This window comes from Citrus sinensis, chromosome 6 (genome assembly GCF_022201045.2).
Source record: "Citrus sinensis cultivar Valencia sweet orange chromosome 6, DVS_A1.0, whole genome shotgun sequence".
NCBI lineage: Eukaryota > Viridiplantae > Streptophyta > Magnoliopsida > Sapindales > Rutaceae > Citrus > Citrus sinensis.
Genome location: NC_068561.1, coordinates 8,872,737 through 8,944,825, shown reverse-complemented (window position 1 = coordinate 8,944,825; position 72,089 = coordinate 8,872,737). Strand labels below are relative to the sequence as shown.

The 72,089-nt window shown below is 34.8% G+C and overlaps 4 protein-coding genes and 1 long non-coding RNA gene across 5 annotated transcripts; 3 read left to right on the top strand and 2 right to left on the bottom strand.

Moving 5' to 3' along the window:
• The first annotated feature begins 20,690 nt into the window (after positions 1-20,690).
• Positions 20,691-36,198, top strand: LOC102617736 (histidine--tRNA ligase, chloroplastic/mitochondrial). Its single transcript, XM_006491649.4, has 11 exons — positions 20,691-21,011; positions 21,103-21,198; positions 21,338-21,426; positions 21,550-21,679; positions 22,363-22,455; positions 23,398-23,472; positions 23,711-23,828; positions 33,451-33,593; positions 34,222-34,350; positions 35,661-35,824; positions 35,908-36,198. Exons 1-11 carry the CDS (start codon positions 20,715-20,717, stop codon positions 36,044-36,046), a joined length of 1,473 nt encoding a protein of 490 aa, XP_006491712.2. The 5' UTR covers positions 20,691-20,714; the 3' UTR covers positions 36,047-36,198.
• Positions 36,199-36,616: 418 nt separating this feature from the next.
• LOC107178771 (uncharacterized) lies at positions 36,617-43,268 on the top strand. Its single transcript, XR_001509423.3, has 3 exons — positions 36,617-36,871; positions 42,716-42,869; positions 42,972-43,268. It is a non-coding gene; the product is annotated as an uncharacterized LOC107178771 (long non-coding RNA).
• LOC102617254 (glucomannan 4-beta-mannosyltransferase 1-like) lies at positions 36,886-40,941 on the bottom strand. The gene is made up of 9 exons (XM_006491648.4): positions 40,630-40,941; positions 39,396-39,494; positions 39,060-39,312; positions 38,727-38,837; positions 38,514-38,650; positions 38,273-38,386; positions 37,933-38,132; positions 37,452-37,646; positions 36,886-37,187 (listed from the first exon to the last, which is right to left on the bottom strand). The coding sequence occupies exons 1-9, from the start codon at positions 40,939-40,941 to the stop codon at positions 37,028-37,030; spliced, it is 1,581 nt and encodes a 526-aa protein (XP_006491711.2). The 3' UTR covers positions 36,886-37,027.
• Positions 43,269-52,909: 9,641 nt separating the features above from the next.
• LOC102616650 (transcription factor-like protein DPB) lies at positions 52,910-58,443 on the top strand. The gene is made up of 9 exons (XM_006491646.3): positions 52,910-53,341; positions 53,675-53,754; positions 53,978-54,021; positions 55,287-55,349; positions 55,468-55,614; positions 55,724-55,792; positions 55,916-56,014; positions 57,471-57,541; positions 57,824-58,443. The coding sequence occupies exons 1-9, from the start codon at positions 53,103-53,105 to the stop codon at positions 58,062-58,064; spliced, it is 1,053 nt and encodes a 350-aa protein (XP_006491709.1). The 5' UTR covers positions 52,910-53,102; the 3' UTR covers positions 58,065-58,443.
• A 12,001-nt stretch (positions 58,444-70,444) lies between these two features.
• Positions 70,445-70,918, bottom strand: LOC127903090 (uncharacterized). The gene has a single exon (XM_052443751.1). It carries the CDS (start codon positions 70,916-70,918, stop codon positions 70,445-70,447), a length of 474 nt encoding a protein of 157 aa, XP_052299711.1.
• Between the last annotated feature and the right edge of the window lie 1,171 nt (positions 70,919-72,089).

Genomic DNA, 72,089 nt, shown 5'->3' with positions numbered 1-72,089 from the left:
CATAAATGTCAAGGGCCTCAACTTCTACTTCTCGAGAGCTACAACGACACCAACGAGATCACTTGTGAAGAAGTTGCAGAGGAACTACATGGTGAAGAAAACAAAAGAGAACAACTTGGGAAGATACGGCATTGCTACAACAATAATTCCTTTGCTGACCCTTGAGGACAAGGGTCCTCTTCCACGAGGGGGTATTGATAAGGAACCAAGCTGTGCTCATGCAAGCCATGCATGGCTTCATGCAGACCGTGTTTCACGTGCAGGATGAGTTTATTGAGTGTCAAAACGAGAGCAGGAGAATTACCACGTCAAAATATTCGTTTCCTGTTTGGAAGAGAATCAAAGCGTGGTGGTCATGTTTGATTTGGATTCGGTCTCTAAGTTATCTTTAAATATTTCTTCTTGTTTTATTTTACTATAATCTAGCTGATATTGTTGGCTAGGAATCAAAGACTTGTAAGGTTAGCTACTATAAATTAGTTCTCCGCTGCGAATAAAAGGAGAAGAATTATCAAACTAAATTATCTCTAGCCGTTCTCACCAAAAGCAGAACAACATTATCATCTTTTTTAGTCATTGTTAGCGTGCATCTGACTGGGACCTATCAATTGGTATCGAACGGGTAGAAACGGAGCTCGGGGAGATGCAAGATAAGATGCAGCGCATGGAGTTAGGAGTTAACGACAAGTTGGCTCACATTGAAGAAACCTTGAGCAAACTTGCAGAGTCTTTCCATACATCCAAAGACGCACCTAGCATCAACAACAACATAGAAACATCGCGACCAAACCGAGAAGACAAGGATGGCAGACGGCAGCAGTTTCAATCAAGAGTGGCAAAATTGGAGTTCCCACGTTATGCCGGCAACGACCCCACCGAGTGGTTCAACCGCGTCGATCAATTCTTCGAATACCAAGGGTCAACAGAAGACCAAAAAGTTGTCTTGGCTTCATTCCACTTGGAGGGAGAAGCTAACCAATGGTGGCAGTGGCTTAGGAAATCTTATCAAGAGGAAGGACGAGACGTTACTTGGGAAATCTTCATGGAGGAGCTATGGGCGAGGTTTGGGCCAACCGATTGCGAGGACTTCGACGAGGCACTATCTAGGGTCAAGCAAACCGGCACTCTTCGAGATTACCAGAAAGAATTTGAGAGGCTTGGCAACCGGGTTCAAGGGTGGACTCAAAAGGTTCTTGTCGGCACATTCATGGGAGGATTGAAACCCGAGATATCTGAGGAAATCCAGCTGTTCAGACCGAGAACTCTTAAGGAAGCGATCAGTTTGGCAAGAATGAGAGATGAACAATTGCAACGACAGAAGAGGCTGGTGAGATCACCGGATTTCAGCCGCTCACCGCCACCACAAATCTTCAACAACTGCGCTTCACCAACAGTACCAATTAAAAAGCTTTCTTGGGAGGAGATGCAAAGGCGAAGAGCTCAAGGCTTGTGCTTTAATTGTAATGATAAATTCACTGCAGGTCATAAGTGCACAAAACCACAGTTGTTAATCCTTGAAGCCGAAGACGAAGACAACATACATGAAGAATCTGCAGCAACGACAAAACTTGAGAGTGAAACAGGGGAAGACACAACAATGATCCATCAGCGGTTTCCTTCAGTAAACCTTGGGGACAAGGGTTCTTTTCGAGGAGGGGGTGATGATAAGAGCATACGCAAGTCCCAACGAGAAGCAAAACCCAACAGCAAATATGAAGAATATGCATGGGCACATGCAAGCAACCATGCAAGCCATGCATGAGGTGGGCATCACGTGGACGTATGTCTTGACTCCTTCAAGGACTCTTCAAGGATCCAGCGGGAAGGCTTTACGACATCAAGCCGTATTGATGGAGAATTTATATTTAAACATAGTTCTTTTAAGATTGTTATTTACTTCAAATTCTTAGCTAAGTTGTTTTATTCGTTTATTTAGCCGTAGTTGTAGGATGGAAACCAAAGTCTTGTTATTATAAATAAGCTCCAGAATATGAATAAAAGCATGGAGAATTCTAAAACAACAATTATTTGGTCCTTTCTCGCCATAAGCAGAAAAATATCACTTGTACTACGCGTGATCATTGGCTGTCTCTGACTGGGACCTATCAAGAACCGCCTTCAATCGGTTGCAAGCATCTTGGCAACAAGACATTACAAAGAGCTATCGGCCTCATATCAGATATGTATTCAGGTTGCGGCTTCTTTGGGATTAAAACGATTGAGGTATCATTTAACCCCTTAGGAAAATCACAGCTGTTAACAAAATTCAAACCAGCTGACACTACATCCTCACCCACAATATGCCAAAATTTTTGATAAAAAATGGGGTTCATACCATCAGGGCCTGAGGATTTATCTGGATGCATACTGAATAAAGCATCTTTAACGTCACTAGCATCAAAAGGCACCATTAGCAACTCATTTTATTCTTGCGATACCTTTGTCTCAACACAATTGAGGACAGGATCTCCAACACTCCCACCAGACGTGAATAACTCCCTAAAGTACTGCACGATCATGTTGTCAATTGCATTATAATCCAAACACCACTCACCTTGATTATTACGAAGCTTCACAAGTGCATTCTTTTGTTTCCTCACTGAGGCGGTAGTATGAAAATAGCGAGAATTTATATCCCCTACTTTAAGCCATAGTGATTTTGCTCTTTGTTTCCAAAACACTTCATGGCTGTGAAGCAGCTCATTGAACTAGTGTCTAACCTCAGTAAACTCATTCATTCCTTCTTGATCTCGACGACCCCGAAGCACACTCATTCTTTTCTTGCACAGTGAGATCTGTTTATGAAAATCATGAGCTAGATGACTACCCCACTAAACCAAATCAGACCCACAAGTCGATAGCTTAATTTGAATGAGGCTGCCGGCTGAAGAAACCTAGCTGTTACGAATAATGTCAACACAGTTAGCCTCACGTAACCACACATTCTCAAAACCAAATCGCTTGGTCCTGGGAATACAGATCAAAAGATTGGGATTCAAAAAAAATTGAAAGATGATCTGAACACGTTGCTTCTAGACTTCACACATTCGCCTTATGAAAAGGACGGCACCAATCATTAGAAGCGAAAGCTCTGTCAAGCCGCTCCTCAACCCAATCAACAGTGCCCCTAGATTGTTCCCAAGTAAATTGATAGTGTTCCATTCCCAAATCAATCAAACCAGTATCGATTATAACACTTCGAAAACCTTGAAGCTTCCAATTAGACTGATCATGTCTTCCGCGTTTCTCATTAGCAGTCAAAATGTCATTAAAATCACCTATACAGACCCAAGGAAGGGATGAAGAAGTGCCAAGTCCCCGTAGTAAATCCCAAGACTCCTACCTTCGACTAAATTCTGGGAAGCCATAATACCTCGTTAACCTCCACCGACCATAGTCCACAGCTTCGACTTCAACATCAATGAAGTTTCTACCATACTTCACCAACTTAATTTGATTGTTAGTATTCCAAAACAGAGCAAGCCCGCCACTTCGGCCAACTCTATCAACCACAAAAAGCCCATCAAAGCGTAGTTTGGATTTAAGACTCTCAAACTTATTCTTATAACTTAACGTCTCCATCAAAAAAACAAAGGAAGGTTTTTTGTTCTGGACCAGCTGTAACAGAATTTGAACTGTCCGTGGATGGCCTAGCCCACGGTAGTTCCAACTTAGAATACTCATTGATCTCAATGGGCCTGAGAAATAGGTCCCACCGCTGGTCATTTTTTGAAAAGCTTGTGGTTTCCATTAATTGAGGAGCCACTCCAGTATCAAGGCCCATATTGTTGTGCAACCCAATTTGAGATCTCTTTCACTTAGCATCAATAACAATAATGTCAGATTCCATCTTCTCCTCACTTTCCTTCCCATTAACATGATCTTGAATTCGAAATGTCAAGGGCGCATCAATTACTTTAAACATAGTCACAATCCCACCATATCAGCCATTGATTCAGAGCAGCTTCCGTATTTGCCATCCCTCAAATCTAGCGGCGATGACCTCAACCATCGTTCACTGGAGTTCAATGGGTTCCTCCTGTTCGGTGCCTTCATCCACTGACCATGAGGTTTCACCACCTCACCTGCACATTCATATAACTTCGGGCACTATCTTTCAGTGTGGCCAAGAAGCCTACAGATGAAACAAAATACATTCAATTGCTCGTATTTGAAATTAACCTATATCCATTCTCGACTGGCTTTCTTTAATCGCATTCGTCGTTTAAGAGGTTTTCGAATATCAATGGAAACTCTTATTCTCATATAGTTCCTCCATGCTCCCACGAGATTGTTCTCATCCAAGTCTTGAAATGTGCCAATGTGATATGTGCTCAGTATGCAAGGGCATTACGTGCATGGTTTGCAAGGAAAAGTGGAAGACTTGTTTAAGTTAGTTAGAATTCTATTAGTTGGTGGTCTTAGTGGGTTCGGTTGGATAAACTTTTTTTGCTGATTTTCAGCATGAATCTAGTCATGTTCCAAATTATTTTGCTATCATTTTGCTATTGCTGTTCTATTTCTTATCTTAGTGTGTGTGTAGAGTTCGGAGGTTGTATATGTGTAATATGAAATGATTGGAGTGGAAGGGAAAGTTAAAAAGAATACTACAATATTTCGTCTCTCTTTTCTTCTTAAATCTCAGTTTCACTTCTTGGGTACAAAATCTACATATCACAATGTAGTTCCCAATATTTTGTAGGATTTTCTCCGATAGAAAGGCAATCGGAAGATTGTAAATTTGGATCCAAAATGAGGTGTGAAATAGAGGAACATGTTGTGGTTGTTCGTTTTCCTCCAACCTTTAATATGCTGATCAAACGTCCATCATCCTGAATTCAACACTCTATTAACATCAATTTCGTGGAAAATTGAAAAAGAAATAGAGTAGATGACAGGTCCTTAATGCAAGCTCCTTTCCCTGGGCGCCATAAAGATGCCAGAGTGTTCTTCATGGCTGAGAAGTTGATCACCTTGTCTGTCAAGAATCTACCCACCAAGCAATACCGAAAGTCAATCTTCGTCTCTTCACCCTCGTCCACATCATCACCTTCAACGATCAATCCACCTTCCTCTTCTTCCTCAATAGATACGTTTTCATAAGCATTACATACATCAAACGCAAGATTACTGTTGTTGTTGGCCATAATGTTGTCAAAAGCCGAGAAACAGATAGAAACTGAGGCAGAAAACAAAATGGTTACCGATGAAACTTGTTATAAAACAAGACAAACACAACTTGTCAGGGAGACAAGACTACACATGTTTTTTGCATGTTATTCCTGCTTTTGAATTACAGAAATTACGAAACATGGCATCCAACAAGTTTTTGTCTTTTTCTCATTCAATATTGCCATTCATTAAATTAACCCTTGATAAAAAGAATTTTTTTTTTTTATTGATGTTTCAATTTTCTTTCGTCTTCTTTATTCTTTATTATTGTTTTTGTTCTTGCTTCCTGATTCTTTTTATTCGTTATTCTTCTTATTACTCCTTTACCGTTCGTTCACAGCAGCACAAGCAGGTAACAAGCAACACGCCATGGCGGTAATAATGGCAGCATCATAGGCGCGGCATCGGCATGGTGAAGAGCGATTTGCTCCTAGATCACGATCGTGTGATGCTGTCGTGTCGGTCGCTAGCTTCCTTTTTCTTATTCTTCTCTTCTCTTCCAATCCTCTAAAGGCCCCAATCTGTTGTTCGATTCTTTCAAAATCTTGGATCCTCTATAACCCATACAAAATCTAACAGTTTCTTTGTACGCCCAATTTCTCTTCTCTAATATTAAAAAAAAAAATCTTAAACCAAAAAATTGAATTTTCTTTTCTATAGCTAGGGCTGGTGTTATGATTGATAATTGAGCGCATCAAAGAGAGGATGCCATTAACTAACAAAAAAAAAAACATAAATTTTAATACATTAATAGATAAAAAAAAATATAGTTTTCAACGTGTTAAAATTTTTATATTTTTTTTATTTTAGTGGCGTTTACACTTTAACAAAGTGGAGATATCCTCACTAAAAAGTAACTATATATATAAATATACGTGTGTATGTAAACATAAATGTATATATATATAACATATTGTAAACATACTTATTCATAAGGATGTATTTCTTAAACTAAGTTAATACAATTTAAATCAATTATAACTACATCACTAAGTGACATGACTAATTCTTAAGAAACATAACTTCGCTTATAACGCAAAAGAGTTATGTACATTTAAAGGGTTTGGTGAAGGTAATACCTACAAGAGGGATATTTGGACACTTGAAAAAGAATTTTTCAAGCCTCCAAGTGTTGGGAGAAATCATTGAAGCTTATAATCAATCTGATCGAAGGATATTTTTGGAGCATCAAATTGTATATCAAGGTCAAATTTTCTATTTCATTTACATATTATATGTACACAATGATTAACACAACAGCTAGTGTTACTTTAAAAACAGAAAAATTAAATGGGTCTAAAACTCATGTACAATTATTGTTTGAAAATTTTAATGGAAGGTACATGGAAGAAGGAAATGATGTGGTTAACCATGTCAATAATATGGCACTATTAATTAAGTAATTATCATTTTTAGGTAATACATTTACTGATAAAATACAAGACTTTACATCTCTTAATAGCTTACCACCATCATGGGATTCTGTTTTAAATCTTTAAGTTGTTCGTATCAAGTTTTGACTACGGACAATCTAGCACTAATTTTGGCGCTAGAACAAGAGAGAAAGAATCGTCGAAAGCACTCAAATTTGATTATGAGGATTCTACTAAGTCTTCTAAGAAGTTCAAGAACCAAGAAAGGAAAGAAGAAAAATAAGAAAGGTAAATGGCCACAGAAAAATAATAGAAATGAATGTTTCAAATGTGGCCAAGTTGGCCATTTCAATAAAGATTGTCTGAAGATCAGAAGGATCGAAAAAGTTGAGTAAAGAATGAAATAGGTTACTCTTACTATCTTAGAAGCTTTGATAATGGAGCCTATAGTTGGAATCATTGGAAGGATAAACCTTGGAGCTACCCATCATATGGGGAAATCTAAAGTCTGCATTACACAGCATTGGCAAACTATTCCTCACTAAACTAATGCTATCTTTTGTTTCGAATGAAATTGTAATGCACTAAGGTAGTGTCTGATGCAGCCGCTCGCTGTTTTTTCTTTTCTTTCTTTTTTCTTTTATAATAATAATAAATAAATATAATTTTTTAATTTCATATAATGTTATATATATTAACTTTTTTTTCTTTTATTTTTACATTCTAGTTATTATATTAATTAATAAGTTTACAATTTATTATTCAAATAATATTATATGGCGTTCTAATTTTTATTATATTAAAAATATAACTAAATAATGTATTATTTAATTATATTATAATAATTAGTATATAAAGTTGATTAATATTTAAGGAATAATAATAAATATTTAAATAATATATAAAAATCGATTATTATTTAACAATTTAATATAGGGTCACTCTATAATGTGGTTTTTTTTATAACATCAATATGTAACAGATGTGTACCATTAGATTTGAACAATGGTATAAATTATTTTTATTTATAAATTTTTTTATTTTTTAATAATATTGTATCCAATTAACAAATTGGTTAAAAAGGTTGCATAAATTAAAAAAAAAAAAGGAATTATTATGGAATACAATTTTTCTCTTTATCACGTTGAATTGGAACATTACCTCTCACGATCTTTTATTTTAAAGTCAGCTTTTAATAAATTTTAGTATTCAAATAAACTTTACCCTCTTGCATCATTCATTATTTAAGCTTTTAATAAACTTTATCTTCTTGCACCATTCATTATTTATGCTGAACAAACATTAGTGTTTCATTTCTCATAAAAGAATAAACATCGTTTCTCATTAATTATAAGCTCTTTCCACGAAAGCCGATAATAATTGAAAAGCCCCTCTCTCATAATCGATTAATTATATATCTATCTATCCTCAAAGCAACAATGAAAAATGCAAATTGAATGGCCTTCTCAAGTAATCCAATTTCGCACCGAAAGCTTCCTCATGCCCCTTAGCAACAAAACCAATCGTACGTAAGATGGTCACAGACTTACAATCACACAATTTTAATGTTTTATTCTCCATTTAACATGAGTTATAATCAGCCTTCTCAGGTGCCACACAAAAATTGCAACTGATTGGAGGACAGTTCATGCCTCGGATTGCAAATAGAGCTCTTAAAATTTATATATCAGTATCCTTTCTTCCTTTGTAATTTAAGGTATGTGCTCTTGCTGTGCTTGGTGACACCTATTCTAAATGATGCATTTTTCCCTTTGAAAGGCAAGGCTGGTTTGAACAAGTTGTAAGAGAGAACGTGAGAGGACAGGTAAGACTTACAAGGGAATGAGATTAAGGGTGTGTTTGTTATTGAGATTGGGTAGCTGTAGCTTTAAAGGTACAACACTAAAGTGTTTGGTAAACACTAGCTGCTGTAACTTGGAAGCTATGTTAATATAATTTTTCACTTGTATAATGGAAAATCTATTATATTTTTAATAATTTTGTCAAAATTATTATTTAAAATTTATATTTATTATATATTATTAATTTTTATTTCATAGTCATAGCTTTTTTTCCACATCAGCTATACCTTAAAAGTTACAGCATCTCAATCCCAAACGCACCATAACTCTTGTCTATATTTACATGAGTTTATGTATAAAGTTTTTATCATTAATCAAAATTGAAAAAAAAAACATCATATTTACATGCAACTTGACTATTAACCGTTACTTTTTAATTATTTAATTCTTTTATTCAATATATTAAATAAATGGTAGAAATTAAAACATTTAAATCTAAGGGTATACAACAACCCTACTTTCAGTAATGTAAAAATCATACAGCATTATAGAGAAATCCTTTAATATAAATAATAATGAGTACTAATAATAAGTACTTGAATAATAATTTAATATAACTAATAACTAATAACAAATATTAAATATGAATAAGTTTGAATAATATTAATTTAAAATTGATAAAAATATAAATAATGATATAAAATATTATTACATATATTATAGATCTCTTACTTGGATTATTTAGAATAATACTTTTTATAATTGAATGTATTAGCACTATTGTGTCACTTTATTTTTTTTTTTGGATTATTTTGCGGTATGTATAAACTTTTATTCTATCATTCTAAAATGACTTTTGAACTAATCTCATAGGTTTTAACTTGGTTTTATGTTGTGATAGTATTTACAAATTATTTAATTAAACTATTTGCTTCAATCTTTATTTCATAGTTTATATATTTACAAAATACTGAAAAATAAATGTTAAGCCGATGAAAATGTAAGGCTATAGGTTTCGATCTTTATAAAAAATTATGATATCTTTTTAACACTTATACTAAAAGAATAATGTTAAAAAAATTCTAAAATTATAAGACTTCTATAATTAGTATTTTTCTAAGTAATAATAAATATTATTTTCTAAATATATAATTTAAATTAATCACAAAAAAATTAATGTAGTACAATGTACCATCAAACATTTTACAATATTATTATAATACAGTGCTAATGCAATATAGAATAATAAAATATACCTATATTAAAATAGTGCAATACAACATAATAAAATAAAGTGTGTCAAACACACTCATTGTGATGTGTGGAGTTTTAAGGGTTATAAAATATGTAATGACAAGTTTATTGTTGTAATAGATGATGTATTGTATGTGCCAAGAGTTAGGATAATCTTATGTTTGCATTTGAGTTAGATAAAAATGATTTGATGTTAAGTTCAAGCTTGAAATTATAATTGTTGGAAGAAAGCATCAAGTTTATATAAGAGGTGATAAGATAGATGGCATGTATTACATTGCAATTGATGGTGGTAATAAAATAATTAATTTTTTTATGTGCTTAAGTTCAAGTTTAATAAAATTGTCTCACATGTTTGGCATCTTAGATTAGGACATATTAATAAAGATAAAATGAAAAGAATGCATAAAAAAGGTATCATATCAATTATGTAGGGTATGAGTTTTAAAATATGTCAACCTTGCATATAAGGAAAGTTGTATAGAAAATCATTTACTAAACATTGGCATTCATTTGAATTATTAAAAATAATTCATACAGACATTTTTAGACCTTTAAGAATAAAAACACATAGAGAAATAAGATATTTTATTACTTTCATTGATGATTACTCTATATATGGGTATGTCTATCTTATTTATATATATGAGGCATCAAGAAAATTCAAAGAATATAAAAAAGAAGTAGAGACTCAATAATGTTAACCAGGTAAAAAAGAGAGAGAGAAAAAGCAATTTGGGTGTAGATAAAATTTAATGAAACATTTAGGTGCTTTTTGAAATTCAGTGAAATAGATAAAATTTAATGAAATATTTAGGTGCTTTTTGAAATTCAGTGAAATATTTAAGTGCAAAAAAAAAAAAATTCGTTGAAATATTTAGGTGCAAATGAAAGTTAACCTATCCTAAAAGGGTGAGAGTATTTTCTTATTACAGTTAGTGTAAATCCACCCCATTTCAAAATGTATTTAGTAAAATTCATATTATTTTTTCAAATTTAAAACAAAGAAAAAATTTAAACAATTAATTAAGTAAATCCTTTTCCTAAATAAATCTCTGGACCTCACTAATGTTGTTTAACCTAATTTTAATTTAATTATTATACCTTTAAAATATAAAATGGTCAAATTATCAAAATATATATTACCCTAAGTTTAAACAATTAATGAAAATTTAATTATTTAATTATTCAAATTTTCTTCTTCATTGAAATAAAAAAATAATGCGAAAATTTTTATATAATTTTTTTGAAGTGAAGTGCGTATAATAATTTGAAGGTGAAAATATCACCACTCATATTAAAAAAATAAAATATAGAGGTTTGATGTTTTTTAGTCAGTTAATTGTTACAAAAAGGTGCAAATACAATTTATCCTTTTGATTGTTGAAACTAATGGAGAGATAATTGAATTTAAGGGTAAATTGATATTTTCATACTTTTAAGGGTAGATTGACGATAGTCACTCTAGGTGGGGGTCATTTGAAATTTACCCTTAAAGATAAAGAGTAGTAGTTATTTGGAAGTTGAGGCCAGACGGTCACTATAATTAGCATGTAAACAAATTTTTGTGCTTATTTATAGACATTATTCTATTCATTACTGCTTTCAAAATTATATTATATTAATGGATGGAAATGTAAAGATTTACCTTAGTGAAAAAGATGATTAATTTAAATTAAGATGAAAGTCCTTCCATATTTATTGTATTGCCAGAATACACACATATTTGATGATGTAAATATGAACGTGTTTTGACACTTGTGCAATTTTCAGCATATAATAGCAACTGCAAAAAACCCAGCAAATTTAAATTTTAAAAAAAAAGCCGTATGAAGATGCCTTGCAAATATAAAACTCTGAATTTAATGAAGCCAAGCGGAACACTCCTCAGTTAACTCCAACAAAGCCACAACAAAGTCCACAATCTAGCAGCAACTCTAAATCCAACAACAAACTGTAACAACACCGAAACAAGGAAAGAAACAAAGAAAGAAGCTAATAAGTCAACTAGTCAAGGTGTGCTTTGAAGGAACTATCCTTAAAGAATAGATTCTAAACCTTCAAGATAATTTCCAGGTGCGGCGAGCGTAACTAGATGCAATCCATTGTTCCAGTGTGCAATGATAATATATAGCTAAAAACAACTTATTAAATATATGTTTTAATCCTGAAAATCATAACAAGCATTTTTTATGAGTAATATGTAGAAGTGGGATAAAGTATGACTAATTCCATTCCACTCAATCCAGCCGCTACTTCCATTTTATACACAAAAAACCTACTTCCATTTTATACACAAAAAACCAACCATCGTCTCCTGATTTTAAGTAGAAAATCAGCAACTAATGAAGACCATTTTACTCGTTATTCATGGCACTTGAATTATTTTTTTTTTTTTGGTGAAAAAATCAAGCCATGATATCCGATGGTTATGCTTTTGACCAAATCAAGTCGTTGACTTTTGGAGACTATTTCAAAAAGTACAAAGAGAAGCAAATTTGAGCCGAGCAAGACACTAAATAATTGTGGGTATTTTGAAATACCCCACTGTTTTACAGCAATCTCCTACATATTTTAAAATACGCACATGGCACTCATCTTTGATTTCCAGAAATTACATCAAATTTAATGTATATGAATTGATGCCTTTCATAGTATGAACTAGTCATAAAACAACTAATCATGTCTCATTGAAACTTGTTGAAATTTATAATTTTTATAAACCAAAGTTCTTTTTATGTGAGATAGAGTATAAGCAGCTCACATTAAACTCTCTCATAATATAGTTGTTCTGTGCTTTGGCACTTTAATGGCTTGTGCCTTCCTTGTTTTCATTAGTGCTCTAAAGATAACCATCTATCTCTAAAACTAACCTAGTTCTACACTCAAATAAATAAACCTTCATTAAATGTGTCCTATAATTTTGACACACCACCATGCATAAATTAGACTATGGAGTTTATTAAGAACGTGATAGCTTAGCCTGAATCACTGTTAATAGCAACTATCTCACCATAGAAAGGATTGAAATAAAGAGATTGATAATGCCACAACACAATAAGTGACTTGTTATTATCCTTATGTAACTACCTCATGGGATCTCTAATCACATTGGTAGGGTTACCAGTTATCTAGTGAGTTTTATAGTCTAACGGCTAAGTTACATAACATATATATTGATTCTCTTCTCCAGCAACGAGCTCAATGTTGTAGCGTAGACCTTTGTTTGTATTATGAAACCAGGCAAAGCAAAAAGCAATGAAACCAAAAATAGATAAAGCATCAAAACTATAAGATAAGTAAACTTCCCTAGTCCATCCAAGTGCATGGCGAGCCCATGTAAAAACTTGGTTAAGATATGTCAAATTCCACCAAATATACAAATGGAACCTAACCATGCATCACCTCCAATTATCTTCCAAATCATCCACGCTAACAATCCACTCATCTCCTTTAAAGAAGGATTTTAGTAGATAACCAAAAATAACAATTGCGCTAAAGGTCAAATTGGTAATTTTCTTCCCCCCCCCCCCCCCCCCCCCCAACACCCTCCACTCCAAGAGCCCAAGTATCATACACTCCCCCAAAATAAAGAGCCTTGAATACTAGAAGAAAAACACCTATACTCAACAAAATTAGGTGAATACCCAAAATTGTGGTCATTTTATTTCTATCTTTCCATACATAACCAAAGAATGGAAAAGATTATTTAAGAGTTTCAGGTTCCAGAAGTGTGTGACATCACTCTTGCCTTCTGTTCTAGATAGAAGTTCCACCTGCCTTGACATATTTATTACTTTACCTCCTGTTTAGTGTTTTTGTCAGAAGATCGGTCATATTTGACTTTGACCTTAAAAAATCTAGGCTCACTACCCCAGAATATAACAATTGTTCTATAATACTATGTCTTAGATGAATATGTTTGTTTTTTCTATTATAAATCTTACTTTTTACCTTAGCATTAGCGGCCTGACAATCATAGTGTATTGATATGAAGTAGAAGTGTCAATAGAAATAGAAAGACCTGCTAATAGGTTTTTTAACCACTTAACCTCAATACATGCCTTTTTAAGGCAATCAGATTGGACTCCAAGGTAGAACGAACAACATTTTTGCTTGGAGGATTTCCAATAATTAGCACCTCCATCAAGAGTAAATAAATAACCACTAATATATTTGATTTCATCAGATCCTAAAATCCAATATGCATTGCTATACCTTTCTAGCATTGATGAGATATACTATAGTTAAATCGGTAATCAATGTTGCCTCTCAAATACTTTGTAAGTCTATCTATGGTAGACTAATAAACCTTGCTCGAATTTTGATTATATCTACTCAATCTGCCCATAACATATGCAATATTAGGCTTCGTGCTATTCATTAATTACATCAAACTACCAATGATTCATCTCAATTGATCAACACTATGCTTTAAATTTTTCTTAAGGTGGATATTTGCATCATACAATGTAGAGATTGATTTCCCATCATAGTACCCAATCCTTTTCAACATTTTTTCAAAATAGTGCTTTATGATAACATGAGGCCATTGCTAGTTTTAGTGATTTTGATGATTAAGATAACATTTATTCTCCTATATGCTTCAAATCAAAGTTAAAAGCAAGCATCTTCTTGGTCTTATTTATCATTCCCAAATTGGGACACGGGATGAGCATGCTATTAACATAAAGACAAATGATCATATAAGTAAAGCATCAATAGATTTAACGTAGATGTATTTATCTGAGTCATTAATCACATATTCATTTGATACTAATACTTGGTTAAAATTTTCTCATGCCATTGTTTTGGGTGCTTGTTTAAAGTCATATAATGACTTAACCACTTTACATGCCTCATGCTCAATGCCTGGTACTACCAACCCTTAATTTGACTCATATAGATTTCTTTATCCAGTTGTCCATTAAGAAATGTAATTTTGGCATTCATTTGATGAACATATAAGTTATAAATTGCAGTTATGTAATTAAGACTCCAATTCAAGTCACAGGCATATATATCAAAATAATTTATATCTTTCCTTTGCAAGAACCTAACATCTAATCTTACTTTATACTTATTAATTGATCCATCAGTTTTTAATTTTCTTTTAAAAATCCATTTTCACTCTATAGGTTTAACACCAAAAGTCAAATCAACTAACTCCAATACATGATTGCTCATGATGGGATTTAACCAATTGCCTCTCTCCATAAAGGTACATCTCGAGAAGCCATTACTTCTTTGAAAGTATGTGGATCATTTTTAACAAGAAAAATATAGAAGTCTCCACCAAACTAGTGGCTATTCTTATCCTTTTTACTTTTTTGGTTCAACATCTAAACTCCTAGGAGGATCAGCAATTGATTCTTTCTAAGGTAAACAACCAATATTAACTTTCTTAGGAAAAAAAACATATTCAAAGAACTCAACATTCTTAGACTCAATGATAATATCTGCCTAAAACCAATGTCCTTCATTTCTAAGCAGCAAAAATCTATAAGCAGCATTATTATGTGCATGCCGATTAAATAAATAGTCAACTCTTTTAGGTCCCAACCTATTTATTTTATTGTTAATAGGTTTTGAGAACCTTTGCTAGGCACCCTCACATTTTGAGGTACAATAAGTTTGGCTTATAGTCCCTCCATAACCCATAGGATGTCTTTCTTGTTTTTTTTTATGAAGTATTCTATTTTGAATATGGCAAGCTGATAACATAATTTCCCTCCCCGAAAAATTCAATAGTGCTCCATAACTTATTAACATGGCATTTACCATGTTCTTTAATGATATGTTTTTCCTTTCAGTCACACCATTAGATTTAGATGAATAAGGGGGTTTTACTTCATGGTTGATATCATGATTATTACAACAAGCATTTAATATGCTTCAATCATATTCACATTCTTTATCAGTTCTAATTTTCTTATTAAGTTGGTTTTCAAATTCATTCTTATAGATTAAGAACTTTTTCACCTGCTTTATCTTTATTTCTCAACAGATACATTCTTTTTATCTTAAGAAATCATCAATAAAGGTAGTATAATACCTTTTACCTCCTTTACTCATTGTTTGTTTCAAATCACCAAGATCACTAGAATTTACCTGAAAGGTTCAGTTTCTCTTTGTAGAACTGGTTTACATGGCTTCTTCGTGGATTCAGATTACCCACACACATCGCATTTGCCATTTGAAAAGATTTAGACAGTAATCAAAGTTCTCTAGTTTTCTTAATATAAAGATTCACATGACCAAGTCTACCATGCCATAAATCATTAGAGTCAATTATATAAACATAAGAATTAATATAAGCGCAAGAAGAGACATTTGTACTAGTAACAATATTAGGTACATTGAGCTTGAAGAGATCACTAGAACAATAACCATTCCCAACAAATACCCCATTTTTTTTTCATTACAATTTATCACCCTCAAAATTCACTTTAACCGTAACCTTACCTAATATAAAACTAAATATCAAGTTGTATTGAATTTTTGGAACATGGAGAAAATTTTTAAGTGAGAGGGTTTTTCTAGGAGTAAGATTGAAAAGAATTTTTCTCTTGCCCAAGATCGATGTAGACCAAGAATCACTAAGGAAAAATAAATTATTTTCCTTTCTTTATTAAAGTATAATAAAAAAATTAACTTCTTGCACCATAGGTATGCTTAATGGCTTCAGAATCAATCACGCAATCTTCGTTTTTAGTAATCATGTTCACTACGGAGACAACCACAATGATAATAATGTTGTCTTTTTCAGCTAAGTTGGCTTTAGAAGAATTATTGTTGCCTATTTTACTCTGAGCTTCATTTCTGCATTGATAGGCATAGTGTCTAATTTTTCCACAAATGTGGTAGTGACATTTCTTTTTAGCAATATAATTTTTACCTTTATTCAGATACTTCTTGTTGGGATTACTCAGTCTTTAATCACGTTAAGGCTTGGCCTTAATTGCATTTGCATTAGATTGACGATCTCTGGGCATATCTGTAAGCTTATTATACTTTTCAATCTTAATATGCATAATTACATCTTCAAGGCTCATAGGTTTCTTCTTATGCTTCATAGTTTTGATGTAGTCATTCCATGATTCTAGAACCTTCTTAATTAAGCAAACAACAAAAAAAAATCTTACAGGAAGTATAATACTCTTAATTTTGAGGTTATCAACTAACAATATAAGTCATGGATTTGATTTGTAACAGGTTTATTTTCTACTATCATAAAATGCAAAAAGTCACCAATAAAGTATTGGTGGGATCTAGCTTCCTCTATAATACATTGTTACTAAACATGTTCCAAATTTCATATCATAAAGGTTTTAAGACATTTAAAATTGCATACTTGTAGACCTTGTTATTTGCAGTCCAAGTTTTCATTTTATTGTTATAATATTCACAGTTTTCTTTTTAGGAGATAATGATGGGTAGTCAGCCAAATTGTGCGTGTTGACAATTTCATAAATTTTACCTTGCCAACACTTCAAATGGTCTCCATCAAAGGGCTTTATTTTTGACACGTCTGACAAGTTCTTGGTGGTAGTAAATGCAGCAGCAATTAGAGAAGATGGGTTAATGTAAGAGCTAGAATAGTTTCAAAACTCATTCTGCTCATTCTATTAGGCAGTTGCTGATTTTTTTTTGTTAAAATTAGGAAATCATGGTCGGTTTTTTGTGTATAGAATGAGCAGTGATAGAATTGATTGGAATGGAATCATTCATATTTTATTCTTCTCCTACATAATACTCATAAAAAATGTTTCCATTGATTTTTAATAAATTGTTCAAGCTAATTGTATTCCAAATGCATTGTTATAATAGATTGCCATTGCATCTTGGAAGAATAGAGTATATCTAGTTACCCTTGTTGCACCTAGAAATTGTCTTGAAGGGCCATAATCTGTTCTTATAGTGCGTTCAAAGCATGCCTTGACTTCTAAACTTCTTCTTTCTTTATTGGTTTTTTTTAATTTATTTTCGGGTGTTGTTACAGTTTGTTGTTAGATTCTGGAGTTGTTATTGCATTGTGAATTTTACTGTGGTCCAATCTGGGATTGATCTGAACAATTAATTACTGAAGAAATGACTCACTGAGCTGAGATCATTACCTACTTTCATATTGTATTGAGTTATTAATCTTAAACATACTGGACCTTTACAAAATTATAGGTCTAAAATGAGCATTGATATTTGACTCCCTTAATATATCTCAACATTTCCTACTTTTGACTTAATCCATTTTATTTATAGAACTGCCTTAATTAAAGATAAGAAAATATTTAAAGGTAAACATTATTTTTCAATATTTTTATTTCCTCCCTCTTTAAACACTGAATCGTTACTTGATACTAAATCTTATTGTGAGTTTGACACTCTTTAAGCTTTATTTGAGAGATTGTCTTACACTCAAATGCTTGCTCATTATTTTAGGAATCCAAAACCTTAAAGTACTTGATGCTTATGTGCTTCTTACTCTGAGTTTGCTATTTCAGATAAATCCTTTTATGATTTGGATTACCAAAGCAAACTCAGCCTCTCAAACATCAAGCTTAAAAAAATATTTTCCTTTTCCGACCTTTATAGCCTTGGCAGGTTCCTGTTAAAGAGATGTAAATTGTTAGAAAAGCTAACCACTTGGGCTATAGCCCAATGGTAAACCACTACTCTCAAAGTTAAGAAGGACTATGAGGGTAGTGGTTCGAGTCCCCATAGATTCAACGTCTCTAAATTAAGTAAAAAATTATGTGAAGTTAATTTGTAAGTCTTTTTTCCTTGCGAAATGTGAGTGGAGCAGAGACATCACTCCTCTATGAGGGTCATATGTTTGGGCATATATTTCATAGAATTAATGTAATAATTAAGTCTAAAAAATCTGATGTGTAATTAGTATTAAAAAAAAGTTATTGGAAAAGTTGTCGGACTCAATATTAGTTTAGGCATGTATTTCATAGAATTAATGTAATAATTCATAGAATTAATGTAATAATGTAAGTCCTAAAAATCTGATGTGTAATTAGTATTAAAAAAAAAGTTGTTGGAAAAGTTGTCGGGCTCAATATCAGTTTGGGCATGTATTTCATAGAATTAATGTAATAATGTAAGTCCAAAAAATCTGATGTGTAATTAGTATTAAAAAAAAGTTGTTGGAAAAATTGTCGGGCTCAATATCAGTTTGAATATGTATTTCATAGAATTAATGTAATAATTCATAGAATTAATGTAATAATGTAAGTGCTAAAAATCTGATGTGTAATTAGTAATAAAAAAAAGTTGTTGGAAAAGCTGTCGGGCTCAATATCAGTTTGGACATGTATTTCATAGAATTAATGTAATAATGTAAGTGCTAAAAATTTGATGTGTAATTAGTATTAAAAAAAAAGTTGTTGGAAAAGTTATCGGGCTCAATATCAGTTTGGGCATGTATTTTATAAAATTAATATAATAATTCATATAATTAATATAATAATGTAAGTAAAAAAAGTTGTTGGAAAAGCTGTCAGGCTCAATATCAGGCTGCTGTAAATTGGTGTGAGGGAATAAGGGAGAATAGGGTAATTTGGAAATATAAGGGGTTGATTGGAAAGAATAGTGCTTAGGGGTGGGCATATTTTAACCGAACCGATCCAAACCGACCATTTGAATCGGTTTCATTAGTAAAAAAACTAGTTTCGGTTTATTGGATTGCAAACCGACATCACTCGGTTTGGATTTCGATTTGGAAGGATTCCAAACCAATTCAAACCGATCCAATCCAGAAATATGATATAATTACATTATATTCTAAGTTAAGTAATCTAACTAATTATATTTATCATTTTATGCAGATTTTGACAAATCAAAAGTAATTGCGCCATAAGTTTTGACGGACAAGATGCACAATATTTTAATTGTCAAATGTTGTTCAAGTTTATTTTAATTTTGTGAATTTGTTTTGAATAAGGGTAATTTTTAAAAACCTCCCCTGAAGTTTGGGCTTGTTGCAAGTAGATGGCGAGAATTTATTTATTTGTAAAAAACCCCATACCGTCAGTTAACTTTAACATTGACCGTTAGTTGACTGTGCAAAGCCAATATTGCCCTTAACAACAGTTTATAGACGGAAATAACTAAAAAAAAAATTAAAATTGTTGGCGCGAAAAGCACAAACCCTATTTTTTGACAATTTTATCCTTGTCAATTCTAAAGATTTACAATATCATAGGTAAAGATTATAACTATTTCATTTTCAAGTTTTTAATTTTATCTTTTTTGTAGGAACTTTAAGAAAATATCAATAATTTAAAGATGATTTTTCAATTTTTTAATTTTATCTTTCTTGTAGGAACTTTAAGAAAATATCAATAATTTAAAGAGGATAAAATAGCCAACAATTTTAATTTTTTTTTAGTTATTTCCGTCTACAAACTGTTGTTAAGGGTAATATTGTCTTTGCGCAGTCAACTAACGGTCAATGTTAAAGTTAACTGACGGTAGGAGGTTTTTTACAAATAAATAAATTCTCGCCATCTACTTGCAACAAGCCCAAACCTCAGGGGAGGTTTCTAAAAATTACCCTTTTGAATAAACATGTTAAGAACTTCTTTATTACGATGTATTATGCTGTAAATTTATGTGGATGTATCTTTGAATTGTTATGTAGATATCAAAGTAGATATGAATAATATAAAAGAGGTATTAATTTGAATTACGAACACAAAAAAATAATAAATAATTTAGGTAAAATAATATAAAAGAAGTGGAATTTTAGCTAATAAATTCAAATTGAGAATCCAAACCGATTCCGGTTCGGTTTAAAAAAATTTTAGATTGATATCGGTTTGAAAATATTTCAAACCGATAAGTTTGGATCGGTTTGAGAATATGTCTCAAACCGATCCAAACCAAATTTGCCCACCCCTAATAGTGCTAGTGACATAAACAAAGGGTTCAAGTATCACGTTCTTTCGAGTTATGATATAGTAAAGGGTTCAAATTCGGTCCATTTTGCAATCAAGACGCGTCAATTTTTCTAATTGAACCCTGGCCCATCGTCTCGGCCCAATGAAACTCCAAACTCTTAATTCAATTGTGCATGAACCGTTCTCGTCGAACTCAGACAACAGCAATGCCTGCGATTCACTCGTCACTCAGCTTTTACATGAAACCTCTATTCTTATCCAACTCCTCTCTCTTTCCTCGCAAATTCACAGTCCCTAAAGAGTACTTACTAAACCCTAGAAGCCTCTGTGCTCTTTCCTCCGCATCCAACCAAAATGGCGGCAGGTCCGGTGCCCGGTCCCTCTCTCCGTCTCCGGTCTCCGACGACCTTCAGAAAATCGATGTCAATCCTCCCAAGGGAACCCGTGACTTTCCGCCTGAGGACATGCGACTTCGTAACTGGCTCTTTCACAATTTTCAGGAGGTTAGGTTACGGCTCTCTTCTTTCTCTATTTAAACATTTTTCTTTTTTTCTTTTTTCCATGAAAATGAAAGTCAGTTTTTTTTTTCAAAAGGTTTCGCGGCTTTTTGGTTTTGAAGAGGTTGATTTTCCGGTGTTAGAGTCGGAGGCCCTCTTTATTAGAAAAGCTGGAGAGGAAATTCGAGACCAGGTTCTTTTTGCCAATTAAACCCCAATCTTTTTTATGGCATTTCCTTTACGTGTTGCCGTAGTAGGATCTATGTTAAAATATTTGCAACATCCTAGAATCTTGATAGTGGGGAGCATTTTTTTTCTGGTTGTCCTTGCAGTTATATTGTTTTGAAGATAGGGGAAATCGTCGTGTTGCATTGAGGCCTGAGCTCACTCCATCTTTGGCAAGGCTGGTGATACAAAAAGGGTACAGCTGTATTTTGATGTTCAGATTTAAAATGTTATAGGTTTTCAACTAGTTATTTACTTCACGACTTTTGTATCCAGGTATGGATGCCACAATTTGATCCCCGTGTTTTTTTTGGTCCAGAAAATCTGTATCACTGCCATTGAAATGGTTTGCTGTAGGACAGTGCTGGCGATATGAGAGAATGACAAGGGGACGGCGTCGTGAACATTATCAGTGGAATATGGATATTATTGGTGTACCTGCAGTGACGGTATGTCCCACCAAGTTCAAATAGACATTCTTTCACAAGTTTTGAGCTATTCTAATTCTGTTTGAAATTATCTGTATGAGCATGACTTTTATGTCCTCTCTATCTATAGTTGAGGAATACTGGAAGTTGTAATCTCCTCAACTGGAGCATAATCCTTTTAACATTTTAAGAGTCTAAAATGTCACATTCTTAAGCAGCTATCCTCCTCACGCGCTCTCTAGGTCTTAGACGCTCTCATTTTTTACTTCTGACCGAAGTCACTCAATCCGTACAATTTTCGGTAATGGTCTAGAACTATGTGCTTGAATGCAATGTTGTTCAATCAATGATCTGAGTCTTATGACTTGAGAAGCGCTATTTTGAACCAACATTTCTGCAAAATAGCTGAATAACATTTGTATATTTTAGCCCAAAACATTTTCATCTGTCATAGAAGCAGTGATAGTAGTTGCCCAAACTCAATAATTTTCAACACTTTAACACCAAAATCATTCATATGAGTGTGAGCACCTTACATTCAGTTGTGAACATGGTCATGCTCTCTCCCCTCCTTTTGTGTAAATCTATTATTTGTTGGTATTCTTGAGCAGGGTTGCATGTTATAATTCATATGATAGCTGAATTATAGTCTTCATGTTCATTCATTTTCTCTTCAAGCATATAATTTTTCTTTTTTATTATAGGCAGAAGCAGAACTTATTTCTTCGATCATCACTTTCTTCAAGCGAATTGGAATAACCGCATCAGATGTTGGATTTAGAATTTCTAGTCGAAAGGTGCAAATATTTCTTCTTTCAGCACGGACTCTTCCGTATGTTTACCCATTCCTTGTGTTTCTCTGAGTTCTTGTTTCACAACGTTTTGTACTCTCATATATGTTTCACGACTCTTGAATATACTGCAATGATTTGCTTTACTATGTTCTCTAGCCTACAACTGTTTCCTACATTAAAGTTAGCTGTCAGCTTCTGCTGCTCAAACTCCAGAGATTTGTTCTTTTAGTCAATTCAATTTTAGTACTAAAGAAGAACCAAAACCGATTAAAAACAAATTTCATTTAGTTGCTTTATTAACAATGAATAATAATAAAAGGGCTTCTTTTTTTGCGAAGAAGACTCATCGAATTGCTAGTACTGTAACAAATATGCCCTTTATTACTATTTTTCCTTTTGGTGTTATCAAGATTAATATGGAAATGTAGGAGAGTTAACAATGAATTTTTAAAACACAGGTATTCCCCTAGTTTTCAACAGATGACAACTGTTTATTACTACAAAAGCAGGGCAAGAAATCTGTTTGGCTGTTTTAAAGGGTTTAGAGTTTTAGGGGTCTTCTTCAAAGTTGAGATTGCGCGTGCCATTGGAAAAATCCCCTTTTGCTCGCTGAGCATGAGTCAATCTGTACGAGGCTTAGGTAAGTAGAGTCGTATTAGGACATTCTTTTTATCTTTAACTAGCACTGCTTCATTCTCCCCTTGAGTAAGTTAGAGTAGTTAAACATTGCAGAATTCAGCAAGTGCTTGAGTTTCTGCTGTGGATTCTATTAGGAGGCGCATTACTTTCTCTATGTTATTATGTGATTTCTTGGCTTTGGGATCAGTCAAATTATACTCATTATTGAAGAGGCTTTAAATTAGAATGTCTGTGAGACTCAACTCTATTGTAAAGTGACCATTTTTCCATAGCATAGGTTCTTGATTGTTCTCTTTCTCTATACAGGTTTTACAAGAAGTTCTGAGGTGCCACTCTATACCTGAACACTTGTTTGGCAAGGTTTGCATCATCATTGATAAGGTAAGTTGCTTAAGGTTGCTTATTCTGGACGCAATTTGTTCTTTGTTTCTATGTCATTGACATACTCTTGTAACTTGCTGCACATCATAGTGCTTGATTTTTCTGTATGACTGTTTGATGCAACACCAATGTGGCTGCTCACTCTAAATAACTGTACATGTATTCTGTGAATGAATAATGGTTTATATTTATTATTATTTTCAAAATTTTGAATGGCGTTGGTGTTATTGGGGCGCAGATTGAAAAGCTACCACTTGATGTGATTAAGAATGATTTAAAGTCTGCTGGGATGTCAGAAGCGGCCATTGAGGAGCTATTACGAGTTCTTTCCATAAAGTCATTGACAGAGTTGGAAGGTTGGTTTTGATATATTGTTTCAGAAATAGTATATTACTGTATTTTGTTATGTAAAAGTTTGTTTTCATTTTTCCTGAGGGGTAAGGTATAAAAGAAAAGGTCAAATCTACTATATGTGTTAGACCTACATTTGGAGTTAATTTCAAGTAATCTGCACTGTTGTCTTGGCATACATAATGGTTTTGTAGCAAACGGTAAGTGGTATTGCCCTTTCATGTATTCCTCTTGGTCAAAAAAAGTACATGATACTATATGTTACTCTGATTAGTATCATGTACTTTTTTTTTTTTTAATGCAGCTAATAATTGCTCTTCCCTAATTAAAGTGTGTCATAACCTTACAATAGCTATGATCACTCTGTCTTTTTGCTCTTCGATTAGAATTGTGATAGGACTTGGGGCTAAATTAGGGCTAATTTTATTGATTAAATCAAAAGAAAGAACAATCTTGACCTACAATTCGAGAGGTAGGTCAATCTCTCCCAAACTCCTAATTACTCCTAACACTAGACAAAACTCAATATAAACCATAAATGACTCCTTAATCTCTTATTTATACTTGAACCCTAATTAATAATAAAATTACTAAACTACCCCTGCCCCTAAAATTACTAAATTGCCCCTGCCCTTTTATATTTGTGCTTAACACAAGTTTTCATTGGTCCAACATTACTTCCCTCGCAAAAAGACGCTTTGTCCTCAAGGTGAAATCTAGGAAATTGTTGCCTCTTCTTCCTCGGCTTCTTCCCTGTCTTCCTCCTCAGCACACACAGTCAGGACTTGTAGTGATTTGTCCTTACATCAATGCCTCGGTGAAAATTTCTCATCGCATCGAAAACACAACCCTTTCGCCCTCTTGTCTTGAGTCTCCGTTTCTGTGAGGCGTTTAAAAGTCATCCCAAGTCGTGCCCCACTAACCCGAACCCTTTGGGAATCTCTCTGTAACCCCATTATTTGGGTTTTCTGGCGTCCCGGTAGTGTGCTTTGGAACTCTCGCTGAAATCCCAAGGTGTGGGTTTTCTGTCCTACCAATGGTGTGCCGTTTTGGTATAAAAAACTGATTGAATTGCTTCTATTAACCTGTTCTGTTGTGTTCTTATCCTCAATCATTTGTGCCAACTCCATTGCCTTCCCTAATCCTTTTGGCCTTAGCAAGCATAGTAAGGCTCGAATTTATGGCTTTAGTCCTTTCATAAAATTCCCTTCCAATACCGCCTCTGGGATTACCCCTAGCCGCCCCGATAGCAACTCAAACTTCTCCCTATACTCCATGACCGTTCTCTCCTGGATTAGGACAAAAAACAGTTCATGCAAATTTTCCTCTTGAGTGGATCGAAACCTCTCCAACAACAGGTCTTTAAATTCACCCCACGGCCTCAATGGTTGTTGTTCCCGCCATTGAAACCACGCAAGGGCCTTTCCCTCCAAACATAATGCTACCGCCATAAGTTTTTCCCTTTCTGAGAGTCCATTGATGGCGAAATAGCGCTCTATCCTATACATTGATCCATAAGCATCCTCAACTTCGAAAATGGGCATTTTTAGTTTCCTTACCCCAAAATCTGCTCCAAATTGAGTCAGCCCCGCCCAATTTCGCGCCATTAAAGGTGTCCAACCTCCCGAATCTACTCCAGCTTCCGCAAATCCCAAAGACCCAGCCCAAAATTCTCCTTGCCCAGCCCCATATTGGGCTGAAATCCCTTGCCTAGCTGCATTCCGGTCATAACCGCTCCCTTTCTCCCCGGTAACCCCTCTTCCTGGCCATCTGCCCCTAAATCCGACCTGTCCAGACCCAAAACCGCCCTGCCCCAGCCCACAACAGCCCTGCCCGGCCTGCCTTGTCCCAAAATGGCCCTGCCCAGGCCGTGCATCACCCCCAAACGCAAGTTTTCATTGGTCCAACAAATTGTTCATATTAGTATATTTTGATTTGTGTGAAGTGATGTAATAGCAACTACAGAAGTTTTGATTCCTAGAGATTATTTCATTCTGTATCACACATTCTGGTCAGAGAACATGCTTAAGTGTTTCGACAAGAATGTCTCATGAAATCTTTACTTGTGGTATACCCTAAACCTTCAGCAATCAATCTAACACCACCAAGATGGAGATGTGTATACCCTTCTCGTTTCCACTTTGCTACGAGATCTAAGGATATTTCTAAAGTGACATACTGCTCACTCTGAGAGGCTTGTAAAGCAGACTGATCCAGTCTAGAAGACTGAATATATTCTTTGGGGAGTGGTCTTTTGGTGGAGATTAAGGTTCCGATACTTCTGGTGAAAGAAGTTTTTTGTTTATAGAGGTTGTAAGGGATCATAACGGGAAATTGAGATTCATTAATTTGGGCAGACTCAGGAATATAGGAATATTCAACAAGGTTTTTAATTTTGGAGGCTAGATGTTTGGAACATGATTTTGGAAGAGAGAGTAGAGGAAAGAGAAATATGAGAGGAGGATGATGAAATTGAAGATGAAGATGTTTCCATAGTTGTGTAATCTTCTTCTAGGAAATCAAATAATATTATTTGACATTACTAATGATACCACCTTTGCGGTTTGCTTGGCTCTAATACCAGTCAGTAGTTGTACTTGGCGTTGTTACACCAGATCTATATCAGAACAAAGTCTGTCCTTAAGGTCAATAGCCCGTAAGTTCTGCTCTCCAGCCGATATACACTTATCTTTCAAATACCAAAAATTAAAAATCATATTTGAAAATAGTTTTTCACGATACCACCCGAAAACATGGCACTCTTGGCCTTCAAAGAGGGTGAACGTTGTGAGAAAACAATTTCATTTTAAAAATCGGTTTTGGAGGATAAAACAGGACATTTCTGATGCACGGGATCCTTAGGCTTAAGGAAAGTGCAGAGCATACTCAGTTTAGGAAATTAGAGGTGAGCGTATCATTATTAACTCAAATAATTTCTTTGATTCCTAGAAGAAAGATGTTTAGATAAACATAATGTAAAGAAAATTTGAAAATATATTCCAAATTAACTCCTGCCTTACAAAAAGATAGAGAGATCCTTATATAGAGATCTCGAGGAAGGAGAGAGAATGTGAGACTTATCTTTTACAAATGCAGAATGATTAAAGAACACCACGCCAAACTTAAAAAGAAAAAGCATAAAAAGCATAAGGCAAACTTTAGACAAGACAGGATCCTTGTCTAATTATTAAAGCAAACTTTAAAAAAGCAAAAGCGAAAGATTCTCATGCGTGTTTGCAATCATGGAGTCGATGGGTAATGTGATGGAGACACATCACCAGTGTCTTTCTCATAGTGGCGTTTGGCACGACGGATTTGTCTGTTATCAGGATAAGCTTCAGCTTGCAGATAGGCTTCTTCATCAGCGTTAGTCATTTCTTTTGGAGCCGATGGAGCAGGAGAGTCTGGTTCTGTGACAGTGTAATGGAAATTTTCAGTATGGAGGAGAAGAGAGTGAAAATCTTCACATGAATCCTGAGCGTCTTGGAATAAGACGTTAGTATAATTAGGATGTTATTCCATGACAAGGATTCCTTGAGGACTTGAACTGGAACCTGGAGTACAAGTTCGTGTCTTTGGGACAATTTTCAAGGTATGTGATGGATGCTTGTGTCAGGTGACTGGAGACACATCACCAGTGTCTTTCTCATAGTGGCGTTTGGCACGACGGATTTGTCTGTTATCAGGATAAGCTTCAGCTTGCAGATAGGCTTCTTCATCAGCGTTAGTCATTTTTTTTGAAGCCGATGGAGCAGGAGAGTCTGGTTCTGTGACAGTGTAATGGAAATTTTCAGTATGGAGGATAAGAGAGTGAAAATCTTCACATGAATCCTGAGCGTCTTGGAATAAGACGTTAGTATAATCAGGATGTTATTCCATGACAAGGATTCCTTGAGGACTTGAACTGGAACCTGGAGTACAAGTTCGTGTCTTTGGGACAATTTTCAAGGTATGTGATGGATGTTTGTGTCAGGTGGCTGAACATTGTTGAGTTCCATTAGGTATGACTTGAGAGCAGAGGTGACAGATGTATCATGGATAATGGTATAAGAATGGGGATAAGTTTTTCATTTATAGGCCATATCTTGTGTTCAGAAGTCTCTTGTTTCTGGGTGCTGGAAGTAAGGTCTATGAACGATGAAGACTGTAGTGAACATGTCGGCTTCTTGTTCTGGCATCTTGTCTAATCCGTGAAAAGTACACATATTTTTTAGTTGCTTTCGCCACTATATGAGTGGGGAATACCATTCAAGGAGAGTCCACAGAAGGTCTGGAGAGAATTCAGGAGTGGTGAGATGGCGGAGAACTGGTTGGATAGAGAAGACCAGTTTTGTAGCATACAAGGTGGTGAGGCACCACATGTACCATAACTCATCTTCGCAGATGGTTAAGGAAGAGAGGGTAAGACCTGTGAGAAACAAGTTTTTCATACAGAGGTAAAGAAAACGATCAGGCTTTTTGCTTTGAACATTGAAGAAATATCGGTAAAGGAATTTCTTTGCAAAGTCCTGGATTTGGTGGGCTGAATGAAAAAGAATGTTCATGGGGAAAGTTCTCTGGTTGAGAGCTTTAAAAGGAAGTTGACGGTTCATGGCTATAACTAGGATGGTGTGAATGGAGGAAATGTGAGGGTTTATTTATAGCCGGATGTGTAAGGAAGTCTGGGATGAGGTTCTGTTTGCTTTTTATGTGTTGGATAGTAAAATCATATTTAGCAAACCAGTTTTTTAGGTTGAGCAACAGTTTGTCAGGGAGCAGCTTATTTTTAAAGTTAAAGATTTTAAGAAAAGAGGAGTTGTCCATGTTGATAAGGAATTTATGGCTGATTAGATGAAATTCAAACTTTTTGCTTCTATACTTGACCGCCAAAATTTCTTTGTAGATCGCATGGTAATTCTTTTTAGAGTTTTTGAATTGTCCGCTTGCATGTGCACAGAAGTGACGTACACCATTTACCTCTTCAAGAAGAATAGCACTTCAGTAATCATCACTGGCATCAGTCTGTAAGATGCGTTGTCCAGTTGTGGGAATTCGGAGAGGAGGTGACTGGGCTATCACCTTTAGTTGTCGGACATCTTCTATTTGTGCTGGTCCCCATGGAGGGCATTGTTTTCTGAGCAAGCGAGACAGCTGGCTTGTGTGGATTGCAACTTTAGGGATGAAATCACGAACATAATTAACAATCTTGAGGAATTGTTGGATCTGCTTTTTGTTAAGATGTGAGTCCGGAAACTTTAATAATTCAGTTGCAATGTGTGGACTAGGTTGATAATGGCCATCTTTAATCACCATGCCAAGAAAGTTAATTGATTCATTTGCTATGCTACTTTTTTTTTTCAGAAAGCATGATTCCGTATTCCTGCACAATATGAAATAAATCCAAAAGGAGCTTCAGGTGGCTCTCATGGTCAGAGGAAAATAATAAGATATCATCAATGTGAACCAAAGCATGATGAAGGATAGGACTGATGATTTTTGTCATGGCTTTTTGAAATAGTGAAGGACAAGATGGAGAAGGGTATACACATCTCCATCTTAGCAGACTTGTGAGGATAGTTTCGAGCAAAGTGACCACGTTTCTTGCAAATGAAACATCGGTTGTGCTTTTTCTTTCTGTACTGGGAAGCATCCTTTTTTCTGAAATATCGGAGAGATTTTTTGGAGGATGATTTTCTATGGAAGTGTTTCTAAAAATGTTTCTTCTTTTTGGTTGGACAGAGACTCTTTTCTGTCGGCACCAGTGGAAACAGTTTTTTCACTGATGAATTGTTCATGAATGATATTAAGGGCTGTGCCAATTGGAGATTGCATGAATTGGAGCTGACGGTATTCTCCCAAGCTTTCTAACCAATCACGTAAAGAACCCGTTGATCGAGCCATGAATTCATGGAGAACAGCTTGAGGTTGAGTATTAAGTTTGGTTCCTTGGAGGTCAATCCATGCGGCAAATTCTTGAAGTCGAGCAGGCCATCTATGACGGGGAATGTCATCAAATGTGAACCAAGATGCTGAAGATGGTTTTGTTGAGTGATCAGGAACTGGTGGAGGCATTGATGGCTCTGGTTCTGTTGGAGATGCTTTATTTTCAGCATCAGAAGAACTACCTTCAACAATAGGTGTGGCAGTTGAAGTACTTGGATCTTTAGTTTTGGTGGCCATGAATATGCTTGTAATGTCAGCATATTCGGATTCAGAGTCAGTGGAGGTACCAACTGAGTTTGTGGATGAAGAAGAGGAAGACGGGTTGGATTTTGATGAATTTGATTCATAGACTGTTTCTAGCTCAGAGGAGTCAGAAGATGTGTTTTGGACAGTATGATAATGATACTGATCCATTGGGCCTGTCTTTTTTGGGAGGTTCAGGAGTAGCTTTTGGTGAATCTTCTGGTAGAACCGAAGGAACAGATGAAGATGAAGTGACCTTTGACTTTGGTTCGGAGATCTTGACTTTGGATCTTGATTTTTTGGGTGACGATGTCTTTGGTTGAGGGGTTAGTTGAAGGTGTGAGAATCCAAAGAACTGATTGTAAACAGGTTGTTGAGGTTTGGATGGTGTGTATAAAGGTGCATAAGTTTCAAAGATCGGAGGAGGTACTAGTGGGGTTTGTGTTTGAGTAAAAAGGGAAGGTCGAGTCTTTTTAGCATCAATTCTTGTTAATTCAGCTTTGAGCTTTCTAATCTCGGCTTATTTTTTATTAAACTTTGGTCCCCAGATGTGGTTGCTGATCATTCATCTGAGATCGGCGTCTAGTTCAGAGATACGATCTTGTAGATAGATGTACATCTGATCAAAACGATTGCTGATTGAATCAACTTTAGTTTCAGTCTGAGAGACTTGACTGGCAACTCGATCAATTTTCTTACCGAGTTGTTGAAGAGTTTGATTCTGAGCATTGGCATTTTTGGTTTGCCAATTTAAAACAACTTCATATTGTTTTGGCTCTTCAGGTTGTCAAGAGGCTGTAACTGGGGATTGAACAAAAGGTTTTGAGATAACTCTGGTTTGTGTGTCTGTCTGTTTTTCAAGTGGAGGGAATGATTCCTCATAAGATTGATTTGAAAACATGAGGCGTGATCTTAGTGGGTGGACAGGAGGTTTGGGATCCGGAGGAGGTTGTGGAGGGAAGGATTTGCAAGATGATTTTGGAGGAGAGGATTTTTTCTTCTTTTTCTTTCTCCTCATGACTTCCAATTCGTCATCAACATCCGTATCATCTAAGCAAGGACAATTTGGATTGCACATATGGGCTTCAGGAACATCCCATAGAAAATGACCATTGATTTTATCTGGATATATTGGATACCCTTCTGATGAGAAACCATGAATGGGAAGTTTCTTTTCTTGACCAGTCTGAACTGCTGTGATCATAGCAGTGTAGGAAAGTTGTGAAGTGTCTGAAGCAGGTTTGGTGTCAGGTGTTTGAAAAGATAGTTTAAATTCCTTATCAATATGGACAACTCTTTTCCTAGAATCTTTGACTTTAAAAATAAGCTGCTCCCTGACAAACAGCTGCTCAGCCTCAAAAACTGATTTGCTAAATATTATTTTACTGTCCAACACATAAAAGGCGAATAGAACCTCATCCCAGACTTCCTTACACGTCTGGCTATTAATAAACCCTCACTTATTTTCTCCATTCACACCATCCCACTTGTAGTCATGAACAGTCAACTTCCTTTCAAAGTTCTCAACCAGAAAACTTTCTCCATGAATATTTCTTTTCATTCAGCCTACTAGATCCAAGACTTTGCAAAGAAATTTCTTTATCGGTATTTTTTCAATGTTCAAAGCAAAAAGCCTGATCGTTTTCCTTCCCTCTGTATGGAAAACCTGTTTCTCACAGGTCTAGCCCTCTCTTCCTTAACCATCTGCGAAGATGAGTTATAGTACATGTGGTGCCTTACTACCTTGTATGCTACAAAACTGGTCTTCCCTATCCAACCAGTTCTCTGCCATCTCACCATTCTTGAATTCTCCCCAGACCTTTTGTGGACTCTCCTTGAATGGTATTCCCCACTCACGTAGTGGCGAAAGTAACTCAAAAATCTGTGTACTTTTCACGGATTAGACAAGATGCCAGAACAAGAAGCCGACATGTTCACTACAGTCTTCATCGTTCATAGACCTTACTTCCAGCATCCAGAAACTAGAGAATTCTGGACACAAGATATGGCCTATGAATGGAAAACTTATCCCCATCTTTATACCCTCATCCATGATACATCTGTCACCTTTGTTCTCAATTCATACCTAATGCAACTCAATAATGTTCAGCCACCTGACACAAACATCCACCACACCTCTGTTGGACCATCACACACCTTGGAAATTGTCCCAAAGACACGAACCTGTACTTCGGGTTCCAGTTCAAGTCCTCAAGGAATCCTTGTCATGGAACAACGTCCTGATTATACTAACGTCTTATTCCAAGACGCTCAGGATTCATGGGAAGATTTTCACTCTCTTCTCCTCCATACTAAAATTTCTCATTATACTGTCACAGAACCAGACTCTTCTGCTCCATCAGCTCCAAAAGAAATGACTAACGCTGATGAAGAAGCTTATCTGCTAGCTAAAGCTTATCTTGATAACAGACAAATCTGTGGTGCCAAACGTCAATATGAGAAAGATACTGGTGATGTGTCTTCATCACACTACCCATCCACTCCATGATTGCAGACACGCATGAGAATCTTTCGCTTTTGCTTTTTTAAAGTTTGCTTTAATAATTAGACAAGGGTCCTGTCTTGTCTAAAGTTTGCCTTTTGCTTTTTATGCTTTTTCTTTTAAAGTTTGGCGTGTTGTGCTTTAATTATTTTACTTTTGTAAAAGATAAGGGTCCCACCTTATCTTTCCTTCCTCGAGATCTCTATATAAGGATCTGTCTATCCTTTTGTAAGGCGGGAGTTAATTTAGAATATATTTTCAAGTTTTCTTTACATTATGTTTATCTAAACATCTTCTTTCTTCTAGGAATCAAAGAAATTATTTGAGTTAATAATGATACGCTCACCTCTAATTTTCTAAACTGAGTATGTTCTACACTTTCCTTAAGCCTAAGGATCCTGTGAATTAGAAAAGTCCTGTTTTATCCTCCAAAATCGATTTTTAAAATGAAATTGTTTTCTCACAACGTTCACCCTCTTTGAAGGCCAAGAGTGCCGTGTTTTCGGGTGGTATCGTGAAAAACTGTTTTCAAATATGATTTTCGATTTTTGGTATTTGACGGATAAGTGTATATCGGCTGGAAACCAGAACTTGCGGGCTGTTGGCCCTAAGGACAGACTTTGTTCTGTTATAGATCTGGTGTAACAACGCCACGTACAACTACCGACTGGTAATCAATTTATAATGATATGGTATTATCATTATAGTTGTTGTTCAAAAAATTAGAAATTACAAGATGCCAACCATACTGTAAAATTTACCGTGTGTAATCGAGAGTGAAAACTGAGAAACATTGTTGAATGTTTGTTGAGGATTCTCATGATGCTTTCACAAATGTTTGGTTCTTTAGATCATGACGATCTTCTATTCATTCTTTATAGATGTATGAGTTCTGACATACAAAGGAATACTGGTGTAATTCTAATTTGTATTTGCATGTAATGTTTCTGTGAATCCAGAGATACTTGGGGGCGCAGGGGAAGCTGTCGCTGATTTGAAACTACTATTCTCACTTGCGGAAAAGTTTGGTTATTCTGATTGGATTCAGTTTGATGCATCTGTGGTTCGTGGTCTTGCCTACTACACTGGTATTGTTTTTGAGGTTAGATGTGGGAAATGGTCTCTCTTCTTTAATCTTTGTATACGTGCGTGTTTCGCATTCTTATCAAACTCAAAGTACTCGAACTCAATTTCGCATGAATACATGACCACCATTCACCAACCACTTGTGTACTGGGCTGACTCTCTCTTCTTTAATCTATATGTGTACACTTTAATACAAGTTAAAGTTAAATACATCACTCATGTCTACTTGTATCATGCTGTGCTGGTGGGGATGATGCACCTTCCTAAGCTACCCCCAACTATGGCATTGATGTTATCCATATCAAGGTTGCTTTTGGTTGGCATATTTCTGTTTCAGGATCTTAAATCTGAGAACATGACTGATGACCATACTTATTCCAAAAAAATTTTGAAGTTGGAGACCTTAATGGATTCAAGGATATAGAAATCTACATACACAAGTGCATTATTTAGGTGAAGTATAGCTAAATATCATCCAAATTAAAATTTGTAATTTTCTTTTCGCCTATCAATTGTCCTCTGTTGATAGAAGTAATGATCAAACTAAATTTTTTCTTTTTAAAGTATCAGCCATCGTCTATTGATAGAAATAGAAATTGGAATTGTCTTCTTACCTTGCTTATGACTTAAAAAATCCTTGACAGTGTTTTGACAGGGACGGAAAGTTGAGAGCAATTTGTGGGGGTGGACGTTATGATCAGTTACTCTCCACTTTTGGTGGTGATGACATTCCAGCTTGTGGCTTTGGATTTGGTGATGCTGTCATTTTAGAAGTAAGTGAAGAAGTTTTCTACACATAATCACTATTTTAAATCCTGTTATGTCAAAATAAAGAAAACTTCTTAAAAAAATGGTTGTTTGGATCAGATAGTATTGGAATGAAGGAAAATTTGGTGGGTTACAATCATCTCTTGTTTAGATTCTTTATATTGACAAGGAAAAAGGGATTTAAACCAATCCATTAAAACTCCATAAAGCATTCTGGTTGTAGGTGGCAAAATTTGAAAGAAGAAAATGACTTAAAATATTATATTACTGAGCAATTAAATATTGTTTTTGTCCTTGCATCTTAGTTGACATTATGAGGTGGAAAAATATTTTAAACTGTTTCCTTATTTTAGTAACTGATCAAAGATATAACATTCAACCAATATTGCCACTAGCTTCCTAAAACAATTCAACTGCCGTTCTCTTTCTTTTCCTTTCTTTCACAACTTATCCTTTCACTTTTTGTAATGGCTAAAGTTCATATTTAGTGAAAATAAGTGTGATCAGGTGCGCAGCTGCACACTATAAGATGTGCGACTTCGCGCACGTGATCAGCTCCATTAGTGAAAAATACTTTGATATTTTTATATAGAAGCAGAACATGGTGCACATATTCCAAGATTTGCTATCTAACTATGTTGGAGTTATCTAGCATTGGCATTACCCACTAGTGCTAGCAATAGATTCTACGTTGGTATATCATTTTCGCGATGTAGCTTTCTAATGATGCTTATTAACATATTGTGGCATTGTGATGCACTGCAAAGCCATATCTTACATATCTTTCTGTAACATTTAGATCTTTAGTAATAAAGGTTGCACTTTCAATTAAGGGGACAATTTAAAATGATGCCTCTCAAATTATCATTGGTGCTGATGACTTCTTATTCATCTCTATTTATATGCCTAGTGGTTAAGGGTGTTTTATTTGATTTTGTGATTCAATGTTTAGTCAAATGTTGTCCATTGATTCACCTGAGTTTGAATCTCAGCAAAGTAAAAGGTTAAAAATTAATTTGAGATAGATTTTGCCTATCCTCTCTACATTTTTATATAACTAGAAATAAGAAATTGTTGTCTATTGATTGACCAATCTGGCTGTATGTGCTTGAAAAGTTATTGTATTCCTTGGTGGATGAAGTAATGTTCTCTTGCTAAAAATTAGTGGCCTCCAACATGTTCATTCGATGGATCGAATAAGTAATTCAGTTTTTTTATGATGGAATTTGTCAAGCAAATTGTGGAATGAGAAATTGTTTACTAGTTTTTAACATTGGGGAAGAGGGTTTATTTTACTTTTGTCTTACATTTTCAGTTGCTCAAGGAGAAGGGTCTTCTACCACCACTTAACCACCAGGTGGAGAACATTGTGTGCGCCTTGGATCATAATCTTCAAGGAGCAGCTTCTATGGTTGCTACCACATTAAGAGGGAAAGGCCAAAGTGTTGATTTAGTCTTGGAAAGCAAACCGCTAAAATGGTATCAAGCTCCATCTTTCTATTGTGAAACATTTACAAGTTACTTGATCAATCTTTCCGGTATTTTATCAATCTTTCTTTTAGGGTGTTCAAACGGGCTGCACGGATAAATGCTCAACGGCTGATATTGGTGGGGACTACCGAATGGCAAAAGGGTATGGTTGGTGTGAAAATCCTCTCTTCTGGGGAACAATATGAGATTAAACTTGACGAGCTCGAGTGATCAGTTAGGATTTTTTTTTTTGGTGATTTTTGTGTACTATTCATGTAAATGTCTTAATTGCTTTATAATATTCAAATCTATTGATTTTCTTTAACACGTGTACTTGTACAGATTATTAGTTAAATTAAATCAGTTTTATGCTTTGAATTGAATCGTTTTGTGGCTTGCTGTTGGCAGCGATTTATGAACAGCGATTCAACATAAAATGATGTTAGTGGGTGTGGCTTTTTCTTAATCCCGTTTGGATCAAATTTGGGTTGACCGTAACTGAATTGACCTGCTTAATCAGTAAACTAACCATGAAAATTGAAGACTGACACAATCATACGCAAAGTACGTCTCACTTGCTCGTTTAAGTACTATTGTTAAAAATCAACTAAATGTGGTGTAAATATGTGAGTTGGGCACTTTTTTTTTGAATTGGCATCAATTTAATAAATAAATTTTAGAGTTTGCATATTTTGGACTCGTTATTGCCAGTTAATTAAAGCGGTCATATTCAGATTGGTAAATGAACCCAAATGGCACAAGTTTAACAAGATTGACATGGTCCAGTGAAATGCACAAGTCTTGAGCTAATCTTTTTCCAATCATTCCCAGACAATTACTGCAGAGAAATGCAGAATAACAAAATAATGAGATGGGTGAAGTCTTTGTTGTATTCGCCTGCCGTGCAAATACAATTTCCAAGAGTCAATTTTAGGATTTTCTTCTAGATTACAAAGAAAGAATATTTTACAGAAGCAGATTTCTCCGAGACATGGAGCTGCAAGAACGAGTTTATTGTGAAGATTCAGAAAGGATGCCGTTCCATCAGATAAAAGGGTAGTTATTCTGCATTTACTATCAACATTTGTTTATTTTTATTCTACTAAATACACATAAGTTTTAACTAGTCTTACATGCACCTACTTCTAGGTTCTAGCCATAGAAACAGTGAAATAAAATGCTACAAGATAGAGAGTAAAAGCTAGCGTTGTTCTAATTAGGTACAGATGGCCCCACATATCCGAATCCCATTATGAAGAATGCCCCAGCTTGCAGTAAGAGATACACAAAGAAATGATCTTGGCAAAATATCAGGTTATAGATTGCACAGTAGAGCATAAACGTCCCCATTATCAGCTCCAAAACATGCAGCCTGTTTGTCAAAATAGTCTTGTTAAATCAAATTATAGTTAGTTAATGCTTTGGTGATGTTATATTCTGTATGGCAAAATGTTCTGCTTTTATGTGAATTTTGGCTCTTTATCCTCTTTGTAATTGATGGGTCTTTGTGGTGCTCTAGCTTTTGTTCGCATGCTTATTTGAGTGATGGTTCTTGAACAGAATAGCTATTTGCTGTGTTTATTTTGCACTTAGGTGTAGTGAAATTATAGCTCACATAGTAAGAATAGATAAATACCTTTCTCCAACTTGAGACCGTGATTTCTTTAGCGTTTTGATGTTATTCTTTTGCTTCTTCGTGTTCCCATGCTTCTCCGTTACGACCCATTCATTGACGCGATTAGCTTCTAGGAGGCCTATAATTGCTGCCTTAGCTCGAAGGAGCGACATGACATTCTCAAACAAAATCCAGAAGACAATTAGATGGAAGGACCTGAGCATGAAATGATAAAATAACTAGTAGTCAACATCTTAAAAAGGATAAATGGTATAAGGGTAAACTTCAATTTATACTCTACTTAGAATGACAATCTTCAATCTACCCCTACTGACTATTAAGAAGGGGAAAAAAATTATCAACGAGCTACCCATTTGCCCTCATCTTCTGAACGAAAATGGGGGTAAATTGAAGATTATCATTCTATCTAGGGGATGAATATAATGAAGTTTACAAAGCATAAAAGTGAAACTTTATATTTCTATGACCTGTTTTCTGGTACCTTGGTGTACAGACAGCATTCAGTAAGGTAATGGTGGCTGGAATGTAAATAGCAATCGGCTTTGTCAGTTGGATTTCAGGAACCAAAACACTGGTTGGTATAACTATGCAGTAAAAGAAGAAAGTGACCCAGTGTGCTATTATCTTCCTCACAATAAAAAATGCATATATAAGATAGAGTCTTTTCCAGACTGAGACCCTCTGCATAAGAGATAAGATAGCATGTGAGATTCTTCCTGGATGAAAGTTATTTAGTGAATCGAATGCTATCCTTCTAGCTGGATTGATTTTAGTTTTGTCTAGATGAAGGCTTAGCGAAATTAGTTTTACAGTTCACTCACTTCACAAAGAATGATTTCTCTGGTCATTTTACTGAAGAGGTTAGATGGACCGCATGACCAACGGTGCTGTTGATAACGGTATGCCTTGAAGGTACTAGGTAGTTCATTTTTAACCTAGCAGGAGAGGAAGCAGAGACAAAAATTATCACACAGAGAATCAATTGGATTGCGATATCTAATTATTTCTTGAATTTGTAGGACAAATACAAGCGGCAAAAATATCTGTGAGATGTAGACTCACTCCTAGGTCTCCAACAAAGACAAATTTCCAACCCTTGAGGCTAGCCCTGACTGCAAGGTCCATGTCTTCCACTGTGGTTCGGTCTTTCCATCCGCCAGCATCCTCTATGGCTTGAATTCGCCAAACACCTGCTGTTCCTGTAAGCACACAAAGCTAAGTTACATTGGTTTAATTTAGTTCTAGTGGTAGATAGATTATTGTTGTAGGATTTACCATTGAACCCGAAGAACTGACAAGTTGAGGAGCCTACTTCTTGCTCAATGGAGAAGTGATAATCAAGTGACATCTCTTGGAGCCGCGTCATTAGGCATTCATCAGCGTTTACTGGAGAAAATCTCATTGAATGGTAAAAATGTAGAAATACCAGAAAACAACTGAATACCAGAAACTACCTCAAATATTTTGCAGATATCACCATTAATGACACTAAAGTAAGAACTTAACTATTGCTAGTGGGGTAAGTAGCATCTGCATCTAAATCTAGAGAAATTAGCTCTCTGGGCAGTTTAGGTTCACATAAAAATCGATCTTGTTTTGTGGTCTTACCAAATTTCCATCTGGCTTGAACCAATCCCAACTCTTTGTTTTCTAGCAGATAAGGAATCGTCCTCCATAGAAAATCCTCATCAGGTTGAAAGTCTGCATCAAAGATCACCACAAACTGACAATCTTTGACATACTGCTTCTCTAAACCTTCTTTAAGGGCACCTGCCTTGTAACCATTCCTATTCTTCCTAGTTTCATACTTCACATTCACACCTTTTTCTGTCCATTTCAGGCACTCCAGCTCCACTAGTTTCTGTGTGTACTGGAAAAAGTCAGTCTGAGTGCACAAATAAAGAGGTTTTAGATTTTATTGGGTACAAAGAGATGAAGTGATACCCTCAAGACTTCATTGGTTGAGTCATCAAGAACTTGAACTATGAGACGGTCAGATGGCCATGAAAGTCCACAAGCAGCTCCTATAGAGAGCTTGTAAACCTGTAGAGGAAAGAGAAAAAAAGAGAAAAAATTTGAGAATTAGTTTAAACTTTTAACTTTCAGTTAGTTGCTTACTGGAAGTGATTTGATCACAGCGGTTTGTGATGATTGTCAAAATAGCTGAAATAACAATCATGAAATTTAGACAACAACCTAGCATTTCTCTTGCCCTCTGTTACCCTTTTTTTTCTCATTGTGCTATTATGTTAACTGCCTACCAGTTACCTCTAACTTTGTAGCCTTGAATATCTGTCTGTTTGTAAGCTATTAAGACCTCAAATTTGCAGAGGATGAAATAGATGTACCATGAGGAATGATCAGTCAAAAAAATCATGACATTATGTTATGGATATGTGAACTTAACAGTCTTACCCTAAAACTAATAAAGCAGAGTCTCACACACCAGATGGAATGGTTAGTTACACAAACCTTCATCATCATTTGGCCTACTTTGTATGCTGCAGCTGTGGCTTACGCGTTTAATAACATGCTGAGTCACAAACATAAATAAATTTTTATCTGTATATGACTCTGGACACTGGTTATTATGGTCTTGTAAGACTTAACTGAAGCTGTTCTCAATTTCACATATGTAATGAAAAGCTATAATATATAATGCTGAAAATTGGAACATGTGCATAGAAGGTCCAAACTTCTAATAATTTCTTAATATGGAAGTTTCTTTTTTAGTAAGTTTTTCACGTAATATGAAAACGTAATATAAAAGATTCTGTTAATAGCATGATGATGACATGTTCTAAAATGACCAATTTATGAAGAACAGAAGAGTATAATAGTTCAAAATATGAGAGATTAAAATTTAATAATATGATATATATTTCTTTAGAAAGAAATAAACTACTTAATTGGTTCATAACAAACAAATTGCTGTTTGGTATCAGATATAGTTCACTGCTTTTTGGTTGTCTAATACAGGAATAAATTCTTTTCTGAATGTCACCAACTAAAATTTACTACCATTAATGACATATTCATCTCAACTAAGAAGCTTGTAGGTCATCTGGATTGTAGGTTGTATTTATTCATGCAGTGGTATGTAATTATGCAATTAGCATATAGTCCATGTCTGCTCCCTTTATGTGACATTAATTACAACATAGATAATTAAGAATACCTCCTTCTCATTATACATAGGAATTTGAACCAACACCATAGGGTAGCTTTTGTTAAGCTCTAGATCTTCTTTCATCTCCTCCAGCTTGTACTCGGTGTATCTTTTCTTCCTCAAGACTTTTACATACAAGATCACAATGGCCATGTAAACCCGTTCAATGAAAAGCATCAGAGACATCACCGAGCACAAGATAATTGCTGGGTGTAGAAGTGGTACAATCACTGAAGCACGTATAGAGTTCCAGGCATAGCTTATGCCGCTTGTACCGTCTGTTACTCTCTCCTTAGGCTCTTGAAAAATCAAATTTTTCATGGTCTCTGTCCCTTTTTTTATTTTGGTTTTTGATTTTGATATGAATGAAACAAAGAGACCAAGCTTGGATTAACAAGATATGGCAAGCATTTTAAGGATGAGGGCAGTGACTTGATGCAGGAAGTGCACCAACTAGGTGCAGTGTTTTGAGAGTATATTTTACCTTAAAGGAAAAGGCATAGAAAGGAGAACACTGAATCTAGGATTAGAAATTTGAGGAAGAATATACACGGTGAATGGACCATTGAATTCTTTTATCTTTAGAGGCACCGAATACACGCAAGATACGGTGCTGCAACGTATGTATCTGATAGCTGGATATCTGGCCTTCTTGTCGATTAGGCAATTAAAAGTTATAAAATCAATAGTTCAAGTTCAGATTAAATTCACCTCTTGTACTTTATTTGGTTATGAGATGGTGGTTCCTAGTTTATAATAAGTTGGATATGAGCTACAGACAAGCTGGCATTTCTTGTTTCTTCTCTAAGTGCGTCTTCTCTTTCTCTGCTTGTCTAAAATTGTTTGTTACTCATTTGTCTATTTTCCCCGTTTCATTTATTTGGCCAAGTAACAATCTAGATTTGGTGTTGGCAGGTAAGAGTCTAAAATGGTATAACAGTGAATTGAAAGAAGATGTGATTTTAAGAAGTTGGATTTCAACAGAATCGGATTGACCAGTTTACACTTGAACCTACAGAAGTATATGAAACAGAAAATTGCAGGTTAATAGACAGAGTCTCTTCTTTTTAACAATTTAAAAAACAACAAACTATTTTATGCCCAGCCTAGATAGCTGGCATAGATTTTGCACATACGTGTCCCTAAAGAAAATTCCAATCGTTCTTTGGATTTGTATAAACGTGTTAACAATGCATGCATTGCATGCGGTTATGTAGTACAAACCATTGTCGTACACCTCATCTATGCTGTCAGTTTCCTTAACAATGAATAGTTGTCAATGATGTGATCGGTACATAAGCCGCGTGGTTAGTGGATCCAATTTGTCTGTATGGTAAAAGTTTCAGCTGTTTCTCCGAAGGCTGAATAACTCAAATAAGAACTATTAGTAAGATCAGGATTTTTCTCAGATAGTAGATTGCATATTTCTACCCTTTTGCCCTTGAGGTGGTTCTTCTAAGGATACATTTTTCTTTTTTTTCAAACAAAGAGTACTGCATCAATTTTGTATTCATTAATGTCATTGACATAAATAGAAGGTTTCATTTGCTCTGTGTATTGATATCATTGACATAAGTGGATGCTTTTTCTATTTTTTATTTCTCTTTTTGGATAGAAATAGAAGGCTTTCTTTCAAACAGCAGATACACATGCAAAATGTCGTGGCTTACGCAGAAAGTCTTGAGACAAGGAAATGTTGTACACATATTGTAGCCAATGCTTTAACAAGTTCTATTACAGTAAAATTCTTACATTTTAATTTTCAGTTGATCCCCATTTCCCTTTTCAACATTTTCCCTTTACTCAATTTATTTTCAGTCCTGTGGATGAAGCAGTTGATTACGCCTAAAAACATTAGTGGGAAGAGACAACCTATGCCAGGCATTGCATTGCATTCTATTGAATGAAATCCATTGAAACTAGGCTAATGTTTCCATGTGATCTACTTTTCTTAATGACTTAAGTGATTCGTTATGTTTCTTCTAATGCAACATCATTAGATAAATGTCTTGATTGTAATAACAAGTTGTCAAAAGTTTTCCATGGGGCTGTATGTGATGCTGGTTTATAGTTGAGTCCTTGTATCCTTTTTCAGGTCTTAACCAGGATGTCTGCTTGCCAAATACCAAATCAGGCGAGGGGGTTTAGAATCGGTTCACCTTCCTATCTGCATTCAAATGCAGATCCATGATATTCTAGAGGCTTGCTAGGAAAATCAGTTTCTAATACTTCAAACCTGCAGTAGCAAGGTGAATTTCACAATATTTTTGTTCCATTGCAAATTTTGGGTTAAAGAAAAATCATCTGTTGATAAATGTTGAAGAAAGAGACTGAATTCATGTATGCTTTAGGATGATCTCTCAAATGCACGCCATGCCACACCGTTCAAGAAGATTTTGACACCAAATGCAAATTGGCTTTCTGCTATTGGTATCTTAGTTCATTGTTTGTTTACAAATAAGTATAGCCTGGAGGTTCAGAGCCAAAGCCAATATGATATGAATCAAGGGGACAGCATTTAGTTAAAAGGCAAGGAACTTTTCCAATATAATCCTGCCTTTTAAGACTGAATTGTATTTGAAGATAAACAATCTATTTCATAATTATTATTAAGAGAATGGATGTTGCAATAAAGCGTATCACTTAAATCTTTGCATCAAATATTATCATTATCAAGTATAGAGTAAGAAGAAGGTCATTCTCGCAGAGGACTGCTTCCAATTAACAAGTTATTAGCACAAAACACACAAACTGCCTAGCAACAAAGATTTAATTAAAAACTATATCTAGTCTTAACAAAATTAATTCAAACTTTTCAGATCTACTAAAGACAAATTAACAAATATGCACACAAAATTTGGAGGAATTTAGAGCTGATTTGCTATGTAAATTAAACTAAAGAATTTAAAATAGAAAATCTGAACTTGCAAAAACAGTTCTTAAAAGATTAGAATATAATGCAAATTATGGTTAAGAAATTATTTTCCGTCACAAAACATTAGATTTAGATCAATTATTAGAATTATCAGTCACTTTTATTTGAAAATAATAATTCTAAGATAATTATAAACTCTTTACTTAGTTTGTTTCCATGAAATAATCTAGAAGAAGCTCTCTAGATTTAATTTAATAAAAGTGTTAACAGCAAGAAAGATATAGGATGAATTAAGAAACAAACAAACAAGTTCAATTTATTTACCTTGAATTATATTCCACGTACAAGCAAATGAAAATATCACATAATCATTAATCAGAATCTGCCAATTGATTATGGATAAAAAAGCTAAACTAGTAATTAAATCACTTTCAAGTCCATCTACTTGGCTGCCTAAAGAAACAAAATAGTAATTCGTAATTCCTGAATATTAAATTAGTGAAATATAAAATCCTCTAAAGAAAGATAAAGAAATTTGGATTTTGAAATTTTATTGACTGAAATTTATGTCTAAGATTTTGAAATCAACCCTAATTAATAAAAAGATTACTCACACATATTTGAATTATTCAATATCAAATCCATTAAAAAAAACTACCAAAAGATAAGAGAAATTTTTAGGTTATTTTTTTAGATTTCTCAAACTTCTTGATTGAATTATATCTATGGCAGTCAAATCTTCTCTCCAATTTGCTTACTTCCTTCCTTATGATCTTCTCTCCTTTGGATTAATACTTCACCCTTTTTTTCTCCTTTAACAATGTCTAACTTGTTTCGTTTTTATAGAGTTGCTGTCTTAATCTGTTTAGGACTAGTGAAACTCATTTTTTACCTTCTTTTCCTTATAAGAATAGGATTTTGATCTAAGAAAATAGGTTCATGTAGCAGAACAGCTTTAAAATCCGTTTCTATTATAGCCCAATTACAGAAATCTGACCAGCCTTAACGAATTTATCTTTATGACTCAAATATAATTTTCAATGGGCTATTTTTAGAAACCTCCCCTGAGGTTTGATATAATTTCACTTAAATGGTGAGATTGATTATATTCTCACTTACCTCCCCTACTGTTAGCATACATACGGGTTGACCGTTAGTTGACGAGGGCAAAAATGTAAAAGACAAGCTGAAATTCTTAAAAAATCAAATAACAATAAAAAAATAATTTAAAATCTATTGGATAATTGTATTAACTGATTACACACAATATCCATTGTGTAAAAGAGTGCATTTCTCTTTCCCCAGCACAAAAAAGCAATGGATGACATTTTCTCACAATTTTCTCTCCACTCCCCTACTCTCATTTCCTGGAACAAAAAGAAATAAACACCAAGAGCATATATAACCCATGAAGAAGATATACATGGGTGGTCGGAGAAAGCCACCGACCGGTGACGATCAACGGCGGCCGGAATATGCCACTGTTATTAGAGTTTGTAAGAGGTTATTTACTTTATCAAAGTCTAAAATTTTTAAATACCTTTGATTTTCTTGTTTTTGGAGATTTTATAAGTGGTTGTTGGTTGTGTTTGATTTGTCTTATTCATGGGTTGGTGGTGGAAAAATTGATTAAAAGGAGATTGGGTTCAGCCATATGTGGCCATGAGTTGAAAAAAAATTAATTATTGGTTATTTTATGTTTGTGATTTACACCATACATAGTGTAATAAGGCATATAAAGCTAATAATTGGTGTGTAAAATAGAAGTACTCTTAGCTATAATTTTTATTTTTCCTCCCAAAGTTGGCTTAAGTTGATCTGTTTATGAATTTGCAGTTTTTGTGTGCGTTTGTCGTACAAACACAGTTCATGCGTTTTTAGGCGACAAGGATGTCTCTCGTGCAACAAGTCTTTGTCACACTAATACAGATTGTGTTTTTTGGTGCATTGTTGTCGCACATCCGACGAACTTATGTCGCTTGTATTCAGTTTCTATGTTTTTAGGCGATAAATTTTGTCACACGAGGGACAACACTTGTCGCACAAAAACATTGTTTTTGTGTTTTGTGCGGCGATATGCTCTTGTCGCACATACAGACATTCTGTATTTTTGGGGCGACAAGTTATGTCTCCCGTACGACAGTTTTTGTCGCACGAACGCAGTTTTTGTTTTTTAGGTGACATGCGTGTCACATGAAAAACATTAAAATGTATTACTATTATCATTATTTTTCTTTATTATTGTAATTGTTGTTGTTGTTGTTTAGTAATGTCATTATTATTATTATTATTCATAATTATTACTTTACTTTCACTTATTAACTTGTGTTTATTCACATATGATAGAGACGAAATGCCAATTGAATCGTCTGCTGTTCCACTGGAACCTGCAGTAGAAATGGACTAGTTTGACTTAGCGGATGAGAATGAGTTTGCTCTCCCTGATTTGAATGATGAGGTTCACATTGAGCAAGTAACGGCAATAAAAGATTCTCTTGAAATAATGGCAGCAAATGACGATGGGAATGTCTTTGTAGATGAACCTACAGAAAATAATATTGAAAATGATTTGCCTCACGCTAATAGCGAATGAGAGGTTAATGAAGTTGTTGGCGTTGCGCTTGATGATGGGTTGGGTGACTACTAATCTGGTGATGATAGTGGTTGTGATTCAGATGAGACCGATGATGAGGTTGCGAATGAAGTTTGTTACCGATATGAGCAAAACTCAGGTGGTTTTCAGCTTGCAGCCGATGGTGAAAATATTGTATTTAAACTGGGTCAATTGTTCAAGGATGTAGATGAATTCAAGAAGGTTGTGAATGTGTATGCAATAAAGAATGCATTCATATTAGAAAAAGTGAATAATGAAAAGTCAAGAGTTACACTTAGGTGTGTTGCTACATGAGGTATTTAGAGGCTACATGCTAATCCTAACTGGAATAAGGGTAATTTTCAGATCAAGACATACTGTTCTTTTTATGTATATGGGTGACTGCTGAATGTATAGGCTGATGAAATTCAGTCAAATTATGATTGCAACCAACTGTAAGCTACGGATATACACATGTGACTGTTATTTAAATTATGGTTTCATTCTAGTTAGTGTTATTTTCCAATTCAATTAACTAATACTAATGTTTTTTTTTCCTCTCGGCACAAATTAAAATGTTTGTTATTTGTGTTACCGGTTTGGTGACAAACAACTTGATGGATTTGAATTTACTTATTTCATTAGACAAGTAAAATTTAGTGGTTTGGTGGAGACTGCTATAGTCTGTTGCTGAGAGAACTAAATTATGTTTTTACAGTTTTTTATTTCACCTCTAGGCAAGCATCTTGTAATTTGGGGAGACAATAAGTTGTCTCCCAGGAGACGAGCAATCGTCGCTTGAAATTATGAAAACAAGCATCCTGTAATTTAGGGAGACAATAAGTTGTTTCTTGGGAGACGATAAATCGTCGCTCGAAATAACAGAGACAAGCATTTTGTAATTTGGGGAGACAAGCACTTATCGCACGGGAGACAACTGTTTGTCTCCCTAAATTATAGAATGTTTGTCTCTGTAATTTGGAGCGACGATTGCTCGTCTCCCCAAATTACAGGATGCTTGCCTAGAGGTGAAATAAAAAATTACAAAAACATAATTTAGTTATCTTAGGAACAAACTATACTAGTCTCCAAAATACATTAAGGGATTCAAATTTGCTACAAAACCAAACCACCAATATTTGACACAAGCTACTATCAACCTATAACACAATACAAATTCTCACCAACCAACATCTCAATGAAATTAGAAAAAGAAAGCAACTCTTGATTCTCACCAAGCCACAATGAACCCATTAACACAAGGCATCAAAACAGACATAACGACAATCTTAAATATGTGAACAGAAATTCGGTCAACACAAGATTCATTAATTAATATAAAAGATTAATATATCATTTACAACATAATATCCCCATTAAATATGTCAACGGCTATATTCCTCCTAAAATATTGTCCATGGCAACTATCAAAATTAAATTGTAGGTTGAACATTATGTTCTGATGGCGGAATCTTCATCGCGCCTAGTTCCTTTCTTGGACCAGGTGGATTACGCTTAGACCGCGGCTTCTTGGGCATTGTATCTGCAAATCTAATTTTTTATTCATTAATCAGAATCATAGTTCATAATATTACAAATAAACACGTATATGTCTTTCTACAATTTTGTATGACAAGCTTGTCACACAAAATTACAGACACTAATTTCACGCGACAAATAAAAATACTACCATTAAAATCCATCAATGCTTGTTCCTTTAGAATAAACTTAAACCAAAAAAAAAAGAAATGTAAACAAAATCACTGGCACAGAATAGCGCGCACAACAAGCACAGAAACGCGCGCGCGATGAGCCCTGTTGCGTGTGCGATTCTGCAGGACTTTTAAATGCCCTTTTAAGCCCCTTCTTTGTGAACTTGTCGTGCTACATGATGAGCTTACAAAATATGTCTTTGCATGAATGTGCCATTCTATTTAATCTACTTAAAATGAAACAAACAAACCCTAAGAGGCATTTTGTCGAGCACCTCATGTGCCATTTATTACCCACCAATTTCATTAAACCGGTTTTAATATTTACACAACAATCAATCTTAATACTCATCTATAATCATTTATACACTCATCTATCATCAATCAATCTTACACAAACGAAAAACAAAAAGAGTTTACAATATAAGCCTAGTCAAGATAATTGGTTACTATGGTGAAATATTGCGGCCAAAATGGCGGAGGTAGGGCCACGTGCTGCCGGAGATTAACTTGCTGTCAAAAGCCTGTCCACTCACCGTCGCTTGTTGCCGGAGTGAAGACCTAGGTTGAATTTGGAGAGAAGAGGAGGTAAATGTATGGCACCTTATTTTCGTCCATAAACACACTCATTGGTAAAAGCACCTATAACTTTTGTTGGCGCCAAAAATTGGGCTTTATTTAAGTGGTTTGGATAGTTTAGTAATTTCGCAAGTCAACTAACGGTCAACCCGTATGTATACTAACGGCAAGGGAGGTAAGAAAGAATATAATCAATCTTGCCATCTAAGTGAAATTATATCAAACCTCAGGGGAGGTTTCTAAAAATAACACAATTTTCAACCTTAGCACAAGTCCATTATAACATAATAAAATGAATAAAGCCCAAAAATTCATTTAAGAAGCAATCAAAATCCATAAAATGACAATATGGGTATTCTTCACACTAATTTATAGGCTTTTTTCTCCTTTTTATTTATTTGCTTCAAAAACTCCACAAGTTCATGAAAATATTAAATAATTACAAAGAAGGTAATAAAAACTTATGTGAAATTAAGCACTTATCAAGAACATATTTCATTAACTTGGATAAGTTTCAATTATTCTTCTTTCTTCAATCGTCATTAAATCTTTTGAATATGTAGGTTGGTTACCAATAAAAGGGTTAAAAGGAAATTATTGACTATTAAAATGGGATTTAGTGTTATATTTTAGATTAATTTTTTTCCTAAAAAAGTAAGGCGATTGGTAGGGTGGCAATCTGGGTTAAGATTTGATTCGATGCGAATTAAACGAGTTTGTGATTGAAAATTTTGATTCTTTTAATAAATGGGTGAATTTGATTCTATTTTGCTAATTAAACAAATCGAATTGATTCATTTATTCATTTAGGATTTGTTTAATAAATAGGTTATAAACAAATCGAATACAGTCCATTTGTTTAAAATTCATCTAATTAAATTACTTTTTTGTCCTTAAATTTATTTAAAAAATTTTAAAAATTCGAAGGTTAATATTGTAACTTTAGTAGCAATAAGACAAACCAAATAAGTGAAACAAGAATTAGAGCAGTCGGCCCTGATTTTCTCACTTCATTATTTCGCTCTTTCTTTCCTCTCATCTTTCAGCTGCGGCAGCCCTCTCTTGTCTCCACTATTCAGACTCAAAATTTTTCTTTTTTTTTTCTCCACAATTTCTCGCCCAACACCTTACCAATAAGCTCTAATTCTTTTTCTTTTTTTAATTTTTAAGCTTTGTAGCGTCAGCTTTGGACAAGACTAAGTGAATTGTTGATTTGCTTGTTATTTTTGCAAGGGGAAATTATAGGGAAATACTATTGCTTAAAATTTTATTTTTATTTTTTAAAATAAACTTATTTCAATTTAAAATTTACTAGACTCTAGCTATATTTAAATATTTTACATTATTGTATATTTTTTGCCTTTAGATTTCTCCCGATTTATCTCTGCATATTTTGAAATTTGAATTGATATGATTCTTTTTTCTTTTATTCTTTTCCTCAAATGCACTGCCATCAAGATGCAGCCTTTTGGTAGTGATTCGTTTTTTCAGCTTAGAATAAATTCAAGCTTATGATTGGTTGTATTAAATTTCCATCTCATGATTGAGAAAATGGATTATAACTAAAGTGAAATGTTTGCTGATTATTTAATAACATTAACTATTGTTTCTATTGCTCATCTTATCCTAATGACAATGTGGGAGTATGATAGGTAAAGTTTTATCTTGTTTATTTTTCTTGGCTTTATAGATTTAATTATTATTTCCTTAACAATACTACAAATTTGTTATATATTTGATATTCTGAAATACTACAGTGACTATTACCAGTATTGTAGCATGTTAATATCATTTTATTTATTTTTGGTGTAGGATTATTGTTTTCAAGATGACAAAGATAAAACGAAGAGAACTAAACAAATCATCTTAGTTTATAATTTGAATTTGAATTACTGTTATTTATATTGTTAAGAATTTGTAATATGGTGTTTGGATTATTGTATATTTAAGTTTAGAATATGGTTTGAATTATTTTTATTTTGTAAGATATTAAATTGGTGGCTTTTTATATTTTATTTTGCTTAATTTTGTCTATTAATTATATTTTTCTAAACGAATTGTAAATAAATCTTGATCCGATTTGATTCATTATGGATTCATAATAGGATAAACGAATAGTAAACAAATCTGGATTGGATTTAATTCGATTTGTTTATTAATTCTATTAAATGAATCAAACTGAATATTCGTTTAATAAACAAATCGAATCCGAATCAATAGAATTTTGACCCAATTCATTTACAATTAGATTTGAATTCGATTTGTTTATTCATTTTGCCACCCCTAGTGATTGGCAGCCAAATGTAAATTTATTTTTGAGTTTTCTGCTTTCTCAAAATTCGAATTGAGGAGGCCATTGGCAAATAAGAGAAAACTCCTTAAAAACCACTTGGTAAAACTCCTTAAAACCACTTGGTTGATGTAGTTACATTTTGATTGATTGAAGAAAATAAGGATGCAATAACAAGATTAGCTTGTCAAAGTTTGGTATACAATAGAGAAATTCAATAGAAACTATTTTATTTAAGCACTTTTAAGTTGATTTGGTTGTTAACTTTGTAATTGAGTGTTACTAACTGGATTCCTTTCACAAACATGATGAAAAAGTTGGTATAAACTTTAAAGTGTCCTTGATTTCACATGAAGATTATAGAACAGAAGCACTCTGTCCCTTTTTCAATGATGGTTAGTCAAACAGTGTAGGTAATGTACTGACTTTGGGATCAGAAGCGCTTTGTTTTATCGTCCCTCCCCTTAAGGCCTTAACTTTTGTGAAACTGAAGCTTCCTAGTAAAAATGGATTCTCTTTTTACCTTTTTTTAATCTTTAAATAAATGGGGTACCAAAAAAAAAATTTAAATAAATGGTTTTTCAATCTATTTTCGAAAAAAAGAAATATAAAAACAGAATTTAATCAATATAGCCAAGGACGAGGGGAAATTATTGATAATTTATTAAGTTTGACCTCGGGATAGGGGATATGATCTAAATCAGATACACACACATGTATATAATTCACAGATTACTTCTTAGAAAATAACATGTCTAGCTAAGAATAATAATACATTTTTATAATTGAACATATACAAATGGGTATATACGTGTGTTGCATTCATAGAGATATATATTGTTTGTATATAAATGGATATATAATATATATCACTCATTGATAGAGTTTTACAATTACATAAAAATAGTGAAAATAATAAATCATGTTTAGCCTAAATAATATGACAGCTCACTTTGTATTTATCATATCACCAACAAGGAAATGAATCGAAATTTTTGATACAATGACCTATTAAATAATTTAAATTTAACGTAATTAAACTAAAAGAAATTAGAAAATAGTTTTAAACAATTTGCAAAAATTCACTTTATAATTAAAAACTATAATTCTTTAAGTAAGAGTAAAAATATAATTTGAAACAATTCACTTCTTATTTGAGATAAAGTAAATATATAAATAGAATTTTGATTCTTATTTTACACTCATATTCTAGTGTAAGTAAATAACTTACTCTTATTCCGACTTTAATATTCTCAATCTTATAATTCTCACTTTTTAAGGATTTTTACTTCAATCCAAGAAACAAACGTTTTCTTAATAGATTAGACACTTTCTCACCTCTTCAAAATGTTCCTTTATAATTTATATACTTAGGTGGCGTTTGTTTTTTTATCTGAAATCTGAATAGACCTGAATTAATCTGAATATCTGAATCTGAATAATATGTTTATTTTTTTGTCTGAATGTCAGAAAATAAGTATTAAGTTGTTTGTTTTTTTCAACTTAAAAAGCTGAAAATATGTACTTTTACATTTGTATCTTTATTAAATTTGAATGTCAAATAAATAATAAATTAAATACCACAATATTTTAATATTTATAAGTAAAACTATATTCAAGTGAATATATAAAATACCATAAATTTTAAATTTTATCTTATATAATATAAGAAAGAAAAAATAGGGAAATTTTTATGTGGGGTAAATGTCTATGGGTGAGTTTTGGGATAGACATGAAAAATAAATTATAAAATTTTTGAGATTAGCAAGTAATTGACTTAATTCAGATTTCTCCATTAAGTAAAAAGTTAAAAAAATTAGCTTATTTTATTAAGTCAAAATTATCTAAAAAGTCTCATTAAGTTATAAAAACAAACACCTCTAATTAACTTAAATAATTAAGTTAAGTCACTTTAAGTCATTAAGTTAAAAAAAAAACGCCACCTTAGTTATTTTCATTGATTTTATATTTTGGATCGAATTTTAACTCATTTCATGTCATCAGAGTACATATTAAACTATATTTATCATTTTTTGTATTGAATTTTTTATAATTATATTAAAAAATTCTTCAAATTTTTTTTTATAAAATAATTATAACAACAACAACAATAATATTTTGTTTTAATAAGAAGAGGTTTAACTCCTGTATGTAATAATGTCGCAAAAGAATTGACTTTTAGCAGCTTACTAATTACAATTAACAAGTTAATAAATAAAAGTTTAGGCTAAAATTTTATTCACAAATTAAAACAACCTCTATTTTTGCAGCCCAATGAACCACATTCCCTCAATATAATTTCCCTCGTTTTTCTTCAACCCAGCCACTTTGTCATTTTTATCAACGCATAGCAATACTAATGCTCAAAACCCCATAAAAAAATTTACTAAGAATCGATTGATTAATTGATAATTTTTACTCTTTTTTGTATTTATGGTTACTGGGAATAACAGCCACCAGGAGGATGGTGACCGCCAACAACCGGCAGCCAAAGGGGGAGGGGCTACGCGGTCGTGGGGCACCACCGTTTCCGGCCAATCAGTCTCTACAAGCGGCAGCGTGGGGTCGCCGTCGCAAAGCATGGCTACGCCAGCAAGTGATAGCACCTTTCTCCGGCTAAACCACCTTGACATTCACGGTGATGATGCCGGCTCCCAAGGCGCTGTTGTCGGGTCTGTAATTTAATTCATTGCTTTTCTTGTTTGATTCCTCAAAATATTTTGTGTTTTTCTTTTTTTTAATTTTTGAGGGTTTTGATACGTTGGTATTGAATGTTATTGAAATGTTTAGATTGTGAATGGTTGTTGAAAGGGTTTATGTATTTGTTATATATTATGTGTGTGTGAATAGTGAGAGTTTTACAATCATGTATCTGTATGCTTGGATTGAATGTGCTGCATTGTTGTCCCAATGTTCAGAGTATATGCTCGTTGTTTCTTTGACATTGTTAGTTTAATTTTCTTTCAACTATGCTTATTGTTCTTTTGTTTATAAATAATAAACAGTGGCAAGAAGAAAAAGAGAGGTCAAAGGGCGGGCGGAGGAGATAAAAGTGGCCGAGGACTTCGCCAATTTAGCATGAAAGGTGCTTGATTCGTTTTTATCTCTCCATTCCTTCATGAACTATTAGCTTAACAGCAACATGGGAATTAGGATTTCAATAAATAAGAAGTAAGACGGATGCCAATTATTTGAGAAGCTGACATTTTGAGTACCTCATGTGGAAATCAGTTCCTACATGCTTTATCTTCCCTCTGATTGGATATGGTGATATTTTTCTGATGTTTTAACTCTTTGGATGTTTCCAGTGTGTGAGAAAGTGGAAAGCAAGGGAAGAACTACATACAATGAGGTAGGTGGCTTCTTGAAGTCAAAGTTATTATAATGATTCTGCCAAAGTTAATTCTTGTGAGTTCTAGTTCTTTTATATAATTGATCCATTCTAGTGTGTGGTGTCCTTGAGAATGCCTTGACTTCCTGAAGTGATTACAGTAGACCTGTGCGGATATTATCTCCATGCCTTTGTGCTGATCCATATTTTTGTTTTTGGTAAAACAACCAAAATTATCAACAAAAGGTATGGGATTTAAGGCCAGAACTCCATCAGCTAAAAAATATTTTGGTGTTTTTTAGGTCTTTTAGAGTCTTGATCTTGCGTTTCAAAAATGTTTGATGGGGTATGGATAGACACACTGAGGCGAGGCAATTGCAATGACTTTAGCCACTTCTCACATCAGGGATGGAAGAATAGCATAGCTCCAGGCTGAAGCCACAGGACAGGGATGTGAGTTGGTATTCAGGGAAGGGCGAGTTTGCTTAAGTTCTTCCCTCCCCGTTTCTTCTTTGTTTCCATCCCTGGCCTGCCTAAAAAGCCTATTATTTTCCATCTCTAGCCTTAAGCCTATTAGTTTCCATCCCTAAATCTTCCTGTGGATACTGATGGAATTTGGACTTTCATTGATTGTGTCAAATTCTGAGAGGTTTTCGGTTTTTGAACTACAGCTCTTTGAAACTCAACTTTTTATGAACTGAAGACCCTTGCAAAATATGCCACATTATCAAACTAAATCACTTCAAATAATAGTGGATAAATCAGATAATTACCAGGTACCTATAGGAAGTTGTTGGTCCATTGTGCATGATGCAGCTGAAATTTATCTTGCAAGATCTCAAAATGATTGAAGGTCCGAAACTATGTGCCAGATCTGTTGGTTGTGCATGGACAGGACTTGTGGGGTTAATGATCTGAAGTTAGTGGTGCAAGGTGACATAGGTGACTTGGCCTTATCAGATCAGAAAGAAGTATCTGGAGGGAATGGTGTATTGTTATTCTCTGATTCATATAACACTGAGGATTTTCTTAGAAGTTGAATGACTTCATCTTTGTTTTTCGTCCATGCTTAAAAGTGTAATTCGCAAAATGTGGTTCAGTCAAAGCTAGGATTTTAACGAAATATATTAATTATCTCAGTTCTTTTTCTCTTTGTAACACACGTAAATTGAGTTTTGCTCTTGATTTAAGTTTCTTAGACATGGCCTATTGTTCCTTTCCTTTCCTATTTGATACCAGCTGTTTTATAAGCATAAGCCTTTGTCTGAGTTGAAAGAGCTTTTCAGGTTGCAGATGAGCTTGTGGCTGAATTTGCTGATCCTAGCAATAGTTTAGCAACCCCAGATCAGGTTTCTGTTCTTCCACCAGGCTGATAGATATTTAATCCCATCTGAATGCTTGTATATCTTATCTAGAGAAGTTGAATTTAACTAAATCTTCTTTTGTTGCTAATATTTATTTCAACAGCAACAATATGATGAGAAAAACATAAGACGAAGGGTATATGATGCCCTAAATGTACTGATGGCGATGGATATTATATCAAAGGATAAAAAGGAAATACAGTGGAAGGGTCTTCCTCGCACTAGCCTGAATGACATTGAAGAATTAAAGGTGTGATGCACTTGTATTTGCATATCTTAGTTATTATTTCAATTTCTCAGTAGATTCTGTTCTGAATAATGAATGAGCATATCGATCTCTTAAGATGTATTTAATGCAGGCTGAGCGTCTTGGACTGAGAAATAGAATTGAAAAGAAAACTGCCTATCTGCAGGAACTGGAGGATCAAGTAAGAAAATTAGTTTTTCTACCTTTTCATGTTTGTAATCTTGGCATGAACTTGTTGCTGCATGCTTTATGTTGATGGATTTCTTTTGCTATGTGGGCTAACTTCTGTTGTCTCTTCATCAAGTTTGTAGGACTTCAAAACCTTATACAACGAAATGAGCGATTATACAGTTCAGGAAATGCTCCCAGTGGGGGTGTGGCTTTACCTTTTATTCTGGTGCAGGTAGATATTCGTCAACTTTTCTCTTGTATTATGGCTTCAATCATAACTTGAATAAACTTTGAATATGATTACATGAGGAAGAAGGTTGGCCCAAATTGAGCTTTTAGTATTTGCAAAATGATTTCCTATTTAAGGTGTTAATATATTTTGATCAGTCCTTAACAGTTTCTTAACTAAAATCAATCTCTGAATAGGATTCGACGTGTTATATGAAATGCATCAAGGAAGAAACTAAGAAGTTGGAGTGTTACCTTCTTGTTCAACATTTAATTTGGATTTCAAGTGTGACTATGGGTTATAAGTCCATCTCACTTGCCAGGTTTTTAGGAAAAGTTGGACGTAATGTGGAGATGAAAGCTATTATTTGTGATAATTCACTTCACTTCTATGAAAATCCTTCAGTATTAGTTATCATCGTTTATTTTGCAAGTACTCCATTATGTTTACTTCTCAACAACCTCCTGTGTAGAGTACTAGTTGCTCATAGAGTTCTGAATTGTAACCCCTCACAAATCCTTCAAGTTTTTGTTGCTTTATATCTTTTGGTTGACATACTTGATCCATTAACATGGCTAGCAATATTAAGGAAGAAATCAAGTGGTGATCTTACACGTAATTGAAAGATTTTAAATTCTGTCAGTATTGAAGAAATAGTATGTTCAATCATATGTAACTTTCATGTCCTATATTTTAGCTACTTGAAGTGTCTTAATATTTTAGCTAGTGTTGTTGATTATCACTATGAATCTCTCCAAGTTCTTAGACACTAGGTAGAATAAACGTACTAGAAACGTTTGCGATATGATCGTGATCCATGTGCTTTTGCAGCTAACAAATAATTTCATGCTTCCAAAGAATGTAGGGTTCGGCAGGTGCCTCCACTTTTGAACTCTAGTTCGGGAACTTATGGCTTATCAAAGATCAGAAAAAGGGCTTAGAACGTGATTACTAGTTTCTGAACTGTAAATGTGAAAGCATTGTCGTGCAGTTTATATGGTTTCATAATTTAGATTTTACTGTGAGATGTGCTTCTCCTAGTAGACAAATTGATGGTGGGTTGTCTGCATGTCTTTGTTGTGCTTGCCTGTTTCATATGCATTCGAGCGAACTAGAGAGAATTGTTCCTCTCCCAGTAGATTAATTGATTCAGAGTGTTGTGCCTTCGCAAATGTAAATGCAGATTCACTTTTTTTTTTTTTTCTTCTCCTCTAACCTTCCTTATTGTTGAGGCTTGGTGTATGGGTCACTTTATGTGCCAATCATAGAAGATGCTGAGAGAACTTGCTTAACTATTTCATCCTGTTATGAAAGAAATGTGAGAATATGATTTTTGCATTTATCCATTGTAAAAAAAAGGCCTATCGTGTTAATGCTTTCTAGTATTTGCTAAACATTTTGTTCAACTTGTTTAATGCTTCTCTCTTTTCTTTTTCTCCCTTGACATATGAAACAATAGACACGACCTCATGCAACCGTTGAAGTGGAAATATCAGAAGATATGCAGCTGGTGCATTTTGACTTTAATAGGTAAGAAACTTGTGCATGCATTTGAACTTTTCTTAGATTGTCGTCAATGGAAATAATGATGGTTACTGTTGATATGCCGATATGAATTGGGATGTTAACCCTTTAATAGCAGCATGGTCAAGAGGGCAATGTTATGGCATGCGACCAAAAACTGCAAAGAATGCTACAAAAGGAGAAAGGGGGATGCTTATGCTCAGATTGTGACCCCTTTGGTTAATTGAACATTTTTGTTATACTCTAATGGTCTATTTATTGCTAAAACTTTGATTTTTCTATTTGCAGCACCCCTTTTAAGCTCCATGACGACAATTCTGTTCTGAAGGCAATGAAATTTTGTGAGAGACAACAGAGTGATGATATGGCACAAAGTTTTCCTGCAGATGATGGTGAAGGTTCAAGCATGGCTGGTGTGTATCAACCACCACAACTCCTTCCTCCACCTCGGGCAAACAACTCAAATAGGCCTCCCACATCACCACCTGTTCCTGGTATACTAAAGGCACGTGTGAAGCATGAGCATTAATCAAGAATTGAACTTGATCCTTACCATTGGCAATTATCTTATTAGCATACCTGTATAGTGTAAAGTAATTTGCCAGAAGTTGGTAGGCTGCTTATGGTTATCTGCAACTTATTAGACTTGGCCTTCTATGGGAGAGTATAAAAGTAACGGGTAGATCACCCCCTTTGCTTCTAGACTTCCTAGGGGTTATAGCTCTGGCAAACTCCGCTTCAAATATTCATAACTTGTCGTTGTAATTGTTTTTGCGTATTATTTTTACTTCCTGTTATTTTTCCCCCAATTGTAGGAGAAATGAATTTATTTGTACTAAACAGTAGAGGATATTTTAGCCGCAAAGAGATTCATGAATTAATTTAACAAGTTGACATTCTTGCATTTATATTTCATGTTCCATCTATTTCGGTCGTTTTTTCTGATTAGTTTTGCTGATGGGAATTTGAGAAAATATTATAGGAAGTGATCCATCTATTTTAGCGTAAGGTTTGTCAAACTAACGACCACACTCTCGTGATTGATCTGAAGGTCTTGTTTACTGCATTCATTCTCTTAATCAAATTGTGGATTGTCACTCAAAATCTTGCTCTTGCCGCTCTTACAGCATCTTTTATAGTGCGTTCACTGTGCTTTCTTGATCCTTCTCTTCGAACGTGATTATTGTATCGGATTGATCATTGTTATTAGTTTAATGTTCTCTGTCATTGGCACAATTCTGACTTCTGATAAAAGCTGGATTAATAAGACCGTGCCACGTAATAGTGCCACTATAAGGAGACCATTGTTGTCAATTAGACTATTAATCATTAATATTAGAAATTGCATATAAATATACTGCACGAACTTTAAATTTCTCTATTTGTTATTCTTGGTATTCTTTTATTGCTTGCTAAATGATTTCACAGCGCACCTATATATTTGAGAGCTTGCCGTGAGCTTAATTACTTGAGTGTGACGCCATGCACCTAATGAACTTTTTAGGCTTCTTGTGCATATGATAAAATACAAAACCTGTATAGACTCGTATGATCAAACAATTATTTAGCATGTCCTTGTGTACGGATGGGCATTTGGATCGGATTAGCTTAACCAAACTCAAAATTTATTTGAGGTTCAGTTCAATTTAGCCCTTAAAATTTGAATGAGTTAAAATTTAGAAACAAATTGATTTTTATTTCGGTTTGGATTGAATCCGAGCCAAAATAAAAAGACGATCGGGTTTGCCTCAAGAAAAAAAAAAAAAGCAAATCAGCAATTGCGCAATGCCACAATCTCTTAACACTCACACATAGTCAATTCTCTTTTTCTTCTTCTTCAAGCATCACAATCCTCGGCTTACGACCGGACGACCTCTACCACCCAAAAGGGGAGCCACTCCTTGGCTGCTGAATAGAATGAACTGAGGTTGGAACGTTGAAATTCACAGCCTAAAACTTTTTGATGCACAAGATCTTCCAAAGAGGCAAGTGCAGAGCATACTCGTTACATGATCGAAATGAACTATTAAGAGAGTATTGTTTTTCAAGGAGAATAGAGGAAAAGGAAGAAGTTTAGAATGTCATGTTATTAAAACACGATTCTATTTAATTCTTAAACGAGTTCTTATTTACAAGCGGAGATAAGTCTTCCTTATATAGAAGAACTTATGAAGAGAGAATAAGACAGGACCCTTATCATTTTGCAAAAGTAAAAACATAATTAAAAACATCATTATGAAAGGGATAAGACATTATCCCTATCCTTTTTCTTAAAGCAAAAGCAAATAGGAAATGATTATAGACAACATTATTACAAAGCAAAAGTAAAAGCAAAAAGCAAATGCTTTGTTTTTATCAAAAGCAAAAGCAATTATTACAAGCAAACAAAAATACTTAAAGAGGCTGCAAACATGAGACTTGCAGATAAGATCATTAGTGGCTATGAGAGGGTGACAAGTTGTCAAGCTCTTCGATGCTCTCAGACAATGATGATGTTGAATCTTTCTTTTCAGAACTTTGGATGATGATTCAAAACCGATACTGGGGTCCAAAATTCAACCAAAAAGAAGCAGAGATCAGAAGACTAAAAGCAAAATTAGCCAAAATAGATGCAGATAAGCAACAACCTTCCTTATTTGCAAAATCTCCTACCCTACCTCTCCATACACCAACTTTCAACACTTATCAACTGTTTTATACACCATCTTCCTCCCGTCAGCCAATAGATTATGCTAAATTTTTTGGACTGTCCTATACTTTGTCCAGACAAACTTCAGCTCCACCTAAGCAAAAACCCAAACCCACCAAACCTGAAACAACATAACCACCATCAGTCTATCAACAACCATCAACTGTCTCAGACCCACAATCTTCGCCAAAATCAGCTTCTGAACCAAAAGACAAAGCACCCTTACACCAGTATTCATCCCAAGTTTACTCTCATTCATCTGAATCAGAAGATACTTGTTTTGATCAAGGATCCTCTGAAGAATCCTCAAAAGAATCTCCTTTTTTTTTCCGACTCTAAAGCAGATTTGGCTGATATTTCTAAATTGCTAATGGTTCAACCCTCTACAGGGTCCAATGATCCATCTCTCTCATCTCCTCCTCCAACAACACCAATTGTTGAAGAGGTAGAATCAGATACAAACCCCACTACACCTTCCCATGATAATCCTCCTAAACCTTTTAACAGCCCATGGTTTACTTTTGATGATATCCCAAAAGTCCAATGGCCTGTTCGATTCCAAGAATTTTCAGTATGGATAGATGTTCAGATGCTCAGACCTGGAGCAATAACTCAAACAGTCCTTAAAGAATTAAGTTCCCGATTTACTGGATCTTTAAGAGATTAGTTTGAAAGTCTTGGCCAATACAGACAACTTTAGTTGGTCCAAGCTGAAATTCATCAAGTTCTTGGTATCATTTATGAACAATTCCTTGGAGAGGCTACAACTGCAAATGAACAGACACAACGAGAATTCTATCAAATGAAGTGTTGCTCTTTGCAAATCAAAGATCTTGACTTCCACTACAAAAGAATGTCTACGATGTACTACAAGCTTAATGGCTTTAATGATCCTTCATTAAAGCATGTCTTCGTAGCATCTATTCCCAAAGAAATCCAGCCCAAACTACAGAGATATAGTGAACCTTTCCTTAGGGAAAATCTATCAGTTGGCAGTAAATTGTTTGGAAAAACTCTGCGAACAAAAAGAGTTTTTCAAAGACCTGATGGAAAACAACCAGCCATTTAAAAGTGCCTGCAAAAAACCTCATCTCTCCATCAAGTGTAAAAGTGATAAAGATTGCACCTGTTCGACCAAGAAAAAAACTCATTTCCAGAAATACCGACACCCACACAAGAAAAACTGGACATCATCCAGACCCAAAAAACCCTACTGTTTTTTTCAGAAAAAATGATCCTACCCAGTCCTCAAAATCCAAAAGCAGCCGTTGTTTCATCTGCAAGAAGAAAGGGCATTTCACAAGAAATTGTCCAAACTGCCCTTCTAAGTCAGTTCGTCTCATTGAACATTTTCAAAGCTCTTCGATGCTCTCAGACAATGATGATGTTGAATCTTTCTTTTCAGAACAAGAAGATTATGACGAACAAATTGCTTTTGTTCTTACAGAAGACCACTCTGACCCAGAAAGTGTTTCAATAATCCAAACAATACAACAAAGGCAAACAACCCAGCCAGTCATACCAATTCCTTCAATCAAAATCCACCTTTTACCTGAGAAATTTGACAAACCAATTTCTGTCATTGGATTCATTAACACTGGAGCACAAAAAAGAATGCTCAATCCATCCATCCCATTTTTGGGAAAAGCATAAAGAATATTTCAGAGCAGCCAATGGAGAATTATTCCAAACCAACCTGATTACCAAAAAACTAGTCGGTATTCAGTTCTTTCCAAACTATATCCTTTGGATCAAAATTGTTGGATCCAATTTACCTGATAAGGATTTTTTGATTGGGTTTGACATACTTCACCTAATTAAAAACCTTCATATTACAGCCTCTGGAATTCGGTACAAATAAATGTTTCAACCATACACTGATGTCCTAAGACTGTTCTCCATCTCAAACTCTCCTCCTTCATATGGCTCATACAAAAACCACTTTCTTCCTTTCTGTCCTGAAAGCTATAGCCAATTTTCGCATCCAAATCCATTGTGGAAAAATGAAGGATTCTTCATTCAGCTTCCTGTTGTGAAAATTTTAATATACTCGCAAGCGCATGAATCTAGAGATAAAATAGTGGTAACGAGGTCGATCCCACATGGATTGTTATAAATTGAAAAGTCTAATTTAAATCTAAAATTAATATTAATTCTAACCTAGTTGACCAAATTGAGTTTCTAAGAAAATTAAACCAATTAAACTAAGGAAGCAATTAAAATAAAGGAGAATTCTATAAGATAAAAATTACCAAGGTTTCAGAATCCACGACTATTCAACTAGTAATTATCTAATTATTAATTAATCCTCAATTTTAGAGTGACAACTCGAAATCAGTCTATGTCATCTCATGGATATAACAATTAAGCCTAAGTAATTAAATCTAATGTAGGTTCTTTTTCTGCTTAATAATATGACATCTAAACATCCCATGTAAATATATTGAATAACAAAGAGTCAGTTTTCCTAAGCACTCTTTGTAAACAGTTTAATGAAAGACATAGAATCAAAGATAATCATGTATAAACTTTATAAATCCAAACATAGATTTAATTGAATATTAATCCTAACAATCAATAATGCATCATAGAATTAATGAAAAGATTTTAATAACATCCAATTAATCATGTGAAATAAAAATTATAATCATTAAAGAACATATATAGGGAATTAAATAAATAAAAAGATAATTATTTTATTGAATAGGGTTTCATCCTTGACCTCAGTATAAGAAAATTAGCTAGACATACTTGAATAGAGAGCAACACAAGAAATAAAATCAGTCATGGAAGCCGAATTGCTGCTGCTGCCAAATACTCTCTGTCTTGCGGCTTTGCACTTTTGTTTTTGTCCTCTGGCGGCTCCCCTTTTTTCCAAAAGCCAAAAGCTTGCTTTTATATTATTCAAAGTGGGCCACCGTCCTTTTAATTCTAAAGCCAAAAGGCTTGGTTTTTTCCTTGATTTACTCTCACACGTGATCACCCTTAGAATTGCTTTAGGATTCCTTTTCCAATTATGAAAGCCAAATGCAGGTCCCTTTAAATTGCTTTCCAAATATTACAATGCCATGCACGTGCAACTTAACTAAGCTAAAGCCAATGTTATGCTTAAATTCTTCTTCACGTGCTGGATCAATTAATTTACTAGTTTCGATTTCCTCAGCTTCACTTCCACATGCATGTATGTCTAATTGCTTCTGAAATCAATTAATTAACGCTTCTGAAATTGAGCTCCCTTATGTCCTTTTTTTATCCATAATCTCCAATTAATCCTCTATTCAATAAAATAATTTAATTAATTAAAACTAACTAGCAATTATATAATAAAGGGTAAAATATGTATATAAATTATGCACATCACTTCCCTTTAAGCTTAACGAAGACATCAATCGAACCAAAGCTACCCATCCTGGTATGACACCATCTGATCTAAAATTAGCCCAGCAAGAATGCTCTCAATTGCTTCAAAAAGGGCTTATTGAGCCCACGAATTTTGATTGGGCTTGTCAAGCTTTCTATGTGGAAAAACGGTCCGAAATAGTCCGAGGCAAAAAATGCCTTGTCATAGATTACCAGTCTCTTAATTGTTTCCTCTGTGATGATAAATTCCCTTTGCCAAAAATTCAATCTTTGTTTGTCCATATTCGTAATGCCAAGTTCTTTTCCAAATTTGACCTTAAAGCTGGCTTCTGGCAATTAGGAATTCATCCTGTTGACTGTCACAAAATTACCTTTTGCATTCCAAATGCCCACTATCAGTGGAAAGTAATGTCATTCGGTCTCAAAGTATCACCTTCACTTTTTCAAAAAGCCATGATCAAGATCTTTGAACCTATACTCCACCATGCACTTATCTACATAGATGATGTGCTTTTATTTTCAAAAGACCATGATTCCTATCAGGATCTACTTTCTCACTTTCTCAAGATAATAGAGTCACATGGCATTATGCTTTCTGACAAAAAAAGCATCCTAGGCCACGATTCAGTAGAATTTCTTGGCATGGTCATTAAAGATGGCCATTACCGCCCTGGTCCTCATATAGCTTAAGAACTGGTCCATTTTCCTGATGAACACTTGTCCAGAAAACAAATTCAGCAATTTCTAGGCATTATAAATTATCTTCGGGATTTTTTCCCTCATGTGACAGTTCACACTAATCAGTTGTCAAAAATGCTTAAGAAATCTGCCCCACCATGGGGTCCCTCTCAGACTGCTGCAGTTCAACATCTCAAGAAGATTGCTCAACATCCATTTCCATTAAAAATTCCCACTAAAGGACAACGCATACTCCAAACAGATGCAAGTGATGAGTACTCGGGAGCAGTACTTTTGGAAAAGCTTGATGGAAATGAATCTTACTGTGCTCATGCCAGTGGTCAATTCAAAGAATCGGAAAAATATTATCACATAATCTATAAGGAGATCTTAGCCGTAAAATATAGAATTCAAAAGTTTAAATTTCATCTCATTGGTCATAATTTTCTTGTCATTTCCTCTTTTCCGAGAATTCTTGATTTAAAAAATAAGACACTACCAGACAAACACCTTCTCCGCCTTAAAACATAGTTTTCCAAATATGATTTTTCAGTACAACATATTAAGGGAGATCAAAATCTCATTCCTGACCTACTATCTAGACCTCCCTCGTTAGCTTCTCTCACTCTCATATCCTCCTCTGTTACAGTTCCAGTAATCTTCATGACTTCTTCCTTACCAAATTCAGCTCTTACAAGGAAATCTTTCCCTTGTAATCTCACGTTTTCCAGTCCCTATCAAATCCAAGACTTTGCAAAAAAACTTATTTTTCGGTACTTCATGAACATGTATCATACTCACTCATCTGGATTTCTTAGTTTTCACCCTGATCACCTTTTTCTCACAGGACTTGCCATCAATCCCTCCAGAGATATCACAGAAGATGAATTGTGGTACCTATGGTGCCTTATTGTTCTATATGCTACCAAGCTTGTTTTTCATGTACAGGCAATGTTCAGATGCCTTATCGACCAAACCCAAGCTCATTCCTTGTTATGGACTATCTTTGAATGATTCTAGGGTCCCATATGTGTGATCCAGGCTGTCCATGTGTTGATTGATTTATATAATCAATTATTATCAATGCCAATGTGTAAGTATACACAATAAGTAATAAAGTGATGAGTATTCAAGATCGTCTCCACAGGGATTGATGTTACTCCAAAATGCTAAAGCAATCACAATAGCACAAATCAACTAAAGATAGAAACAAACAATTGTCAAATAATTCTATCATAACTAATAATTATGAAAGATGGAAATAAAACAATACTGTACTGAAATAAACTAAATTAAATGTGTCTAAACTTCAATTGAGAATATAGTAGTTGAATGATCAAACTCTCCTAATACGGTGACTGTTGTTTACCAAGTTAGCACCAGTTGTTACAATTAGTGCTACAGCAATGGGTAGAATAAATCTGCATCCGCAGCTATCGCATGTTGGAAATCTCATACCTTTAAATCTACTAACAATGACCAGTTGCTCATATGTTTATGGTACGACATTATAACCTTTAATCTCTCCACCCTACAAGGTGAACACCTATGTCTAGAATGTCACAAATCTTAACTTCAAGCATTGCCCTTATGGGATTCAAGGTAACCTAATCCAGGAAACTCGACTTAAGAACTAGTAATACTCTAATAATATCTGCTAAGACATGCCCTTTTGCTGCTCTATCTTAACTAAAACTATTAAATGGGAGATCAACCGAAATAACAGTTGTATTCATAAAAACTACTAGAGTATAATACTGCAGCATTACCATAACAACATAAAAGAACAATCAAGAACCCATTGGATTATTTGTCATTCAACCACAAGTAAATTTAGTTCATAATCTGGATGAGAAAAATAAACACAAATATATTGATTTCAGAATACATCTAAACAATTCAAGGAAGAAGAGAAAATATAAGTTGAGCACGATGAAAGATAAATAATTCTGCACGGTTCTTTTCTTTGTTTCCGAATAGCACTCTTCAATTTTGATCTCCTTCTTCTTGCCTTTGTAATTATTTTTTATGATAATTCCTTGCCGCCTTTCTAAGTGGTGCACGCCTCCTTTTATATTGCAAATTAGGGTAAAAGACCGAAAGTCCATGCGCGTGCATGCGTTTTAAATTAGGAAACATGCAGATCGCGATTTTATGGCTGGCCCACGCTTTAAGCTTTCTCCTGCATTGCTCTCTGATTGCTGCAGCACTGGTTGCCCTAGCATCCTCAACAGCACTGCATTATTACCGATTGTGCTTGTCTTTTTTTGTGGCCATCTTCTTTCCTCCTCTTGCTCATCTAATGCCTCAGCTTCCCCTTATGAATTTAAAACCTACAATTATGCACCTGTTTTTTAGCACAAATTATTTGATTTAAACAAAACTTATTAAAACCCAACTAAAATGAATGTTTATGCAAAAGGTAATCAAAATGTAATAAAAACACCTTATTTGTTCTCTAAATGACCTTGATTCAAGTTTGGAATTGATGTAATAACTCTCATTTTCTAGAGTTATCACACCCCCAAACTTAAACCATTACTTGCCCTCAAGTAATGACACATACTAACATTTCCCGCAAACAAACATGCACAAAACTTTAGCTCTTTTATCAATTTTGCAAGGATCTTTCCACCTTCAGATCACAATCCAATCATACAATATGCCCATAGTAAATCAGTTCTAGATCTAAGCTTCTTTCTATCCATAGTGTGTGTGTGCTTCCTTTGATTGAATTCCAGATATGCTGTAACATTACCAAAAGACTGCATAAATTTCCGCAGTGATATACTTCATTCATAAATGGGGTAGCATAAATTCCACATACTCAAACTGTGATTGTTTTAATATTGAATAAACTGAGGAGTACTCAACCTCCTTACTGTAACATTTATCTTTCATGTGAATGTCAATCACTTGTAATGATGACGCCGAATTACTCAAACCATGCCCAGATCAGAGTTGCTGCAGCAATATCTGTGGTATAATCTTATCTAGAGGTATCTTTTACTCAAGGCTGAACATGGGGCTCATGAACAGACCTGGCTACTCAATGCCTTAAACAGAGGACTTTTTTTTTTTTTTAGAACTACTACAACATTGCTCATAACTCTCGCTACCTTTGACACAATTCTGCATATGAGGTATATATTCAGATCTGGTTACTTAGTAACTGGAGCCATTGGAGCAGAGTTTATTTCATAGATATCACATTCAATCAACATGCTTCCCCCACAAACTTAAGATCTTTTCTATTCTTTTGGTTCTGCTCTAGCAATCTAATACAATTCAACCAAAGTCTAAGTGTTGGGACAAAATTTTCACTTCTATCTATAACTGTCTTTACTTGGAATTCTCATAAATATTAACTAACACTCAATTTATCTTCATTAGGCTTTCAAATCCATACACAAATATTAGATAAAAAGCTACATACATCACAAACATAAACACATACATAAACACATACATTCGGAAACAACCCCCCAAACTTGAAAGATGCTGTGTCCTCACAAGCATACGGAACAAATGCACACAACTGGACAATGATATGGAAGACCTTAGAAAATACCACACAAATTGACAAACATAAATATTTTTTTTTTAAGAACAAACTAACAACGAAAGAGTATTCCCCTGTGATGGGGACTGCAGCACATGATGGGATGCTATCAGCGCTTCTTGGATGCAATGCGCAGCTTATCCTTGGGTGAAGCTTTTGGGGAAGCAACTGGCAATGGCTTTGTCTTTTTCTCTACGGGGTTAGCGAGAGGAGTTGGGGTTGGGGTTGCTGTAGCAGCACCTGTAGATGTACTGCCTTTTTGTTTGCTGGATTGTCTTGGACTGGTGCGAATAGGCTGGCTAGGAGTTTACTGGGGAGGCTTTGTAGTTAATGCATCAGCTGTCTGGCCCTCAGCTGTGATGGCCGCAATGACAGCAAGTAGTTGCTTGGCTTGCTCAGGTGTAGGCATAGCTCCGGTTGCTGCAGCAGCCAGCTCAGCATCGACTTGCTCCATTTTGTCTTTAGAGGCTGGAGGTATTGTCATTTTTGCTTTGCCCTTGGCCTTTCTCTTGCTCGCGAGGACTGAAATAGACGGCTCCTCTTCAAGGTCTTCCTCTTCCTCTTCTTGAATAATGTGCTTTTTCCTAGTTTTGGCCTGGGCTGGGATGGTTGGTTCCTCACGTTCCTTCTCTGAATTGTCCTCTACTTCTGTGGGTGAGCTATCAGTCTCAGACTTGTCACCTTCTTCCTTAGGTGGATCAGATAGTTCAGTATCTTCTGATTCTTCCCTTACTTGTGGTTCGACTGCAGCATCTTCTACTGGTTCCTCTGTGGCAGTGGCTTCTGCACTAGCCTCCGCTGGAGCATCTGTGGTGTGGGTGTCAAAATTAAACTGCTGGAGCAATGCATCAAGGAAGTTTCGGTGAGTGCGTTTCATGTACAGGGCAAATTGGTGTAGTTGGTTGTCCAGGTGCTGTAGATAACTCCAAAACCGACCATTTTCCCTCTGCTGAGCTGCCACACATTGAGTTATACTGTGGCTGAGTGCCTGGATAGTCTGTTCCAAGCCAATAACTCGTCTTGCTCCTGTGACAACAGTTGGTTCAGTGATTGTTCCAGCACTCTCACCAGCAACTCGCTCAATGGTACGTGCCGTAAAGGCACCATCATTTTTTACATGTTCATCTCTAGCGTCAAGACGAACACCTAAAACTACACAAATGCTGGTGACGAGTGAGGGAAATAGCAAGGCAGCAGTTCGGTGAGTTTTGACTACACAATCGCGGATTTCTTTCTCAATGATGCTATCTACGTCTATAGGAAGCCCTCGAACTATAACATATAACAAGACCAACCTTTCTTGCGAAACTGTAGTAGTGTGAGTGGTGGGCATAAGCCTAGATTTCAGAAATTTCACCCACACTTTAGCAATAGGTTTCAAATCTATCCTATTAACTACACGCTTTTCCTCATTAGCCTATGATGCCCCTTCGATTGTAAGAGTTGTGAAAATGGTGTTCCACTTTTTTCGGAGTTAACTTATCACGCAACTTAGTATACTCACAAGTAATTTCAGCAGGTAAGTTATAGAAAGCATTGATAACTCGGGAGTCTAATGGGACAAGTGTATTTCTTACCCAAATGTTGTGCTGATCAGGGCTTACCAAATTGGCGAAAAAATTTTTGACTGCAGGCAGCACAGGATCTCGATGGTGGTTGCAAAACTCTAGCCATCCTCACTTTGCTACAGCATTATGAATTGTTTGCACAATTCCTGTGAGTTGGTCTGGAAATTGAAACCCTTTTTCTTCTAGAATTCGACGCGGCTCTATGAATTCTTTGTATTTTTCTTCAGCGTGGTAACTCTGGAATCGTGACGGATCTTTGAGGCGGCTTGCTATTTTCTTATATCTCGGCATTGCTGTAGCAGTAATAAATTGAGGCTACTGTTCCTGAGAGTAAAAAGAGAAGAAGAAGTTAAGAATTATGAGAGTTGGATTTGTGAAGGAGATGGGGAATAGTGGTATAGAGTACTAAGCACAGTGACTCCTTTTTATAGTGGACTTTTAATTGAAGATAAATACGGTAACTTGAAATAATTGAGGGAATAAAATATTTTGAATTAAATGTGCATATCCCAAAATCATTGGCCAGTGAATTTAAAGCTTTTTAATTTAGGAGATTAGTTTCCGCAATTTCTATCCATATCCATGCGTCCATCTATCACGATTTTATCTCCAACGGTAAGTGAAAGGCTCCAGCTTTTAATTTACTGTAACGGTAAAATTAGTTGCTGCAGTATCCATTCGCTTATTCTAATAATAGATACATACTCCCCATGAAAGCTGCTGACGCATGGTTCACCTCTGAATTCTGCCACCATACACTCTCATGTGTCAATATGGAATTCAATTGTCACACTTACTAAAATTAAGTCTAAATTTATGAAAAGAAGTAGATATATCAAATTAAAGTGAAAATAAAGTATGCAATAATGGAAAAGGATAAAAAAAATAAATGGTTAATATAGAAAAACTTGATTAAATAAAATGTAAAAGAAGAAGAGTTGTCTTCAAAACCAAAGGATATCAAAATTGGTTTGAAGTGGCTATCTCCTCAATGGGCTGCCTTCCATGAAGTGCTTGACTAAAGGTCCTTCAGCCTGACCTTCTTTCTTTGTTCAATCGCTGGGTTCTTTAAGGAGTAACACCTCCTTTGAACATTCTGCTGCTGGATGTATGTAATGCTTAACCCTGTGTCCATTAACCTTGAACTCGTGGCCTGTTTGTTCGTCGAGAAGATCAACAGCTCCATGAGGATATGATTTTAATAGCTTAAACGAGCCAGACCATCGTGACTTGAGCTTTCCCGGAAATAATCTTAGTCTTGTATTGTGAAGCAACACTAATTGACCAGGGTTGAATTGCCTGTGCTGAGTACGCTTGTCGTGCCAGTGTTTGGTCCTCTCTTTATAGATTCTTGCATTTTCATATGAAAATAGCTGTAATTCATCAAGCTCACAAAGTTGAAGTTTCCTTTGCTCTGCTGCAGTATGCATATCCCAGTTTAATTTCTTCAGTGCCCAATGTGCTTTATGCTCTAGCTCTAGTGGCAAATGACAAGCTTTGCCATAAACAATTCGGTAAGGAGACATTCCGAGTGGAGTTTTGTATATTGTTCTGTAGGCTCATAGAGAGTCATGCAAGTGTAAAGACCAATCCTTCCTTGTTGGGTTCACCACTTTTTCTAAGATCTTTTTAATTTCTCTGTTGGACACTTCGGCCTGACCATTGGATTGTGGGTGATATGCTGTTGCTATCTTGTGTCTGACTTCATATTTCATCATTGCTGCAGCAAAGATTTTGTTGCAAAAATGTGTGCCTTCATCACTGATAATTGCTCTAGGAGTGCCAAACCTGGAAAAAATATTTTTCTGAAGAAAAGTCACCATGGTTTTAGCATCATTGGTAGGTAATGCTGCAGTTTCTACCCACTTGGAGACATAATCCACAACAACAAGGATATATAAGTTCCCAAAGGATTGAGGAAAAGGTCCCATGAAATCTATTCCCCAAACATAAAAAACTTCCACTTCTAGTATATTAGTCAATGGCATCTCATGTCTGCTAGTTATGTTCCCTGTCCTTTGGCACCTGTCACAACATTTAACAAATTCATAAGCATCTTTAAAAATAGTGGGCCAATAATAACCTGACTGCATAACTTTGGCAGTTGTTCTGTGACCACAAAAATATCCTTCATATGTTACAGCATGACATGACTTCAGTATATGAGGTATTTCTTCTGCTGCAACACATCTTCTTATTACTTGATCTGAGCATAGCTTATATAAATGTGGGTCATCCCACTGATAACTTCTAACATCATGAAGAAATTTCTTTTTCTCTTGAAACTTCAGCTCAGGTGGTAGCAACCCACTTACTAAGTAGTTAGCAAAGTCTGCATACCATGGAGATTCTGACTGCTGCAGCATCTGTGCTTGCTGTACTACTAACAGCTGTTCATCAGGAAAAGTTTCTGTGATGCCCTTCCTTGTCAATGTACTAATGTCTGCTTCTAACCGTGACAAGTGGTTTGCCACTTAATTCTCAGTCCCCTTTCTAACTTTAATTTCCAGATCAAATTCTTGAAGCAGTAATATCCATTTGAGTAATCTTGGTTTGGCATCCTTCTTTGAAATTAAATATTTGATGGCTGCATGGTCTGTGTAAACAGTTACTTTAGTACCCACCAGGTAAGCTCTGAATTTGTCAAAAGCAAAAACTACTGCTAGCAACTCTTTCTCTGTAGTGGTGTAATTGATC

Coding starts and splice junctions, on each gene's coding strand:
- LOC102617736 (XM_006491649.4), top strand. CDS start 20,715: ATGCCTGCGATTCACTCGTCACTCAGCTTTTACATGAAACCTCTATTC. Junction 21,427..21,549: donor AGGCTGGTGATACAAAAAGG/GTACAGCTGTAT, acceptor TTTTTGGTCCAG/AAAATCTGTATCACTGCCAT. Junction 33,594..34,221: donor ACACTGGTATTGTTTTTGAG/GTTAGATGTGGG, acceptor AATCCTTGACAG/TGTTTTGACAGGGACGGAAA.
- LOC102617254 (XM_006491648.4), bottom strand. CDS start 40,941: ATGAAAAATTTGATTTTTCAAGAGCCTAAGGAGAGAGTAACAGACGGT. Junction 39,495..40,629: donor CTATGTATAATGAGAAGGAG/GTATTCTTAATT, acceptor TTTCCTCTACAG/GTTTACAAGCTCTCTATAGG. Junction 38,651..38,726: donor TCAGTTCTTCGGGTTCAATG/GTAAATCCTACA, acceptor GTGTGCTTACAG/GAACAGCAGGTGTTTGGCGA.
- LOC102616650 (XM_006491646.3), top strand. CDS start 53,103: ATGGTTACTGGGAATAACAGCCACCAGGAGGATGGTGACCGCCAACAA. Junction 53,755..53,977: donor TCGCCAATTTAGCATGAAAG/GTGCTTGATTCG, acceptor GGATGTTTCCAG/TGTGTGAGAAAGTGGAAAGC. Junction 57,542..57,823: donor GTGCATTTTGACTTTAATAG/GTAAGAAACTTG, acceptor TTCTATTTGCAG/CACCCCTTTTAAGCTCCATG.
- LOC127903090 (XM_052443751.1), bottom strand. CDS start 70,918: ATGTCTCCTTACCGAATTGTTTATGGCAAAGCTTGTCATTTGCCACTA.